The 56,153-nt window shown below is 43.6% G+C and overlaps 1 protein-coding gene across 6 annotated transcripts; it reads left to right on the forward strand.

The window, feature by feature from the left end:
• The first annotated feature begins 3,413 nt into the window (after positions 1-3,413).
• Positions 3,414-33,788, forward strand: picalma (phosphatidylinositol binding clathrin assembly protein a). Of its 6 annotated transcripts, none has more exons than XM_080013097.1 (21): positions 3,414-3,579; positions 14,957-15,099; positions 15,286-15,361; positions 15,517-15,619; positions 15,933-16,026; positions 16,335-16,446; positions 17,490-17,600; positions 17,709-17,746; positions 18,597-18,682; positions 18,934-19,057; positions 19,505-19,629; positions 20,209-20,303; positions 23,017-23,100; positions 23,528-23,608; positions 24,340-24,444; positions 25,137-25,256; positions 25,638-25,668; positions 25,761-25,860; positions 30,376-30,435; positions 31,916-32,020; positions 32,557-33,788. In XM_080013097.1, exons 1-21 carry the CDS (start codon positions 3,450-3,452, stop codon positions 32,569-32,571), a joined length of 1,938 nt encoding a protein of 645 aa, XP_079869223.1. In that variant the 5' UTR covers positions 3,414-3,449; the 3' UTR covers positions 32,572-33,788. The 6 variants fall into 6 exon arrangements, with proteins under 6 accessions (XP_079869223.1, XP_079869224.1, XP_079869225.1 ...); XM_080013098.1 differs by having other exon boundaries at positions 25,158-25,256; XM_080013099.1 differs by lacking the exon at positions 23,017-23,100.
• The last annotated feature ends 22,365 nt before the right edge of the window (positions 33,789-56,153 follow it).

Genomic DNA, 56,153 nt, shown 5'->3' on the forward strand with positions numbered 1-56,153 from the left:
AAACTCAACCGAGGTTGCTGAACCAAACCCGAGCATCGAACGTAACCTTAAAAACTCATGTTCCCCGTTTCTCCCGTTTTCTCTGGAGCTGTGTGGTCCCGTTGTACGGCCCGCCCGTCCAATCGCCTCAGGGAAATTGGTGACATCGGGGCCCCGTGTTCTTATTCCGCCCTTTTCGCAGAGCGGAGGGATGCCTGCAAAGTGAGACGCACGATAAGAACGAAACCTTTGCATGTGACGTACGTATGTCATTCGCAATGTACACATGCAGGACAATCGGTTTCGGTCCGAGATAATTCAATTTCGGCTTTTTCAGTGTGTGTGGGGGGATGGGGGGTTTTACCTGCTGCCCTTTAGACCAACCAACGAGCAACAGGTATGCAGCCACACTGATCCCAATCACCTGGATCCCGGTCAGGTGTGGCTGCTCAAACCGCACCATCCCCACACCACATGGAAAAACTTGGAAGATCTATAGCAGGAGACACGCTCTTAGAAGATACACACAAATGTCTGCAATAACATACAATCTGTCCGACAAGTGGCTATAAAGTGCTATTCGTTCTCCAATGGCCGACGATGATGATAACTTTCCATCGCCAGGAAAGATTTCAGCTGAATTTGAGGAGGATGTCGTGCAAATAAAAGTGAAATAATGGTGTGGAAAGTTTGAAAATAAGGGTAAAGATTAGTGAAGAAACAAGCCCTCTCGAATGCAGGTTTTGTTTTTTAATTTTGATGTTGAATATCAACGAATAAAATAAAATAAAAACAACCTTATTCGTTGACAAGCTGTTCATTTTAACTTGGATTTGTGAAGTGCCTTTTTTTTTTTTTTTTTTTTTAATCTTTAATTATTTCTCATTTTATTGAAATTCAATCACATCAATACCAGGGGAGGTGGGAAGGGACCAAACCTTTCAATCCCACCTGTTTCCCGAAACGACTTTAACCCAGAGAAATGAAGTTAAGATCTACTTTTTACTCTTCTTAAACTCATAAAACTGCATACACCGGTCATCCGCAACATTGAAACCACTGACAGGGGAAGTAAAAAACATTGCTCATCTCATTCTATTGGAACCTGTCAAGGGGTGGGATATATGAGGCAGCGAGTGAACAGTCAGTTCTTGAATTTGATGTGTTGGAAGCAGGAAAAAGGGGCAAGCGAAGCATCTGAGCCACTTTGACAAAGGGCCAAATTGTGATGGCTAGACGACTGGGTCGGAGCATCTCCAAAACAGCAGGTCTCGTGGGGTGCTGTATGCAGTGGTTAGTACCTCCCAATAGTGGTCCAAGGAAGGACAACAGGTGAACCCGCGACTGGGTCATGGGCGCCCACTGGCCCATTGATGCACCTGGGGAGCGAAGTCGAGCCCGTCTGGTCCGATCCCACAGAAGAGCTACTGCAGCACAAATTGCTGAGAAAGTTAATGCTGGCTCCGACTGAAAGGTGTCAGAACACACAGCGCATCGCAAAAACCACCGAAAGCACCCCACAGCATGAGGGAAACCTACACAATATAAGGCAGGTGGTTTTAATGTTGTGGTTAACCAGTGTATATATATTAAAAAAAAAAAAAAAAAAAAAAAAATCTAACTTGGGTGTGTGTGAAATGGACACCAACGTATATAACCAAAGAAAAATACCGGATTTGTTCTGCTTTTATATCTTTCGTGTTTCAGCTTTTAACCAGTTTTTTTTATTTGCTAAAATAGCTCTTATGACAAAGAGACTGGCCAAAGTGACAGGTTGGCAAAGTGCTGTTTTGTCCTCCGAACATTTGCAACGTTACAGCAAACAAATTTACATATTATTTTATATTTTACTTATTGTTTTACATCTATGTTTCACGTATGCGCCGTACGCCAAGACAAATTCCTCGTACGTGTAAACTTACTTGGCAATAAAGATGATTCTGATTCTGATTGCAAATAATATCCACTAGATGGCGCCAGTAACACATTGAATCAAACGACCCGTCGTGCTGTTTATGATCAACACATATCAAGAAGTATGAGGAAGTATTAATGTATATATTAGAGAGTAGAGGAATTATAAATGTATATATTGGAGTATTTACATGAATATTAGTATGTTTTGTACGACATTTCTTAGGTATTTAACTTCGCCAGGCTTTCAATCTTTCAATCTCTTTTCGCTGTATCTCATGGGAAATACAGCTGCACATTAGGTTAAACTGTAAAATACTCACATACGCTAAATGAGTGTAAGTCAAAAAGAAGTTAAAGTTTGCTTCAAAAAGGTCACCTCATACAAAACATATCCAACCAAATAATGAAAAACAGTGCCTGATTTGCCCATTAACTGTGGCTGTGTGATAAACAGGACAGACGGGGTGTCAAACCCCCCCCTACAAATAAACATAAACCATGTACATTAAACAACAGAAAAATAGCATATATTTTTTCCCAATATCCAATAAATCTAGAAACGAACAATGACACAGGCATACAACTGTATTTGACCAGTGAGAAATGAATGCAGATTTATGAATTGCCTTATTTATTCACCTTTTTAGCCTTTGTTTCTATTCGGTGTTAATATAGTCTTTATATATACACACACACACACACACACACACACACACACACACATATATATATATATATATATATATATATATATATATATACACACACACACACACACACATATATATATATATATATATAAAAGAGAAATAATTAACAATATGTATAAACAGCGGCGCCATTTCTCAAAAGCCTCCCGTCCCATTTAACGCCAGTAGGGGGCGACAGTGCGAAAACCCCGACAGTGTTCTGTGGGACGAAAGAAGAGAGAGAGAGAGACAGAGAGAGAGAGAAGGAAGAGAGAGAGAGAGAGAGAGAGAGAGAGAGAGAAGGAAGAGAGAGAGAGAGAGAGAGAGAGAGAGAGAGAGAGAGAGGAAGAGAGAGAGAGAGAGAGAGAGAGAGAGAGAGAAGGAAGAGAGAGAGAGAGAGAGAGAGAGAGAGAGAGAGAAGGAAGAGAGAGAGAGAGAGAGAGAGAGAGAAGGAAGAGAGAGAGAGAGAGAGAGAGAGAGAAGGAAGAGAGAGAGAGAGAGGCAGACAGAGAGAGAGAGAGAGAGAGAGAGACAGAAGGAAGAGAGAGAGAGAGAGAGAGAGAGAGAGAGACAGAAGGAAGAGAGAGAGAGAGAGAGAGAGAGAGAGAGAGAGACAGAAGGAAGAGAGAGAGAGGCAGACAGAGAGAGAGGCAGACAGAGAGAGAGCGAGGCAGACAGAGTAGGAAGGAAGAGGGGAAAGAGAGAAGAGAGGCTGAGACGTTTGGAATCCATCGCAGCTCCGGGTTCGCTCGCTCGCTCGGTCCTCGACATATTTAGCAAAACACCCTTTTTTTTTTTTTTTTTTTTTTTTTTTTTTTTACCCCCCAAAAAGCACCGTCTGCTGATTTGCGTGGAGCCGCCGGCATGTCTGGACAGAGCATCACGGACCGGATCACCGCCGCGCAGCACAGCGTGACCGGCTCGGCGATCACCAAAACGGTGTGCAAAGCGACCACGCACGAAGTCATGGGGCCCAAGAAGAAACACTTGGACTGTGAGTACACCCCCCCCCCCCCGGTCGGCGCTGCCCCCCGAGACTTTTGTTTAAAACACCAAACAAATGGAAGGTTCTCTGTAGATCTCCATTCTGATCCGGTGGCCGCCGAGGCCTACACCCACAGCACGGGAGTCAGCAGTTGAAAATCCCCGATTTCGTGGCTCTTCATGAGATTCAGTATTCTACCTATTTGTCTTGTTGTTGTTGTTATCGAAATGCTCTGGGCGAGAATTCTTTTTATATCTTTTTTGGGCCTTCTTTGGGCACTACATCGCTCCAATTATTGCCAAGACAAATAACTTGTACTTGTACTTGGACCAGTGAACACATTGTGATTGATAACGATGATGATGACAATAATAATAATAATAATAATTACTACGGTGATTCTCTTTTGAGAAGCAATGATGATTAGTTGATCAGAACACGGTGCGGTTGACTTCTGAAGACCGGAGTTTGGTGCTGGCTGCCAATCAATATGAAGAAGAAAAAAAAAAGTGGTTTTGACAGTCCACAGGTTTTCCAAAGTAGTTGTTGTAAAAAAAAAAAAGAACTTCGCTTTGCATGTTGTAGATTAGAACTCTCGCAGATTGACGCCGTCTTGGATGCAACGGCATAAAGCAGTCTCTCTTGTATGCACTGCCTGCTGATCGAACAGGTTAAAAATGACAATTATAGCGATTGTAATGATTATTATCATTGTTACAGAAGTGGTCTGTCACACTGGGGCAACGCCCTGAAAAACAAGTGGAATCCGCTGTAAAACTTTAACTTTTTCCCAAAAATTATTAACCGCGTCAAACGCCTCACTGTACTGGTGACATTGCAATAGTTGCACAAAGTGTGGAGTCCAACCCTGTTGCTCATTGGGTCTGGCTTTGAGGTGGTGGGCGGGGAGTGGGCTTTTTAACCACAATTTTAGCCGACAATTAATTGCCTTACAAATAAATGCAATTGTATTAACGATTGGATTGTCGTTTTTTTTTTTTTATGTTCATGTTATATAATAGAATGGCGCAAAAAAACAACTCTTAATAATACACGTCTACCTGTTGTAGAAGAGCCATTTATTGGCATTGAGCATTGGAATATAAATATTGAGGTAGACTGTCAGTGTTTTTTTATTTAGCCAAATCCACTTTCACATAGAAAAGGTTTGTCTTTGTAATAGTTGCTGAATTGTTGTACTGTACGGCGATCTTTATGTGCATTTGGTTTCCAAAAGTTACAAATCTGGTGTTGCCACATCATCTTATGGACGATGGATTCGATATGTAGTGCATAGGACCATAGAGTACATTGAGTGGAATAGGCCGAATATATTTCTGCTAGTTTGGCGGTGGCTGTTATTAAAGGAACGCACTCCCTTAACTTGAAGCACCCTTCTCTCGGTGGCGTAATCAGAGGCATTTGGCTACTGAATAGTTGACATAGCCTTTGCACTTCCTGACATTTGGCTCCGTTTGAGGCACTGTCTGTTCCCAGACTTCCACATGTGCTAAAATGGGCTTGACCTCTTTATAGTCAAATGGATCATTTTTTAGGAATTTCCGCTTTGGCACAGAAATCAAAATCTACAGAAACTTCCAAACTACAGCAACCGATGGACTCTTTGGACTGCTTTGAAACTTAAGTTGTGTTTCCCAGGGTCACTTGCCAGGACGGTGGGGTGTCACTGCTCTGTCAAACAGTCGCTGTTTTTTTGAAGCACTGAAGGCTGCTTTGGAGCTCTTCTGAGAATCCGGAATCAATACCCTTACATCTGTTAAACTGTTATTTGTCATGGCGAGTGAAAACTCTGCACTGTGGTACAGATGGTTCTATACCCACGCTTTGGTTAAAAAATGTTGGGAAAGACTGGGTATTGGAATTGAAGTGTTGATCCATGATACAATATTAATTTGCTGATTTAGAAAAATTGCTCAAGGCTGATAGTGTCCTCTTTTAGGTTCCAACTTCTCCTTTCGCCCATGGCATATATCATGGTTTAGTGTCCTGCGATTTTCCACTCCGACACAAATGCCATCGCGTAAACCATCAGAAGGTTTTGTTGTTGTTGTTGTTATTATTATTTGACCTCAGCTGTCACTTTCTGGTGTTTTCTTCTGTGATGGTGGTCTACATATTCTGTGAAACATTTTTGGGTTTCATACATGGTGCAAGCATCGTTTTTTGCCACAATTGGATAACTTTATAAATGGGATTTAAAATAAAAACTTTCTTCTCATAACATTCAAATAAAAAAAAACTCCAGGTTCTTTTTTGGGCCCTTTAGTAAAACAGATTGGAGTTTTTACTCTATAGATAGGAATTTAGAAATCAGTGACTTGAAGCTTTGATTTTTTTTTTTTAAATTTTATTTCAAGTTATAAACATATATACATACTTGAATTATCATGATCGTTCTTGTCGAGCTTCATAAAGTGAGAAATGCATCGGATCTTATTGCAGTGCTTCACTGTCAAACTCTAGTCTCTAAAATGGCTCTCATGCAAATGGTTCTGCATATTTTCAGATAACCTCTTGATTTGAGCATTATGTGAGCTTCCACTCAGCCACTATTTTTAGTATTGGCTCAAATACAAAATGCCATATGTTTGTTTGAACATCATTTGAAAAGGGGAAAAAAAAATGTGGAAGTGAATGAGGAAGTGTGAGTGTGCCCTCCTCCCCAGCTGTGAATACATTATCTGGCCATCGGACAACCCAGGACTTTGCCATGAGCTTATCTAGAGTTCTGGTAAAAGGCAGCGGCCTCACTCGGAGTCTGAAGTATTTCTGGAGTGTTTGAGACTCAAAACACTCCAAAAATACCTTCAAAACGTCAGGGGTACACTTGTGTTGGAGTTTCCTGCCCCGCCAGAAATATCCACGGTTTGTCTAGCCGCTTAGACCCCACCCCCACCGCCCCCAACACCTCCTGTCTCCTTCCTGTCTGATTTGCAGGTGAGATATGGCTCTCCGCGCCGGCTCCTCTTGCTTTTGCCCCCAACCCAGTCTGGACATTCTTTTAACACCGCCACGCTAGATCAACCGGTCACCTCACTTTAAGAGGAAATCTACGACTGACTGGAGAGTGAGTGAAAGTCAAACAGAGGGTCTCTAGGCTGTGAGCTCTAAAGATATGCGCCTGCTGTATTTGGTCGGAAGTAGGTGGGAAATAACTTAAAGAGCGGCTTTGGTTTATGTCTGAGCAATGCATATCTAACTGCAAGGTGCTTCGTTTTTATTTTTCTCCCCCCATCATGTTTTACACGACATATCACTCCAGAGGAGAGTTGTTGTTGCTGTACTGAAATATAAGTTGTTTGTTTTTTTTTTTTTTTAAACAAAAAAATGGATTCCCATAATTGCCCTTGTAACTTGCAATGTTGTTGTACAGCGCAAAGGTTCCCCCCCTCCTCCCCCCATATTAAAGAGACCGTCCTGCTGGTTTTGGACATGAAATGTAACTATGCTGAATTGCCATTTTCAGCAAAGTAAGTCACTCATTCCTTTTCACAGAGCTGTTTATTTTGTGCGCCAACCAAACCCCTCCCTCAAAAACACTGTTCACTCAAAGCTGTATTTTCAGGTTTCACATTCCATTAGAATGGAATAGGCCCCGGACTCAGGTTTAATTGCACTTGTAACCAAAATAAAAGGCAAACAAAGTCCCGTACAGAATTGAATGCATGGCAGTGAGGACTGTGTTCTGTCAACCATAGAAAGCAACTGAAATAATGTCACTTCTCCTTTCCTTGTTGATTTAGCCAGCCCATTTGCTCACTCTTTGTCAGAGTCCTGCCAGTACAGCCTATGAGGTTATGGAGAGAGGCCCCGGCTCTTTCCCCCGAAAGTCTCACCCGCACTCTGGAGCGCCATGCAGATCTATATGGAACGAAACCCTTGTCCTCTATAAATGTTCTCATTCACCTGTTCTGGTTTTCAATATTTTTATTTTATTTTTTTTAACGCAAGCATTTGTGGTCTGACTTTTCGTCTGGTCTCCGTTGCCACATTAAACACCGCTGGAATCGTATGGTCCTGCACTGCAAGTATTCAGAGCTGGCTCTGCCCTGACATTGTCAGCACCCGGGCTTTAACTCCAGGTTGCGGTTGTTCTACTGCTTGCTATTACAGGACCTTCGTCGAGAATTCAATATCTCAGCAGATATTCAATTATATCAAATTGTGAGGTAGGAGCGCGTGGAAGTGCGAGGGATTTTGCAGTGTGATTTGAATGGTGTTTTAAATGCGCGGGGCTATTACTGTGGCAAATTGAATAAAATATTATACCAAGCTGGGTTGGGGAATATTGAATAGTCATTAATAATCTCAGTTTAGTGAAGACTGAGCACTTGGGTTTGCATCCATCCATTTGGGGATTCAGCGGCAACCTTTTAAAGGCATTTAAAGCTGGAAAGCACTCTAACATGGGCCGGTACTTTTGTATCCTCCCAAAGGCCCTGCACTGAGGTTCACCCTGAAATCCCCCCCAACCCCCCACCCACCTACCCACCCAAAGCAGAACGGAATGGTCTACACTATAGGCATGTGACTGCAGAGGCATCGTATGACAGTCCCTTAAAAAGAGTGCTGACACACTGTCCAGCGGCATGACTGAATGAGCTTTCTGTGACGCCGAATGACCCGCGACAGTCAGTAGCATGGCTCAGAATCGCCTCAAAATTCACTTTTGCCTCGACCAAAACAACGCTAAATTCACCAGATCACCAGTTTGGCAAACATGTGTTTTCCAAGTTTTAGCGGGACTGGATGGGTTGTTCTCACACTCGCGACGATTGCTTAGTTATTGATGTCCTCCGACCCTTCAGGAGGCGTCACTAACCACCTGAAGGATTTTGGTCCTCTTAAGTCATGGGCACGCTGCACGACTTTGTCTGGTGATGGGGAATCTTGCAGTCTTGTGCTTTTCACACTACATGACTGATCGGTGACAGGGCGTCACACGTTACAAGATCTTTCACCGGCAGGAATCCCAGACGAGTCTGTCGGGTCTCCAAACGACGTTTTGTCACAAACACACGGCAGAAGTGACACCCGAAATGACACAGTACGATGCGCGAGACAGGATTATTTATTATTGATTATATATATCTATATTATAAAGTAAAATAGGTATGTGTGTTTCTCGCTGCTGCTCCGTGCACTCCTGTCTCCCCCTCTCCTTTCTTCTCTGTCACCCTGTGTCTGCTCTCATTGGCTGTAGCTCGTTGCGTCACTCCTGACGCGTCACTCCCAACTCGACCCCCGACACGACCAGATATTAAACATGCTTGATATCTCGCCGAGCGCTCGGGTCGCGTCGTGAGCAGTTCTCGCCACACGCTCGTCGCGGGAGCGCGCTATGATTTCCGCTCCGATCTGGGGCTTTGCTCGGCGATCCCTAAACCTGTCGGCGAGCAGAAAAAATCAGCCCAGAATCACGTGGTCCGAATCAAATGCATCCCCCTCTTTCCTTGTCCTGGTTCTGACTCGGACACTCAAATTAATTTTTATTTTCTTACAATTTTTGCGCCGTCTTCTCCACATATTGATACCATGACAATGATTGTCCCATTTCGGCTTGCAGTTGCTTTGCAAGAGAAATCTAAATGAGAGAGAACTCATTTAAGCCAAGGCTTTAAAAATAATGAGCTCTTTAGGTTTTTAAATCGACAAAGCCTGTTCGTTAAGGGATCGGCTCTGCTGCAGTGGTATGTGTGAAGTTGCTTGGGTACGCCACTGACTACGGCCTGCATCATGCCCAGGGTTACAGGACTGTAAGGGGAAAGACATTTCCGGAATCAGGAAGTTTTCCCGAAGCAAACTCCCAGATTGCCAAGGGGAAAAACTGCTAACAGGAAGTCATTACACAATCCACCCGCCTTCCGGGAACGGCAGGGAGTTGAGCTGATCAAAAGTGAGATTGACCGGGATTGTTTTGATCCACATCCCGCCAATTATGTTGTTGATTAGGAAAGTACGTAATGAGCCATGTTTAATGAACAACAGAGCTTGGCCGCTGACTTTTTTTCATTTTATTCAAATTGTTTTAAGTACAGTTTTAAAAGCATGGACATGTCTAATTGTGGATTTGATTGGCCGTACTCCAAGCCAGGAAGTTCACCCTTCATGGCAAAGCTCCTGAATGCAAAAAAAAAAACAACCACCCCAAAATAAGTCCTTACAACTATGACATAAATCAACAATTTTTACCACAAATCGCTATTTAAATGTTGAATCCTGATATAGATTCTCCACTGCAGTGCTCCTACTTTACTTGGCGTCTGCAAACATGAAAAGCCTTGCAGCTATATCAGCCGAACCGTTTGAAAGTAGTTAGGTTTTTATTTCCTATGTTGAGCTGTTTTACACCGGGAGTACAGTATAAGCTGTTTAAACTAATTTGTAAGGATTTTTAATTGGTGGCTTAGTCGTGCAATGATGCACGATATTCCAGTTTATTAAAACTAAGAACATGTGTGCCACCCTGTCTCACCACTTGAGGTAAGATTTACGAGAGGGTGATATGTTTGATGTGTGTTTAACAACGCTCTGATTCTGCGGTCACTGTCTTGTATACCAAGTCTCAGACACCTTTTTTTTGATTTTAATTGCAATGCACATATCATCAAAGATGCAGTTTACCCCTCCCCGTAAATCCTGCCATTAGTTCGGCAAAAAGTTTGGCATGTTCTGTCTTTCTATCTGTTTGGGGTGTGTGTGTGTGTGTGTGTGTGTGTGTGTGTGTGTGTGTGTGTGTGTGTGTGTGTGTGTGTGTGTGTGTGTGTGTGTGTGTGTGTGTGTGTGTGTGTGTGTGTGTGTGTGTGTGTGTGTGTGTGTGTGTGTGTGTGTGTGTGTGTGCCTCATTCTACAATGCCCCGATGAACACCTTTTCCACCTCTGCTTCCCCCCCACCCTTATGTGACCCAATCTCACCTTGTCACAAACTCTGGTGCGTGTCTGTGTACGTATTAATAACCCCCCCATCCCCCTCTTCTACAAGGGCTTCGGAGGAAATGCCACCGCTCTCCGACAGCGACCTACTGCCCCCATCTGCTCGTGCTGGCATTCCCCGCTGAGCTGCCTGAATCCTCCGCCCTGTCATGAGTTTCCTTGTTGGAACTCCTCCACGGTGGCAGACTTCACAAGAAACAGAACTCGGCAGGTCACAACCGAGCCCTTGTCTAGCTCTCACCAGCTGCGCGCTTTTACTTTCGCTCCCTGTCGCGGGTCCCGTTTTCTGGATGCAGAATATCACTTGATGAATTTTGCGATTGAGAAGCTCAAATGTCATGTGGATTGTAATGATGAGGTGAAACAACAGGGGGGGACGGGGACAATCGACAAAAATCCTTATCTAGAGCTTCGTCAAGGACATAATAGGTGATGGTTGGGTTTCATACTTATGAAAGAATGAACCCACTCCAATCGCAGCTGTCAAGACAAGTTTCGATGCATGAGGCAGAGATACAGGAATTACTTGTACTGCAGGCCGAGTGAAAAGCCACACAAGTTATGCTTAAGATTTCAGGCTAAGAAAGTTATGCATCTGAATCCCCTATTGGAAATTTACCATTACCACACGATTTTTATTTTTTTTCCCCAATTTTGAGAGTACCACTCGCAGTACCCCTAGGTGTACGATTTCGGCAGTTCCTAACGATCGCAAATCCCTGTTGCCGTGTCTGTAAAGTTTCAACTTCGAAACGTCGAGGGAGTTGAAGTCGGTGGTTGCAGTGGAGCTCATGCAACGGGCAGTTTTTATATTCCAGGAAACATTACTGCTTTACCAAAACTCCTCAGAATGGCTTTAACAATGTTTTTTTGAGCGTCGAGGGAAACGATTTAACAATTTAGGAGGGTTGGAACTCCCCCTCCCCTCCTTTCATTCCTGTGGCGAATGGAATATTACATACAACATTGTCCAAATTTGGGGACAGGTCAAAATGCTGAACAACTACCAATAAGGGAAATCTCAGTGTCAGGAGGGACTTTGGCATGTTGGGACTTTGGCCTGTTAATTGTCGAGCATGTTGGGCCTACCAGCCCAACATGCTCGACAATTAAAAGCCGACATGAGTATCCAGTATCCTCGACCTCTCTCCTGTGACTTGTTGTCCTTTTTTTACCCGGCTTCCTTACTATCACTTCTGTTTCCGTTGAGGAAAAGGAGCAATGGCATTTTGTTGCTGAGTCGATGATTTTTTATTATTTTTTTCTGCTTTCTAACAGCAAACTTTAAGGAAGCTTCAGTGGGAGGATTGTGCGTTTTATACATTTGCCCTGTTTGACAAATCGCAGGGAGGAGATAAAACTTTGGCACTTTGAGGTTTATCTATGTTGGCAATGTTCAGCGATATTGGGGGGAAATGTTGGAGGGGTGATAAGACGGTGGGAAAAAAAGGAGCACGATGGGAGGTTTGAGCTATTTGTTTAGTTCCCGGTGTAAATAATTAAATTGACCTCTACTTCATACACACAGCAGGCCAGGCGTGGGTTCAACTTGTCTTATTCATTAGAAAAGCAAGTGTAGTCAGTGTATGTTGTGTTGGTCCTCGTTTCGACTGAAATTCTCACCTCAGAGATACAGGACATTCACCTCTCCTGACTTCTAGCCAGGCCAAAAATAAACTGGAAGAAGTTGTTCATGAATTGCATATTACTTGGAATATTGCTTTGTGTAAAGCTTTTGATTAATTGTTCTGCATATATTCGTTGGCAGATCAGCAATGTGCTATGTGGGAATCACTCGCCTTGTTAGGTTATTGCTCAATACTTGATGAGGAAGTACATTGACGAAATGTCGAACAAACCGTGGAGCTTTTATCATATTAAATTATTTCTTTGTTACATTTCACTACTTGAATGTTGTTTAAAGCTACGTCGTGCCAAAGTGCATTTCTGCTGATGGGGAAGATCTATTAAAGCACACGCTTCAAATGTGAAAGAAACCAAATGACCCCCCCCACCCCCCACCCAAACACACCTTCCTGTCGCACTGTCTTCTGTCATATGAGCATCAACAAGAGTTTGAGGAAAAAGTTAGAAGATTGACAGTCATTGGATAGTTACAAGCTCATCACATTTGGCTTTTTTTAATTACCATAAACTTTTATAGTTTGATCAGGATACTTATTCGTCATTTTTAAATAGTATTGAGAAATTAAGATTTTGGAGCATGTCTTTACCTAATCAAATCATGATTTATTGGGTTTGTAGATCTAGTAAAAAAAAAAAAAAAAAATCTCTCTCTCAAGTTCAAGAGATATACATAAACTTTTTTTTTTTCCTCCTGAGATGCCGCCTCTCTTCACTCCCCAGTTCATTGTAGAAGATGCCTGTATTCATTGCCTACACTGAAGAAGTAATGTAGCAGGAGACCAGCGCTCCGTTTTGTTCTTGGTTTGTTCAAACGTTACTATCTGACCAACACTGGCCGAGCACCACGAGGTACAGACGGCTTAAAAAGCACCATACTACCGTATGTTGTCCATGCTTTTGGAGGCGGTGGTTGGGTGAAATAACCACCGCACCGAGCATTGAGAATTCTTGCCCCTGCCACAGAACGTGACGTGCTGTGTGCCCTGGCTATCGTTGGTGTGACATGTCCTCACAAAGCGGACTATCTGCATTGCTAAGAGGAGAAAGTAGTCACTGAATTTATACTCCCCACTGTCGTTTCAGTCTTGTGTGAAAAGGCTTTTGTTGTCACATGGGTGGCCCATTGTGTGCGCAAAAAGCAAAAAAGAAAAAAAGCCTTTTGTGTCTCTTTCAAACAAACACTGAGGAGGTTTCATAGACCACCCATGTAAACAGGCGTCACCCACCAGGGTTCTGCTTTAGAACACACATAAATGGTTATGACAAAGGCTTAAATTACAAAATTCACCATGTACAAATACCCATGCCTGGTGACAGTTAAGAATTTGTCAGCGCAATCAAATTAGTCACAAAATGAATTTATTAATAATGTCTGTGGGGTCATTGCAGCGTAGAATTCCGTTATGCATGCCATTCCAACCAAAGAAATGGAGTAAATTTTAATCTGGTATAAGAAAAATAAATAAATAAATGGATAGCATCATTTGGCGAGTTCATCCCGCTACCCAAGCCGATAATATAAAATTCACTTAAATATTCATTTATGTTGCCAGCCAAGGATGGCATATGATGGTTATGTATATTAGATAACTCGTGATTTGCCTGCAAAGGAAACAAGTGGCGTCCTGGCCACTGCCAGCGTTGCTTGCAAAGTGATGCATCACCTGTGTTTAAATCATTAGTTGCTTGATTACATTCTGTAGTAACTCGACAGGGAGTTGTGCTATTCCGCACAGCAGCATGGGTAGGTGGGCGTGTGATGTCCCGGGCACTGACAGATGGCACACAGCGGTTGGTGTAGCGCTCCCACCTTCTCCGGCCTGTATCCATTCTCACGTCCAAACCACAGGGTCGTTTTCGGTGTGCTATGATCTCTCGGAATGTCACAGCGGGGAAGGGAAAATAAATCCGAGCCATAAGAACATTCCCACATTCTGCCGTAACGGTAAACCTCATCCATTTTTTCAGTATTAGAATCTGCGGCCGGATTCTACCCCTTTTTTTTTTTTTTTTTTTTTTTTCTTTAATAATTATGATCTACATCATCTCGTGCATCCTTGATATGGAAGTCCAACAGAGTGCTGTCACAAGCCACTTTGAGGTGACAGCAGTCCTCCCTGACTACTCGACCCAAATATCTGCTCCGCGGCCCGAAACCGTGTCTCAATTGTGAGCAGTGCAAGATGTCACAAGGCAAACCGTCCCATGTATTCTGATGTTGGATATTTTTTGCAATTGTGAATATTTGCAGGAAAGGGGCATGAGAAATGCACAAAATATGCACTATTAAGTTTCTGCGGCGAACCAAGGGGGCGTGGTCGGGCCGCCGCTGCAGACAGGCGGCACAGGCTCCCTTAGTGCGCCACAGTTTCATTGTCTGAAGGCGAAAGACATCAGGTATTTGCTTTCACGAGAGTGAGCGAGTGTGTGTGTTCTGCACAGTCGATACCTGTGACACTGCTCCGAGTCGAACCTGCTCAGAGGAGGTGACGGTGAGGAGCAGGCTCTGTGCCAGGAACTCTGTCAATTATTCCTGGCCTTTTTTGGAAAGCGGTATTTGACCTCCACTCTCCCTCACAGAGTGTCTCCTTCCATATGATGCTGGCTGTATAAGCTTTACAACTGAGTGAGAAAGGCGTTTTTGAAAGAACACACGTGCGACTGCAGAGAGACGAGCAAGTAATTTGTGTCCCCTGGAGGTGGTGCTCGGCGCTTTTTGATCTTCCCTCTAATCCTGCGCCCACACCCCCAACATTTCTCTAATTTATCTTTATTTTCTTTCCAGACCTGATTCAGTGCACCAACGAGATGAACGTCAACATCCCCCAGCTGGCCGACACCCTGTTTGAGAGGACCGCCAACACCAGCTGGGTGGTGGTCTTCAAGTCGCTGACCGCCACCCACCACCTGATGGTCTACGGCAATGAGGTGGGGGCAACAACACCAAGCTCTCCTTTCATACCCCACATCCGGTGAACCGTATTGGTTAAAAAAAAACAAACAAACAAACAAAAAAAAACAAAAAAACTGCCTAAAAATGTTCCATTACAGATTGAATTGAGATCAAACTGTCAGTTGCACATCAACTATATTTACGAGGCATTTATCTTGCAGAGATTCATACAGTATCTGGCTTCGAGGAACACACTGTTCAACCTCAGCAATTTTTTGGACAAAAGTGGCCTCCAAGGTACATGGCTCGCTATTCATTCCCCCCCCCCCCCCACACACATTTTTTGTTTTGTACTTCAGGGAATGCTTTCGTCTGCGGTCGATTTGCATTTCCACGGTGATATTAAACAACCCCAACCCGCTTTTTTTTTTTTTTTTTCTTTCTGTAATCAGGCTATGACATGTCGACGTTCATCAGGAGGTATAGCCGCTACTTGAACGAGAAGGCCGTGTCCTACAGACAAGTCGCTTTCGACTTCACTAAAGTAAAGCGGGGGTAAGGAGTAGTGCTTTTTTTTTTTTTTACTTTTTACTTTATGGTACTGAATAGGAGCAAGTTAGCAACAATGGATAAATTGTTCACTCTAGTCTTTTTATTTTTTTTTTATTTTTCCCCTACCAACAATGACCCTCTTGATTGGTTTATAATAGTCGTTAGACTGGCAATACACAGGAAGCTCAACCAGATTGTATTTATTTTGGGAGTTACCCCAAATAACGACAGTTTTCTATGGCGCTAAACTTTTTACGAGCTCCATGCGAGCCATGAACATGCTGAACTGATTTTGTCTCTCGTCGCCGTCTCAAAGATCCGATGGAGTGATGCGAACCATGAACACGGAGAAGCTCCTGAAGACCATCCCCATCGTCCAGAATCAGATGGACGTGCTGCTTGATTTCAACGTGAGCTCACGTTGCGTTGGTTGGCCGTCGGAAATCTCTCTGCCGGTGCTGTCTATTCCCTTCCCCCCCCCCCGTTTGATAAGATCGGTGCCTCCCCAACTATAGCCATGAGGGGCGACTCGCACACTAATCATGAATAGCCTCCAACTCATCACCCTGAAAATAGTGCAATGTGAAAATGAAGTGGAAGTGGTATTATTAAGTATTTATTTATTTATTTGCACCTCTGAAATGTAGTGGCTAACTGCCAGTGGAAGATTCTACCCACCCACAACACACTGCCAACCCATACCGTTTATCCCATCCAGGTCAACGCCAATGAACTAACCAACGGTGTGATCAACGCGGCCTTTATGCTTCTGTTCAAAGATGCCATCCGACTGTTTGCCGCCTACAACGAGGGCATCATCAACCTGCTGGGTGAGAGGCTGCCGGGTGACCGCGCCCCTCTGTGCTCCCGTTGCTCTGTCCGTTCGTCAGTTCAAATGAAGCTCCCAAGTCCATGAGCGTTGCTGTGAAAGATGGGTTCATTGTTCGGGTCACCGCCTCCTCACATACACACATATACATACCTCCTGGATATATGGAGAGGGTGTGTAATTATTTCAAATTGCCGTTTGTACCCAACCTAAAAAACAAACCGACCCAAATCTTCCCCAGTTTGTTTTCTGCTATTTGAGCACGCGCCACATGCTCTTCCTTCCTCATCCTCGAAGCTCCGTGTCTCCGGCTTTGCCCTTAATATCAGCTCGCCGGCGGACATTGACGGGCTTTAATTTTAAATTCAGTCACAGTGTGAAACGAGACAAATGGCCACGTAGACCTAGAGGATTTAAAACGGTAGACCAACAGACCAAACTCTGTTTATCAACGTCCTTTTTGAATGTTCGGTCTGTGCCATGCAGTAACGGCTTTTCTTGAGCCAAAGGTTCTGTGCTGCCGAAAAAAACCAATTCAGTTCGATCCTTTTATTGTCATTTTTATCTTCATTCAGAACCAACTCACACATAAGAACACGTGTACCTCTGCTCTTACCAGCCTTTTTTGCTTCGTTCAGTAAAACGTTGCCCCAGATATGATGCAAGGGTCAAACTCTGGCCTTGGTGCTATGACTAGGTCTTGTTATCATTAAAATTCAGATAATATATATTTTTTTTATTCTTCCTTTATTTTACCGTTGCTTCAAACAAGTGCAATATCCCATAGCGGACACCAGATATATTTTTCTAGGTGTTTTTTATTTTATTTTAATTTTTATTTTAATTGTTTTAAATGGAAATTATACACGCATACATCAAAAATAAATCACATCACCATTTTGTGCCCGTTGACATTATCATAATTAATTGTGTAAACATTTAAAAAATATCATCTAAATAACATGAATAATTTTGCGAGTGCGTTCAGTTTTTTTTTTTTTTTTGCCCCCTCACCGTTTTGCCCCATTCTTCCTTCCACCACAGAGAAGTACTTTGACATGAAGAAAACCCAGTGCAAAGAGGGCCTTGACATCTACAAGAAATTCCTCACGCGGATGACAAGAATCTCAGAGTTCCTCAAAGTTGCAGAGGCAAGTGAAGACGGCTCCTCGGGGCATCTGGGGTTTTTAAGAATGCCTCTCCGGCACACGTGTGATGTTCTCCTCTCTCTCTCTCTCTCTCTCTCTGTCTCTCTCCAGCAAGTGGGAATCGATCGAGGCGACATTCCTGATCTGTCTCAGGTAAGCCAGCGCTTTCTCGGCGTCCCGCTGCAGCTGCTCTATTCTCGCTGGTAGCTCGGGAGTCCCCCCCCCCCCGATCTTATTCTTCCTCTTATGGCTTTAATGCTGTTATGGCTTCAAGTAGTCGGCTGGCACTCACCAACTCCTTGTCACACACCGCCGCCGCCCCCTCTCAGCATCACATCTAACACTTGGTGGCACCACCAAGGCCTCTGCGGAGAGCTTGGAGTAGCACGCAGGAAGCTTCAAACTGTCACTCTCCCCTGAACCTGCATGTCATACAGTAAATTAAGGTGCAAATGAACTTTTTTTAATTATTATCTATTTATTTATTTATTTAATTAATTAATTTTTGGGGGGTGAAGGGAGGTTGAATGAATAAGAGATCACTCTTTGGTTTACTTTTCAAAAATGAACCGTCACCGGCACTCGTACAAGCAATACTCAGCCTGTGTCTATTTCCTATGGGCCTCATTTTCCCCTCAGGACTTTTTTCCTCACTGATATCTTGACAGTTACCGCCTTTTATCTTCTGCATTTCCTCCCCTCTGTCCCCTGTCAGTTCACGGTTTGTGTAAGTATACACATTTTTTTTTTTTCTCTCTCTCTCTATCCCTTTCTGTGCTGATTCCCGGGACTGCCTTCTGTCTGTGCTACTCTCGGCGATGCCTTTGCATGCTTCAGTGTTGTGTTTTATCTGTTATCAATGGTTCCCAGTATCCCCCCCCCACCCCTTTTTTTTAATTTTTTTTTATTATTATTATTTTTTCCCTTCTCCTCCTTTTTTTTTTATTTATTATTATTATTTTTTTTTTTTGGTATGTAACATTGCCTGTCAACGGTTGCTTAGGCCCCCAGTAGCCTGCTGGACGCCCTGGAGCAGCACCTGGCCTCTTTAGAAGGGAAGAAAGTCAAAGACTCGACGGCAGCCAGCAGGTAGGTCCGCTGCTCCCCGTGTGACCCCACTACCACAGACCTGAAGGTGCACATTGGCTCATGCACTCGAGTAGCGAGTGGGAGAGTGTGTGAGTGTGCCTTAAGCCCGCTGTTATAGTGATCCATTATATTTTGAGGGAGCCTTTTATTTTATGGGTCCTTTTCAAAGTAGAACCCAGAGTAATGTCATGTTTACTGTTGCCCCTTAACCAGATGTGGCATCAAAGTCCAACTTGTGTGTGTTGACTCAGGGCCAGCACTCTGTCCAATGCCGTCTCCTCTCTGGCCAACACCGGCATATCTTTCACCAAAGTGGACGAAAGGGAAAAGCAGGTGGCCTTGGAGGAAGAGCAGTCTCGCCTAAAAGCGCTGAAAGTATGTACCTCCCCCGCTGCCGCTCGGTGCCAGCTGCGTCCTGCGCCGTACTCCACCGGGTCTAATCACATCACCACCACCACCACCACCACCCGACCCGAAGGAGCATTTTGGTGCCGTGGTTGGAGAAAGTACTCTTTCAGGGAAAGTTTGTGCTGAGGAAGCCTTCTGCCTTCTTGTCTGTATTTGTTGGCATCCTTGGCCCCTGTGTTTACTCCTGCCTTTTTTTACATTTGCAGAGTTGAAATTCTATTTTATATTTTATTTTTTTAACCGAAATACTTAAATATACTCGGCAGTGCTTATTTAGTTTATTATTCCAGTGTATCAGGAGGACCACATTGCTGTCATATTTTATTTTTAACGCTGTAATTCCAACTAGTCGCCTATGACTGGTTCAGTTTCCTCGTATGTCTTGCTTATGCGCTGCCATCCATCTGTCCAAAGGACCAGCGTCTGAAGGAGCTGCAGCATCCTTCCACCACGGACCCCTCTCCCGTCTCCAACTTAGGGGGCGCCATCACCTCAGTGCCTGCCATCGACCTCTTCTCCACCCCCAGCTCCACCAACAGGTAGGCCTTGTCCCCATGCAGACCTTCTCATTCAGCCTCAGTCGATATGCATTGCGTGTATTTTGCTTTTTGTTTCTAAATCGTTGTTGACATTTCCAAAATAGGCATATTCTTCTTCATCTGGTGTTTAGTAATTATTATTATTATTATAATTCACAGTAATAAATATAAAAAATAGTATAAAGTGTTTAAATAAGATTAGCATGTGTTGGCGTCTATGTAAGGAACTGGGATCGTCCTGTGTTCTCCAAACCTCACTTCACTCCCCTTCGACCTTTGACCGATTTTGTTGTTGAAGTAGAACTCAGAGTGAGTTCACTGACAATGACATACCTTTGCTCACCTTGTATTCACAACATGTGCACTATCCAGTACAAAGACACTCACAGAATCTGTAAACTCCAAAGGGTCTGATTGCGTCATGTGATGGCTTAATTTGGCTTGGTACGTGCCGTTTGAATACCAATACCGAGCTGTGTGAGGCGGAAGCCGCCTCACAAAGCTCTAATTTTGAGGACAGTCGGGCGTCATCCGACTTCTCCTGGTGACCTTCGTTATGCCCTTGTCCTCCTCCAAAAGCTCCAAGGCAGCCAACGACCTGCTGGAACTCCAGCCAGCCTTCCAGCAGGCGCTGCCCCTGTCTGCCGCCTTGCCCGCTGCCAACACATGGGGAGGTGAGAGCATACACACACACACACACACACACAGACACACACACAGACACACACACACACAGACTCGTAGACACACAAAATTTTCAATAAAGCACCTGCAGGTCCAATCATCAACACTACCCTAATTTTCTCTCTCACACACATGTCCACACACACACACACACACACTTTGCATCTTGTATTAGTTAACCTCGTTTGTGTGACTCATATGTGCGTGCATTATGGGACGGGACAGGAGGCAGTTGACATCGCAGGCACAAAAATAAAATCCATGATAGGCCCGCCTCGGAATTCTTCTGCGAAACAATTCTGACAAGGCAAAACTCCGGTGGCACACACCACCACATGCACTCTTCTCCCTCTCCCGTTTGGAAAAACAGTACCGATAGTTTTTTATTTTTATTTTATTGTACGTTTTCGATTTTACTTTTTTGCAGTCGACGGTCTGTCGATTACTTTAACATCCCACATTTTAACATCCCTAATACAGGATATAATAAACCTGGGGAAATAAATGTGGAATTAAGTATGTTCTTTCTAGTGATGCAATGATTTATCGGCCGTTGATCGGTATCTGCAGATATTCGCCTGATTGACTGCCATTGGCCTATTAGCAAATAAGGTGACATTCACCGATGGCAGACGTGCACTAGAGAAGTAGATTATTTATTTTTTTGCTTTTCTAATCCCTTTTACATTTAATTACATTTAATTTATGTTTCTTAAATAATTTGACAGGCTATGTAAGTACGGAAAAATGATTCTCATTGAGAAGGTAGTTGTGAAGCGGGCGAAAAAGGAATTTTTTATTTGTTTTTTTTGTTTTGTTTTTTTTCCTCAAGAAAAAAAAAATCATAATAATCTGTCATGTGAAGGAAGGTAATATTAAAGGTTGTTTCATTAATTTGTATGATTGAATTTGTGCTCATTCAAAGATGACGTGATGAAGGGCCGATGGACTTTAAAACAGTTGTTTTTTTTCATGATTTCTTTATTTTTCCTGCCACAAAATAAATAATAAAGGGAATAAACATGAACAACAAAAACGCTGGTATCGGCGCCAGTTCTTTTATATCAAAAAGTTAAAAACTGTTTTTCGCACATTGTATTTGGGGACAGTTTACCGGTCAAATAATGCTCCGCCGACAATGCTCTAATGTGCTGTTGAAGACTTGAAAGGAGTGTTATTATCTTAATTGGAGAAAACATATTTTCCTCTGGCAGCGGTGTTGACGGCAGCGTGTGTGCACACTCCACTGTGGCTCTTTATCTCCTCATCTGCGAGGTGTGTGTGTGTGTGTGCTTTTCATTTCCGTCGCACTTTAGAAGTAAGTCAACAGCGATTACCTCGGCAGGGCTATTTGCATTAAACACAACATGGAAAACGTTACCTGTACCTTCTTTTTTAATCTATACTTTTAAATATAATCTTTTGATTTATTTTAATTTTTTCTTTTTTTTTTTTTTTTTGTATCTAATAGATGTGTAAATCTAACACCCAACGGAGATGAGAGGGTTTCTGAGGGCTTGTTCACTTTAATGTGAAAAGCGCCGTTTCCACAGTCAACGTCTGGTATCTGCACGTATACAGAGACCTTAAAAAGTCTTGTCTGAACACTCAATAAAAATTAAAAAAAAGATTTAAAAATAAATAAATAAAAATAATTCTATTGTAGATGTATTTATATCATTTATTTATTTTTTTCCCCGATGTTCATTGAATGAACAAACGCGTGCCCCGTAATCCCCGGGCGCTGTCCCTCAGCGAGCCCGTGCCTTCGGAAAAGCTGGAACTAACTTTGGATTGTTGATTTCTCAGCCTCAAATTTGTTCAGAAACAGATTTTACCGGACTGATAAAGTGAAATCAGTGAAAGACATGGAGTAAATACAACACGGAACTCGGAGCATGGAACACAACACGGAAGCCCTTGAAGGTATTTAGTTCTCGCGGGACCTCCCCAGTTCCTAGTTCCCCTCAGGGTGTCCGACAGAACTGATGGGTGCGGAAAACGCCTTTTTGTCGTTGGCACGGGCTGAATTTTTGAACTTTTTTATGATGATGAAGCACATTTGTAGACAGCGGCGTTACCTGCTGGCCATAAAGCTGTCTGTGTGCAACAGAATGGAGGTCAGCAGGAACAGAGGCAGCAGATTTTTGACTCGCTGCGAGGCTGTCCTCCCAATTCACGCGGTTACTTAACTACCATTCTGGCCCTTCTCTCCGTTTCCCGCAACACCCCTCTTCCTTTTTCTTCTTTCCCGTTTTTCTTTCCCGTTTTTTTTTTTCTCGACCACATTTTTCCCCTCTCTCCGCCCACCCAGATGCTTTCACTTCCGCCACAGAAGAATTCATTCCAAAGTGAAACCCTTTCCCTCCTCCTCCTCCGTCCGCAGTATGAACAGCTGTGAAGCTTCCAACAATATATGCAGACTATTGTCCAACTCGGCTGTGGGATTTCTACGACTTTATCAGCGTCGATTCCTTACATAACATCGTTTAGCATAGATTTTTGTTTTCCTTAATGATTCACTCGTGTGTGTGTGTGTGTCCTTGCATCTCCAGAAACATAGTTCTGTGACACTGTTCTCACAGTCATCAGAGATATGGCATGCCGCCCGACTGTAAATATTTGTTTCCTTACCAGATCAGGCTGTGTTCCCACATCTCTCACTCTCATTTTACGAGGTTTGATCTTCATTTTCCCCCCCAGATCATTACAATCCATTTCTGGATTTGAGCTTGTCCCCGATGTCTGGTCTCGATACTTCAGTGCGTGTAGAGAATGTTCTCACAGGTACCAGATGGCGGTTTCAGCTGGGCCCGAGCCCTCTCCGCATTAGAAGCATCGTCTGTGTGTGTGTGTGTGTTGCACCCGGGAACATTTGGTCGCAATTAAAGCCGAACTCGCATGGATCATGTGAACAATGTTGCTCATGCCCAACGTGCCCGGCCTCCCCTGAAAGTGTATGGATGTGAAACCTCTAGCTTGAGTGGCAGTTTGCTCTCCGCCTCTGTCACTGCAAATCCTCATCTGCGTTTTCCTTGTCTGACCCCCCCCCCCCATTGTGCATTGTGATCCTGTTATGTTACTTTCCCCGATGTTGCTGCCTCACTATTTCCTGTGTTCCCTCTGTTCTTCCCTATCTCTCTCTTTCTCTCTCTGTATGTCTGTGCCTCCCTCGCTCCGGTTCTTTGGCTTTCCCCCGGCTGTGTGTGTCAAGACTCCTTCTGTGGGTCGACAACTTACTCCAACTCCCCTCTCTTCCAAGCCGAGCCTCCCGCTGTCGCTGCTCTGTTCAGAGGTAGGTACGCCAGCGGCGTGGACACCAAAGCACGAGGGGATCGCTGGCAGGATATATGAATTAGATTTATTCATTTTTCGACGCATTCTGATCATCCAAGTTAGATAAATTGGCACCACTGCCGGTGAAGCGGATGAGTTGTGCGCCGCGGGAGAGCCGTTTCGTTAGGAGTGACCTCACGCCGGGTCCCACTCAATCCCACAATGTCTCGTGGCAGTTTTTGTACACGTGGGAGACACCGTCTTACGCTGCCGTGCACTATACACACTCAAACAGTAAATCAATAACTTGGCCCGTTTTATATTTAACAATTTATAAGTTTTGCTACATTTTGTAATAAACTTCATAAACTGCATAATGCATGTGTTGTTGTTTTTTTTTGTCTCTATGCCACGATCAAGTGAAGTTGTAAAGTGGTAAAGTGTGACATTTAATTAAAGGACTGCAATTTTGGAGTATTATTACATAATGCGATTAATTATTACAAACTATCATAAGAATCCTAACCCCTATAATATGTTACCATCCTCACAATATTATTATGGGTGATTTCAAATGCAGTTACAAAATGTGGGTGCTATTACAAAATAAAGGTGACATTTCTCGCATTTTGGCAAGTTATTGCAAAATGTGTTGTGTCCACACTCTCCTCAACTAGCCCTGTTTTTCGCTCGTAGGAATCCTAGTGTGACGATTTTCTTTCCCCCCCCTTTGCTCTCTGCCTCCAACAGGGTTCTCGGCCTCCCCGCCCTCCCAGCAGAACTCCCGAGGCCTTAACGTGGACTTTGACTCGGTGTTTGGCAACAACGCCAACGGCAACAACCTGGACTCCACAGGTGACTGTCCCACTTCCAGCTCTGCTCCCATAGCCTTCACATCTTTACTAGCGAGCACTTTGTACACATACCGCGCTTTGCTGCCACCTGAAGGTGTGGAGTGATGCGACAAATCCCACGGTCACTTAATCTTCCTTGGCTGTGGGATGACCGAGTCTCGGACTTTGAACTGTTTTTCTGCGCGTGCCTGATGTGAACCATGAATGCACGAAGCAGGCCTCCAGCCTGCCTCGACAGAATTGAAATGTACCAGAATCGACTAACTTTGGCAACAGCAAGTTTGTTGTCGTTAGATAAGGGAGACTTTGCTTGCCATTCGGGAACTCGGTCCATGCTGAACATTTGTGTCTTTTGTTCTTGCTTCCTCTCTCTGACCTGTCACGGGGTGCACACACCCTGGGGCCCTCGGTTTTGCATGGCGCATGCATGACTGGGTGAGTTGACATGACACATGTGCTCACACTGAGCCATGCGTTTTTTTAGTTTTTTGTTTTTTTTTAGTTTTGGGTCCTGTCATCTGCCTCCTCCATGCTTAATGGCCTCTCTCTGTTCACGTTGTGCGTTTTCTTTTGTGTGTGTGTTTGTCATGTGTTTTGTCTGTTGCCTGTGTATTATCTGTTGTTTTGCGTGCCCCCGCCCCACAACCCTTCACTCTTCCCTTCCTTTCTTCTGACCCTCAACCCTTGTTTTAGGCATCCTCCTCAAACCCACAGTGGCCTCCTCACCCAATCAGGGCCTGATCTCCAGCTCCCAGCAGCAGAACAAACTGGTGTCTGATGACCTGGACTCCTCATTAGCCAATCTTGTTGGCAGTAGGTGCCATTTAATCTTATGGTCCCAATAATGGAGATTAAATTGTTCGAATGCACCATTTCTGATTTGTGAGACAGACCTTTTTAATGTTTACCACACTGCACAGGTGGTCTGTACTGATAAAACCAAACTCCCATGCCCTTATGACCTGTAGACATGACTATTTGGGTCTATGTGGTGAAACTGAAATGTTTGTGGTGAGTTGCGTTGGGGGTGGCCATTAATCACTGGTGGTCACTAATACAACTTGTTTAAAAATAGTACAATGATGAACCTGGGCCTTCCTTGGCTCGTGACAACTCTGAAAAGTGAGTCGTGTTAATCTGGGAATAATTTGAAATTCTAATTGAGTAATTCTCCTTTCTTTTGACCTTTACTAGATTTGGGAATTGGCATCGGCTCGACAAAGAAGTAAGCGTGCTATTCGGCTACCACTTGACTGCCGACACTGTTTGTTTGCCACATAAAAACGGTGCATCTCTTAATTGATGACTTTCTCATAGTGATCTCCACTGGAGCCAGCCCGGCGAGAAGAGGCTGACGGGCGGAACCAACTGGCAACCCAAGATGGCTCCATCCACCACATGGAACCCTGCCAACATGGTACAGCCACACTACACCTCATCTCACTCTCTGGGTGGATTCATATCAGTTTTACAGTGGCTAAGTTGTATTTGACATTTGGAGTGCAATTCTGTCCAAAAATGCTTCTGGTATCACTTGATTGTAACATGAAGATTCAAGAAAACTTGGCTGAATGAGGAAATTACCTCTAGTACATTTCATGTAGACTAAAGGAAATGGTTATGGAGGTTAGGCTTAATCAAGTACGTTTGAACCATTTTGGGCCATTTCATACATGTGAAACTAAGGGGGGTGGGGTGTGGTTGTGGGGGTAGCACGGGGCTTATTATTATTATTATTATTATTATTATTATTATTATTATTATTATTATTATTAATAATAATAATAAAAATAATTGTTCAATTAGTAAATGGAAATTAGAAAATATATATAATCTAAAAGAAAACACTATTTGTTTTGTTTGTAGAAACGGTGAACATGGACGCACAGGGGAGAAAGGGATGTCTCGGTCACGAATGAGTCAGCTCTGGCAGCTTTTACAATGAGAGCAGATTTCTTTTTTTTTTTTTTTTTTTTTATTAAGGCAGAATAATCGGTTGATTACGAAACGTATTTGTTAAATAGGATCCAGAAACCTCTCGCGTCTTTCCGCGGATCCTTTAAAAGTCTTAAAAGGCATAGAATTCAGTAATATAAAAATAAGGCCTGAATTGGTATTAAAATGTCTTGAATCTATGCTGAGACAATTTTTTCTTTTTTTTTTTTTTCCTTTTTTGCTGACATTGCAATTTAAAATCTCAAAATAATTTGTAAAAGTTTTTTTTTAAATTTAATTTACTGAATGCCTCTCACATTGACGTCACGCAGATCAGGATAGCGGAACCAGCAACGCTCATATTTTGTTTTGTGACCTGGACGCTCAGAGCAGATGCACAGCTTGGGACGCCATGGGGAAGTGCAAATTTAATGAAAACTGGCTATTCAACCAAGGTTTTGCGGTATGGCTGAAACCGTTACCAGGCAATGTACACAAGGCATGTTGTGTTTTGTGCAGGATGTGTTTCAGACTCGGCACAATAAGTTTGAACTGGCAGTGGAATCCCACATGAAGAGTGGGAAACACTAAACTGCCATGTCAACCCGCCAACAGACGCCGGGTCTTTCCCACTTCTGTTCTGAGGGACTAGGAGACGTATTCCGCACAATGTTCCCGGACTCCGAAATTGCCCACATGTTGGCATGCGGTTCCAACTAGACAGCCTACATCAGCGAATTTGGATTGGCCCCCTCCATCGCAGATCAGCTTGTTGCGGAGCCTCAATCAAACCACGATCAACTAATTGTGGTGGGGAAGCTATGGCCTTCACACCTTACATAATGCTGGCAAAGCTGGCTTCACCATGTGGCAATGGGAGCTTTTGAGGGCCATGCACACACTCTTGCATACTCTCAGTTTTTTTCCAAGCACATTATCCTATGATGTGATGCTTCACTAAAAGACAAAATACTTGATGAATGGAGTATAATAGCTATTCAGATTTATAGTTGTTAGCCAGCTGTGCCTTTTTACTGATGATTCATGGTTTTTATGTGATTGTTTTACACGTGTGCCACACACATGTTAGATGTTTGCAGTACATCATCTAACTTTTTGACTGGACCAAAAAAAAGTATTGGTTTATGTTGCAACGAACTTTTAAGCGAAATGATCCCTAACCCTAAGTGAGTGATGTTGTTTGTTTTTTCAATTTTGGTTATTGTATTGTTATTGTGTTGTATTGGTCTTGAATTTCATTCCTTGTGGCGTAAGAAAAGTCTTAACACCTAACTTGCTTTCAACTGTTGGAACCCTGGGTGAGACTTTGTAATTTGAACCTATTGCGGCGGTCACGCCTCCTTTTAGGTCTTAGTACCTTGTAGAGCTATATTTTTTGAATAGGGAAATTTGTTTGGTTGTACTGTTCAGTAACTTGCCAAATAGTCTTAGAAACCCACATGAAAAATAATCGTGATAAGTTCGATCATGATGATCCTGATACGCAAGTCCACCCCTGTTGTATTGTTGGGTTGAAAATATTTCCCTCACCTCTGAAATGCTGGCAGCTCCAGCTGATATTAACCGCATGCCCGCTTCACTATATGCCACAGCAAACTGTCCGGTTTGACCAAACTCTTACTTTCCACATGTCGGCGGCTTACAGCAGATCGGCTTTGTGCCGCCCTAACGCTTCAGCCACCGGATGAAACGTGGGGCTCGATCCACAAAATGCCCGCACTCCCCCTCCTGTGATGGGTAGTGAGTGATGTGGCTCTGTACCTGTACCTCTCTACCTGGTCGCTCCAACACCCAAGTTTAGCAATTCAGACAAGTGACTTTTCTGATGACATTTAGCCTTTTTTTTTTTTTTTTTTACATGTACCACTTACTTTTTCTGACTTTCAGTCACTGAGTTTCACACCTTTACCAGTCGTCTGGACATGACCTGTGATGGCTCACCCACTGCTCCGTAGAACCCTGTCCACTGGTTTGCTGGTGCAAACATAGAAGTTCTAACATTTCTGCAGTTAGTCATCAGGAGCGCTGGGGATTCCTCGTGCCACGTTATTGCCCTCGTGATGTCAATTAAATTCAACAGAATGCAGAAAATGGCCCTCAGTCATATGGAAGTGTGACTTGAAACCTAAGCCATTTTTAATTTTGGCTTGACCCCCTTTAGATACTTTCATGTCCTCGGTAAAGCTCAGAAATTACTTTTTAGGACCCATTCTGCCACTCGTTCCCTCTCATCACCAGCTCACTGAGAGTAGCATGCATACTGTGACTTCTTAGACTTTAGAGGACAAAGATGCCATTTTCTTCCTCTGGTTAAAAGTTCGAGAAAGTGTATTTATATGTAGCTCCTTTATCGGCAGTCCATAAAGAGTGCTACTCTATTTTCACAGTGGGTGGCTCCAGTGTCCTTGATCACACTTATTTTTGATCACTTAAGCTGCTCTCACACATGCACTGCAACCCCAAACGTATCTAGACATTACCCGGAGGAGCTGTATGAGAGAAAGCAAATGTCCGAATCAGTTGCACCCTACATTAAACTGACTTTACCGTGCCATCTCCCGCGTGTCACGTCTGCGCATATAGGTTGCTTTTTTATGACAATTGACAATTTTACGGCATGTCGTGAATGATCTGTGTATACAATGTAATAGCTCCAAGCGCAAGAAGCGGGTTCACGGTGGCGTTTGGGGGGGGGGATAATTCATCAGACTATGGCATTAATATAATGTCCGATATCCGATCCAGTTGTTTTGCAGCCTCCTGCACGTTCTACCCAGGCGCCATCCCTGGCCTAAACCTAACAGAGTATTTCCAGGAGGCGAGAACATGTCTGACACGGACAGTCTCCTGTTGTGTGCTACATGTGTGAAAGGGCCGCTCTGGACAATGTACAGACCTGATTCTCCGGACACTCTCCGGAGTACATATGCGAAAGCGACAATAGTGACACTTTCACACTCTGTTTTACGCAAATGTATTTGTCATCAGCCAAGCAAGCTGTCTTGAGTAACAAACCAAACCCTTGTCAGTGTCGGCGATATCACAGCGCAGCTCTTGGTGCATGTAACAAGGTGTGTGTGTGTGTGTGTGTGTGTGTGTGTGTGTGTGTGTGTGTGTGTGTGTGTGTGTGTGTGTGTGTGTGTGTGTGTGTGTGTGTGTGTGTGTGTGTGTGTGTGTGTGTGTGTGTGTGTGTGTGGACTTGGCACTGGGGAGTCACCCGACTCCCCCCACCAACGACTGAATAATAAAACATATCCGTCCTCCCAGGCGCAGGGACGGTTTGGAGACAAATCTGGCTTTGTTGTGACTGCGGGGGCTGTTGGAACTCCCTTTTCTCTCTCATCTCATTTCTCCTTTTTCTGCTAGAGCCCTGCACCTGCTAATAACTGTCCTCTTTCTCCGTTATTTCCCCTCACATACAAACTGCACGCTCATCTTCTCTCCAGCTGCCACATCTCTCAAGGTCCCTCCATAATGTCTCTTCTTAACCAAAAGCCACAGGCTTTTTTATTTCCCTGTTTTTGTTTGTTTGCAAAGTCACTCGTCCAACGTTATTAGTTGTGTCGCAGTCTAACAAAAATAAGCGTTTCTTACGCCACTGTTTTTTTGGAAATGCTTTCCTTGAACGGGTATGAAAGTTTGAAATTGGAGTTTACCAACAGACAAATCACACCCTCTGTATTTGAAGACTCTGTTCAAGTGTGTCGCTCGGGCCTTAATGCCTCCCTAGAACAGGAGTGTTTTTTTGAAAGACTGTAATTGGCCGAGCAAACGGAAGGTGTGTGTGTGTGTGTGTGTGTGTGTGTGTGTGTGTGTGTGTGTGTGTGTGTGTGTGTGTGTGTGTGTGTGTGTGTGTGTGTGTGTGTGTGTGTGTGTGTGTGTGTGTGTGTGTGTGTGTGTGTGTGTGTGTGTGTGTGTGTGTGTGTCCTGGTTCTGTAGAAATTCTCATCCTTTTTATTTATTTATTCTTCTTTAGGCACCATCTGTCATGGCCTTCCCTGCAACCACACCGACGGGCATGATGGCATATGCAATGGTAAGTCAGCTGGGACAGTGTGTTTTTTTTATTTTTTTTTAAGGCTTTAGGGTTAGCCATTTGGGGTCTGGTGGGGGGTCTGTTGCAGGAAAGAGACGGGGTCATGAAAAGATCCCATGCCTGTGGACCTTGAGTTTGTCTGAACAGTTTGTGGTTTGAGTTACCTCCAACCCTAGCTGCAGCTACCATGTGATGCTGATCATGTGAGGCAGGGGAGAGTGAAGGGGTTTATCTTGTGCATTTATTTTCAGTTCAAGATTCTGACAGTTGTGGGTTTGACACTGCAAGTGCCAATACAGGAATGGACAAAAATACCTTTGTGACTGTGGAATGGGTGTCCCTATCCCCCGCTCAGGAATCCCGATTCCTCCAAACAAAGGACGACGGGTTTGGGGTGAATGACGTCATGCCACGGCTTTCAAAGGAATGACTGGACATAGTAACTCAAATCCCCGACAAACACACGGCGGCGGCTAAATTTAGACCGGGATGGAAGCAGTGGAAACAATGTGTCGCACCTAAAACCACCAAACACCTCAAACTGCCCCCCCCCCCCCCCCGGTCTTCCTGTAAATCAAATCTTTGTTGTGCTGGTTATAGAAATTCTATATACAGTATATATTTATATAGAGGAGGATTTTTATTTTTTATTTTTTGTCCAATCGTATGTGGATTTAACTTCACTATTTCCAATACAAAAAAAAGTAATTATTGACATCTGGTTGGGTTTGTTTCTCGAGTTTTCCAGTTCATGTAACACTGACCTCAGCAGTAACCTCAATGCTGCGTTCCATTAGAAGTGTGTCTGTAGCCTCCTCCTCCTCCTCCTCCTCCCAGCTAGATGAGCTCCATTGCTTCTGATCGGGACAACATGGCCGCCCGCATTAAATGTTTGTTTGGCAGAACGAGAGATTCTGCAAGCTGCAAAGTGCAGCTAGAACTTAGTTCCGCGTCGTTCCAACTGTGGGTGCGCTGCCATGTTGCTGTGACGTCGGGTTTGTTATCTCTATGGGGCGGTTTCGCAGACGGGGTTTTAATCGAAATCAGGACTAAGATTATCACATTTAAATAAATACGGAACAACATTACAGCTACATTATTTAAGAGTAATTCATTCAAGACTAGGAAGTCCCAGACTAAGGACTAGTCCGGCTCCTTCTGTCTGGTCTTGGTGCTGGCCTTTGTCCAGATCATCCATTTACTCTATTGTCGAGGTCGACCAGGAGGCCGACACCCATTACTCCAAAGATTTCATTCAAGCCTTCACTTAGACCTAGATTAGTTCTAATCTTACTTCTAGAAATCATCTTTTTTAAACCAAGACTAAGGCAAGTCTGGGAGTATTTTAAACCATGACCGAGAGAGGCCGTTTCAGCTAGTCGAGTTTTATAAAGTGTGATTTTAGTCGAAGATTATGGTCAGTCTGTGTCCGCAAAAACAGCCCCCTTTATCTCTAGAAATCCTCCTGTCCCTCCCCCAGCCTCCTCATATGAGCTCCATGATGATGCCGACGCAGCCGACCATGATATTGAACCAGCCGGCGATGAGGCCGGCCAACCCCTTCGGCCCCGTCCCCGGAGCACAGGTACTGCATCTCTGAGCCCGCAGAATATTAAACGTAGAAAACATATAGTTAAAAAAAGAAAAAAAAAATTGCTTATTTATTTTTTCTTTCTTTTGCACGCCCTCACCTCCCTAATGAGGCCATACTGTCCTGTATACTTAAAGGTGTAACAAGCTGCAGTGCTCCCTCATTCTGACCCTACCTATTAGAGCGGAAGCAGTCTTCCAGAATCCTTCAAGAACACATTTTTATATCTGAATATTTGTTCTTTTGCAATGTTGGGCCATTTGAAGATATTTAAATAATACGCATATTTTTTTTACTTGTTATTGTATTTTATCATCATTTTTGTCCTCCATTTTTTTCCGGACTGTTTAGCTTTTTTTATGCTTATCGCGCCCAGCCTCACCAGAACAAATTCCGAGTATATGTCAGTTCTGATTCTGCAAACTGTTCGAGTCACTGAGCTGAACCTTTTTGAGGTGGAACCGCTCCCAACTACTAGTCTAAGTATGCAATGGCCCTTATCACACTGACATCATTGCTTATCTCCCCAGATGCAGTTCATGTAAACCAAATGGAACAGAGCAAGGTGGGGCAGCGTTTTGCTCCTCGGGATGAACCACGGTGACAGTCGACCACACAGGCACACCTCCGATTCACCAGTTTCCTTCATCTCCCATTCCAAGTGAAATTCAGATTCCTATATAAGCCATGATTTTTATTTTTTGTTTTCTTTTATATGAGTTATGTTTGCAGTAGACATTCCTTGTTTATTGTTTGTATTTATTTATGATTACCCTGCAGAGCGCATGAGATTATTTTCTTTCTTTTTATTTTCCATTATTTTTTCTTCTTCTTCTTCTTCTTCAAAGGTCGGACAGTGACACCAGACTCTCACTTTGAGGGAGGTCTTCAGGTTTCTTCATGGCTATGACTGATTGTAAAATGGGATTTTGAGTGGTTGAGATAAAAAAGAAAAGATGAAAAAATAATAATATAAAGCTTAAAGAATTGTTTTGCTGTTGAGGCACATAATGTACTCGCATGATGCCTTGGTGTGTGTGTGTGTGTGTGTGTGTGTGTGTGTGTGTGTGTGTGTGTGTGTGTGTGTGTGTGTGTGTGTGGCTGTAAATGGCCACATTGAGGATGTATAATATGAACATATATAAATATAAAAAAAAAAAAAAAAAAAAATGAACACTCACTATCGATTCTGTGAATTCGATTTCTATCAATTTGGTGAGGGAACAATTTCACATGAGCAAAAAATAAAAAAGAGAAAATAAAAGAAATTGAAGCAAACAATTTGAAGCACTACTTTTTTTTATTTTTTCTTATTTTATACATATTTTTGGGGATTTTGAGGCAGCATTTGAAAGGAATCGGCCACCTTCCCAACCTGAATGCACTTGGGGGGGGGGTTTGTGTGTGTGTGTTCAACTATCGTGGTGGGCTCGACGTTGTATGCGAAGGGTTCCTGGAGTAGCGGATGTAGATGGAGCCCAGTCTAATCATATCAACCTGTATGAAAGGCCAGGGTTCATTGTCAACAGCGGAGGGGTCCAGACGTGCAGGACAAATGAGCGCTGTTGATCGGTGCTTTGTGTACATAAAAACTGAACCTGCCAAATGGAAGTGGGAGGTGGTGGGGTCGGAACAAAAGTGAGAGATGGTCTGAACATAAAAGTGAACCCTATAGTATTAATTTAGTTTCTTTACTTTTGTTTCTTTTTTTTTTTCTTTTTTTTTAAGCACATTTGCTGCACAGAATATATTTTTGTTTTTTTTAATTTTTTTTGCCCCCAATAAAGTGCAAGCTTCCGCAATTAGTTTTTGTCCGCCTTTTTGTTTTTCAGGAGTCAAGTGGAATGTATTTTGTTTAGCCCTTGTCATATACGTTGTTCTCAAAATGAAACGACAGCGAACCTTGCAAGACTTCTGAAGTCACAGAGAACATTGGGTGCCGTCTCTCCCAACACATTTCTAGTTGTGGTAGTAGCATTCATGCTGTAGGAAAAGACAGCCGGCGCAGTTCTAGACAACTGGAACTTTTTATGTGTATGTATATACACTCACCGGCCACTTTATTAGGTACACTTTGCTAGTACTGGGTTTGACCCCATTTTGCCTCCAGAAATGCCTTAATCCTTCGTGGGCATTGATTCAACAAGGTGTTGGAAGCGTTCCTCTGAGATTTTGGTCCATATTGACATGATGGCATCATGCAGTTCCTGCAGCTTTGTCGGCTACACATCCATGATGCCAATCTCCTGTTCCACCACATCCCAAAGGTGCTCTATTGGATTGAGATCTGGTGACTGTGGAGGCCATTGGAGTACAGTGAGCTCATCGTCACGTTCAAGAAACCAGTTGGAGATTATTTGATCTTCGTGACATGGTGCATTATCCTGCTGGAAGTAGTCAGAAGATGGGTACACTGTGCTCATAAAGGGATGGACATGGTCAGCAACAATACTCAGCTATGCTGTGGTGTTTAAACCATGCTCAGTTGGTACTAAGGGGCCCAAAGTGTGCCAAGAAAATATCCCCCACACCATTACACCACCACCACCAGCCTGAACTTTGATACAAGGCAGGATGGATCCATGCTTTCATATTGTTGCCGCCAATTTCTGACTGTACTATCTGAATGTCGCAGCTGAAATCGAGACTCATACGACCAGGCAACATTTTTCCAGTCTTCCATGGTCCATTTTTGCTGAGCCTGTGCCAACTGTAGCCTCAGTTTCCTGTTCTTAGATGACAGGACTGGCACCGGATGTGGTCTTCTGCTGCTGTAGCCCATCTGCTTCAAGGTGTTGTGCGTTCAGAGATGGTATTCTGCATACCTTGGTTGTAACGAGTGGTTATTTGAGTTACTGTTACCTATCTATCGCCTGGAACCAGTCTGCCCCTTCTCCTCTGACCTCTGACATCAACAAGGCATTTTTTGCCCACACATCTGTCGCTCACTGGATATTTTCCCTTTTTCGCACCATTCTCTATAAGCCGTGAGGACGGTTGTGCGTGAAAATCCCAGTAGGTCAGCAGTTTCTGAAATACTCAGACCAGCCAACAACTATGCCACGTTTCGAGTCACTTCAGCAAGTCACCCCCACCATGTCTACATGCCTATATACAATGAGTTGCTGCCATGTGATTGGCTGACTAACTATTTGTGTTAACAATTGAACAGCTGTACCTAATAAAGTGACCAGTGAGTGTGTGTATGTATATATATATATGTGTATATGTAATGTGTGTGTGTGTGTGTGTGTGTGTGTGTGTGTGTGTATGTATATGTGTGTGTGTATATATATATATATATATATATATATATATATATCTGTGTGTGTGGTTAGATTGCTTGTTTTTCTTTTAAGAGGAAAGCGCCAAATTAACCACATTTTGGATCTGCTCTTATTTACTGTCTGTGCTCTCCCCATCTCTGCTGCCCACCCTCTACCTCCTCCCAGGGCAATCGGTTCACGCCCAGCACCCAGCACAGGTGCAGCTTGAGGCTAAACACACACACACACACACACACACATGCACACAGACATGGACACGCACACGGAGACACATACACACAGAGGGACCTTGATGTGAGGACTGCATCCTGCTTGGCCAACGGTCTAACCCACTAAACAAGAAGATTCTTTGTGATGCCGCTGCTTCCCCCTGGTTTGGATGCAGTGGGAGCAGGACGTGTGTGTGTGTGTGAGTGACACCGGCCCTTCATGATGGGATTAAAAGGCAACATAATCAAAGGCTCTCTGTTGCTGAATCGGGGCGCTCTTCTCTCACACTGATCTTAAAGATGGCAAAGTAACCGCGTCTGCTCCCGGTATCTGTGGTCAATGGCCAGAGGCACAGAGCGCTCAGCAGCGTGTTGCTCATCTGCAGAGGATGCTCATTTGTGGTTCAGAATCAGAAATACTTTAATAATCCCAGGGGGAAATTACTTACATTTCTCGGTTGTCAAGTCATTAAAAAAAACCCAAAAACAATTAAAAGACATTCAAAAGGTTATTCTCATTTGTGGTGTCTCATGAGGTGCTTTGACAACAACACCCTGATGTTTTAGGTGAAACAAGAAAGAAGACGCCCATCTAACTTAACCTCATCTGATAAAAGTGTGGGTTTTTCTCTGAAAATGAATTCAAAATTGCGCACTGCAACGCGTTCTCGTTTCCAAGTAGAAATGATATCAAGCGGAAGTGATATGCCTAAAAATGTTGCTCGTGTGAAAATATGTAGCTCTTATGGCCAATGAAAAAGTAACCGCACAAGTTTCTCGGTTAAACCTCAGTCATTTAGGATTTGCGACTTAGTAGTGAACCTGACCAAGTCTTGAATCATAAATTACTGAGTTTGTTTGAGCGTGACGTTGGCGTTTACTAGCAGGAAATACAAAGATATGTGCAGTTATGATTTGTATCAGCAGAATTTCAATGGGTTCCGGTGGGTTGCAATACGTGCAAGGCACTGTATGTGTGCAGGGCGGAAAATTACACAGTCTACAATAACATAACAAGAATTATAATACTGAGGGAAGTACTGGAAGTAAATTGAGGTAAGTTTCACTTTGGAGGATTTCAATGTATATTTAATACAACACAGTCAATTAATTCTATTCAATAATTATAGAACCCAGAATCACGATTGCGGCGCCGCCCCTTGCGGCCGCCTGCGTGAGCACCTTGTGTCGATTACGCACATTTTAGTATTTTTAGTATTTTTGGAGATTGTAGGGCTTATTGTGCGTAGTCGCCGGGTGTCGTGACATTTCACTGCATATATGTATGGCCGTATGACTGTGCACGTGACAAATAATCTCTCGAACTTGAACTTGTTATTAAACTTGATAATAATAATAATAATGATAATAATGATAATGATAATAATGGTAAGGATATTCATAATACTGTAGTGACGCAAGGGGGTGGGCCCGGGCCTTTTGATTATGCTGATGCAAAGGATTATGGGTCCGGAGATGTTATCCATCTCCATTGTGTTTTATTAAGTGTTTTCGATCGTTGCGGATATTCCGTTGGCGTTGGGCTGTGTTGTTTGTGTTGTTTGTGTGGCGGGGTGGCCCAGGCTGCGTTCACTGTTGTTGACCAGGACAAGGACCGCGACGTTGACCGACATCGCCGGTCGATCAAAATAAATGGAAGCCCCTTCTACTGCCCGTGCCCTGTACAGGACGCAGGCGGGGGGCTGGTAAAAAAAGGAAGCTCCGTCTCGAACTCTTTCATTGGAAGCTCGCCGCAATTATTAGGAAAATAATACTGACGGTGATTACAGCAATAAAAGTAGTTATACTGGTAATAATTATATTGATAATAGAATAATACAGAGAATAGTAACACTGATAATAAAATAGTAAAACTACTACTACCAATAAGGGAATATTAATAATAAAAATAGTATGCATGGTGTTGTAGGGTGTTGGCTGCAGAAGTAGGAAGAGGACCTCCGTAGCTCTACTGCCATCTTGTGGTCTGGGGTCGTCCATGTCTGTATTATGCCTACACTAATATCACATTTAAATGCCAACCTTGAAGGTAAAAATTGGATGATAAAATATATAACTATTTAAAATATATATATATATATATATACATATATATATATATATTTTTCCATAATCTTGCATACCCCTGCAATTCCTCCACTGACGCCTTCTCCAAAGTCTTGTTTTCATTCGGAAAGTTGTGCATTCACTCAATTGTGCAAGTCACTAATCTGTGGGGTGACTAATCCGTCAAATTACTAATCTGTGTGGTTACTTATCCGTGGAATTATTAATCGGTGGGGTTACTTATCTGTTGGGTTACCACTCTGCCGAGTTATTAATCTGTGGGGTTACATATCTGTTGGGTTACCACTCTGCCGAGTTATTAATCTGTGGGGTTACATATCTGTGGAGTGACATATCTGCGGGGTTACTAATCTGTGGCGTTGCATATCTGTGGTGTTATTTATCTTTAGTGGTACAAATCTCCGGAGTAACTAATCTGTGTCGTCATTAATCTGTGGAGTTCCTACTCTGTGGGGTTATCATTGGTGTTACTTATCCGTAACTAGTTTGGGGTTAATAATGTGTATAAAAAAAAGAGCTGAACTCCAGACTCAATCCAATTCAGATGGAATTATTTTTCCCCATGATTATTTTTTGAAGGGAGAATAGACGTCGTCAACACACGCTTTCATCATCCAATTATAGTAAGTGATGGTGTTTATCATTGGTGTGCTGAAAGTTTGATTTTGAGCACAGCAACATTTGACACCTGTGTCTGACTATGATATCATAAGAGGCCGATATAATGGAGTACTGTAATGTGTATACACATATATCAAACTGAAAAATACATATATAGATTCATACAGTCAGTGAGCACTTCCTTGAAAACAGTATAGTAATCTGTGGGTTTAAAAATCTGTGGGGTAATTTATCTGTGGAGTTACTAATCTGTGAAGTGACTAATCCGTGAAGTTACTAATCTCCAGAGTTACATATCTGTGGGATTACTAATTTGTTGAATTATTAATCTGTGGGGTTACTAATCTGTTGGGTTACATATCTGTGGGATTATATATCTGTGGGGTTACTAATCTGTGGGGTTAGTAATCTGTGGAGTTACTAATCTGTGGGGTGACTAATCTGTGTAATTACTACTCTGTAGAGCTACTTATCTGTGGGGTTACTAATCTGTGGAGCTACTAATCTGTGGGGTTACTAATTTTTGGTGTTACTAATCTGTGGAGTTCCTACTCTGTGGGGTCACTACTGTGTGGGGTTACTAATCTGTGGGGTTGTCTTTGGTGTTATTAATCCGTGGAGTTGCTAATCTTTGGGGTTATCTTTGGTGTTACTAATCTGTGGAGTTACTAGTTTGGGGTTAATAATGTGTATAAAAAAAGAACTGAGCTATCGACTCAATCCAATTCAGATGGAAGTTTTTTTTTCCGATGATCACTTGTAAAGGGAGAATAGATGTCATCAACACATACTTTTATCATCCAATTATAGTAAGTGATGGTGCTTATTATTAGCATGGAAATGATGACAGTTTAGCCATCATCCTTCTTTCTCCCACCACCTGCACTGGGTCCAGGGGGCCCCCCACGACAGAGCTGGCTTTCTTGCTTTCTTTGCTGTCACTTATCCGTGGAGTTACTTATCTGTGGAGTTACAAGTTTGGGGTTCTTATTGTCTATAAAAGGGGAGCTCAAGTACAGACTTAATCCGATTGGAAGCTTTTTTTCCCCATGACTATTTTTAAAGGGAGAACAGACATCAACACACACTTAAATCACCACATTTTAGTAAGTGATGGTGTTTATAATTAGCATGGTAATTAATGTATGATGATCTCCACAGTTTCCTTCATCTGAGATGATAACTTGAGGTGTTGTTGGAGAGCTAAACCTTGTCTTTCAAAGAGCAGAGAGGACAAAGATTGATCTTGACGTGATTTGAACACGCAACCTTCTGATCTGGAGTCAGACGCGCTACCGTTGCGCCACAAGATCACGGCTCTATGTGGAAAATGTGATCTTGAGCACCGTGACATTTGACACAAATGTCCAGCTATGATATCATTAGAGGTCTACATAATGGAGTACTGTAATGTGTATACACATATCATACTGAAAAATATCTGTGGGGTTACTCATGTGTGGGGTACATATCTGTGGAGTTACATATCTGTGGGGTTAGGAATATTTGGAGTTACTTAACTGTGAGGGTACGACTGTGTGGAGTTATTAATCATTGTAGTTACTAATCTGTGGAATTATTACATTTACATTACATTTAGTCATTTAGCAGACGCTTTTATCCAAAGCGACTTACAAGGGAGAATAACATTCAAGCTACATTGCGACAGAGATTAGTGTAACAACAACATTTGTGTAACAATAAATACTGCAAGGTGGTGCTATGTGATTGTAGGTTAGGAGAGGAGGTGCTCACTGAAGAGCTGGGTCTTCAAGTGCTTCTTAAAGACAGAGAGGGAGGCCCCTGCTCTGGTCATTTTTGGCAGCTCATTCTACCAACGTGGAACTACAAATGAGAATAGCCTGGATTGCCGTGGCTGTATGGCCGGCAGAGCCAGGCGACGCTCATATGATGAGCGCAGCACCCGGGGGGCAACATGTGCTCATACAAGAGCATTTAAGTAGGCGGGAGCATTCCCAGCAATCACTCTGTAGGCCAGCATAAGAGACTTGAACTTGATGCGGGCGGCTACAGGTAACCAGTGGAGCTCGATGAGCAGCGGAGTGACATGTGCCCTCTTTGGCTGGTTGAACACCAATCGCGCCGCCGCATTCTGTATCATCTGTAGTGGCTTCACCGCACAGGCCGGCAAGCCTGTTAAGAGGGCGTTGCAGTAGTCGAGACAGGACATCACCAAGGTTTGTACCAGCAGTTGAGTGGCATATTGGGTCAGGTACGGCCTGACTTTTCGGATGTTGAGTAGTGCGAAGCGGCAGGACCGGGAGACGGCGGCAACATGGTCCGAGAATGTCAGTTGGTCATCAATAATTACACCAAGATTCCTTGCAGCCTTGGTAGGAACAAGAGATAGAGAGTCGATTTTAATATCAATGTTGTGATAAATACCTTGTTTGGCTGGGAAGACCAGCAGTTCAGTTTTCGCCAGATTTAGTTGAAGGTGATAATCCTTCATCCATGTGGATATGTCAGAGAGACAATCCGAGATCCGCGTCGAGACAGTGGGGTCGTCGGGTGGGAAGGACAGATAGAGTTGAGTATCATCCGCATAGCAGTGATATGAAAAGCCATGTGAGCGGATGATCGGGCCCAGTGAGGTGGTGTACATGGCAAAGAGGAGGGGTCCTAGCACCGAGCCTTGGGGCACCCCTGTGGTGAGGTTGTGCGGCACAGACAGCTGGCCTTGCCATGTCACACTGAACGAGCGCCCAGTAAGGTAAGATTCGAACCAGGAAAGTGCACTGCCCGTTATGCCCATACTTGAGAGTATGGACAGGAGTATGCTGTGATTGACAGTGTCAAAAGCAGCTGATAAGTCTAGCAGAATGAGGACCGAGGATTTGGCAGCAGCTCTAGCAGTTTCTAAGGCCTCTGTCACAGACAACAGGGCTGTTTCGGTGGAGTGACCACTTTTGAAGCCAGATTGAAGTGTATCGAGAAGGTTGTTTCTTGACAGGTATTCTGTTACCTGTCTAGAGGCCGCCCTCTCTAAGTTTTTGGAAAGGAATGGGAGGAGAGAGACCGGCCGATAGTTTTCTACTTGATTGGGATCGAGTGAGGGTTTTTTGAGCAGTGGTGCGACCCGAGCCACTTTGAAAGCGGAAGGGAAAGTGCCGGAAGTTAGGGAAGAATTAATCATGTGTGTGATTGCCGGGTTGATAGTCAGTGATATGGCTTGAAGGAGGATAGGTGGGATCGGATCTAGCGGACAGGTAGTAGGACGGCTACATGTTAGTAGTTTAGATACCTCACTTTCAGCAAGGGGGGTGAAACCAGGGAACGATGAGCCTAGGGCTGGAGAAGAGAGGTTGTGAGTTAGTTATTTAGTGAATTGGCTGCTGATGGCTGCCACTTTGTTCGTAAAAAAAGGAGGCAAGGCAGTCAGCAGTGAGGTTAGTAGCTGGGGGAGGTAGTGGAGGGTAAAGCAGAGACTTGAAGGTGGCGAATAACTTACGTGTGTCTGTGGCACCGTTGATCCTATCGTTAAAGAAGGCCTTCTTAGCAGCAGTGATGCTGGAAGAGATGAAGGACAGCAGTGTCTGGTGGCTTGCAAGATCTTCAATTGTTTTGGATTTGTGCCATTTCCTCTCGGCTGCTCTGAGGTCAGCGCGCGTTGTCCGAAAGGTGTCAGTCAGCCAAGGGTGCGCCTGGGTTGATTGAGCAGGTCTGGTGGATAGTGGACACAGACTATTTTAGTAAGTGATGGTGTTTATAATTAGCATGGTAATTAATGTATGATGATCTCCACAGTTTTCTTCATCTGAGATGATAACTTGAGGTGTTGTTGGAGAGCTAAACCTTGTCTGTCAAAGAGCAGAGAGGACAAGGATTGATCTTGACGTGATTTGAACACGCAACCTTCTGATCTGGAGTCAGACGCGCTACCGTTGCGCCACAAGATCACGGCTCTGTGTGGAAAATGTGATTTTGAGCACCGTGACATTTGACACAAATGTCTGGCTATGACGTCTTTAGAGGTCTATATAATGGAGTACTGTAATGTGTATACACATATCATACTGAAAAATATCTGTGGGGTTACTCATGTGTGGGGTACATATCTGTGGGGATACGAATATTTGGAGTTACTTAACTGTGAGGGTACAACTCTGTGGAGTTATTAATCAGTGGGGTTACGAATCTGTGGAGTTACTTATCTGTGTGGTTACTAATCTGTGGAGTCACTACCCTGTTAAGCTACTAATCTGTGGTGTTACTTATCTTTAGTGTTACAAATTTGTGGAGTCACTAATCTGTGGGGTTATCTTTGGTGTCACTTATCCGTGGAGTTACAAGTTTGGGGTTAATATTGTGTATAAAAGGGGAGCTGAAGTAGAGATTTAATCCAATTGGAAGCTTTTTCCCCATGACTGCTTTTTAAAGGGAGAACAGACACCAACACACGCTTAAATCATCACATTTTAGTAAGTGATGGTGTTTATAATTAGCATGGTAATTAATGTATGATGATCTCCACAGTTTTCTTCATCTGAGACGATAACTTGAGGTGTTGTTGGAGAGCTAAAGCTTGTCTTTCAAAGAGCAGAGGACAAAGATTGACCTTGACGTGATTTGAACACGCAACCTTCTGATCTGGAGTCAGACGCGCTACCGTTGCGCCACAAGATCACAGCTCTGTGTGGAAAATTTGTCTTTGAGCACCGTGATATTTGACACAAATGTCCAGCTATGATATCATTAGAGGTCTACATAATGGAGTACTGTAATGTGTATACACATATCATACTGAAAAATATCTGTGGGGTTACTCATGTGTGGGGTACATATCTGTGGAGTTACATATCTGTGGGGTTAGGAATATTTGGAGTTACTTAACTGGGAGGGTACGACTGTGTGGAGTTATTAATCAGTGTAGTTACTAATCTGTGGGATTACGAATCTGTGGAGTTATTAATCTATGGGGTTACTAATCTGTGTGGTTACTAATCTGTGGAGTTATTAATCTATGGGGTTACTAATCTGTGTGGTTACTAATCTGTGGAGTTATTAATCTATGGGGTTACTAATCTGTGTGGTTACTAATCTGTGGGGTTACTAATCTGTGGAGTCACTACCCTGTTGAGCTACTAATCTGTGGTGTTACTTATCTTTAGTGTTACAAATCTGTGGGGTGCTAATCTGTGGGGTTATTTTTGGTGTCACTTATCCGTGGAGTCACAAGTTTGGGGTTAATATTCTGTATAAAAAGTGATCTGAAGTAGAGATTTAATCCAATTGGAAGCTTTTTCCCCATGACTGCTTTTTAAAGGGAGAACAGACATCAACACACGCTTAAATCATCACATTTTACATTTACATTTACATTTAGTCATTTAGCAGACGCTTTTATCCAAAGCGACTTACAAGGGAGAATAACATTCAAGCTACATTGCGACAGAGACATTAGTGTAACAATAAATACTGCTAAGTAGTGCTAAGTAATTGTAGGTTAGGAGAGGAGGTACTCACTGAAGAACTGGGTCTTCAAGTGCTTCTTAAAGACAGAGAGGGAGGTGCCTGCTCGGGTCATTTTTGGCAGCTCATTCCACCAACGTGGAACTACAAATGAGAATAGCCTGGATTGCCGTGGCTGTATGGCCGGCAGAGTCAGGCGACGCTCATTTGAGGAGCGCAGCATCCGGGGGGCAACATGTGCTCTTACAAGAGCATTTAAGTAGGCAGGAGCATTCCCAGCAATCACTCTGTAGGCCAGCATAAGAGACTTGAACTTGATGCGGGCGGCTACAGGTAACCAGTGGAGCTCGATGAGCAGCGGAGTGACATGTGCCCTCTTTGGCTGGTTGAACACCAGTCGCGCCGCCGCATTCTGTATCATCTGTTGTGGCTTCACCGCACAGGCCGGCAAGCCTGTTAAGAGGGCGTTGCAGTAGTCGAGACGGGACATCACCAAGGTTTGTACCAGCAGTTGAGTGGCATATTGGGTCAGGTGCGGCCTGACTTTTCGGATGTTGAGTAGTGCGAAGCGGCAGGACCGGGAGACGGCGGCAACATGGTCCGAGAATGTCAGTTGGTCATCAATAATTACACCAAGATTCCTTGCAGCCTTGGTAGGAACAAGAGATAGAGAGTCGATTTTAATATCAATGTTGTGATAAATACCTTGTTTGGCTGGGAAGACCAGCAGTTCAGTTTTCGCCAGATTTAGTTGAAGGTGATAATCCTTCATCCATGTGGATATGTCAGAGAGACAATCCGAGATCCGCGTCGAGACAGTGGGGTCATCGGGCGGGAAGGACAGATAGAGTTGAGTATCATCCTCATAGCAGTGATATGAAAAGCCATGTGAGCGGATGATCGGGCCCAGTGAGGTGGTGTACATGGCAAAGAGGAGGGGTCCTAGCACCGAGCCTTGGGGCACCCCTGTGGTGAGGTTGTGCGGCACAGACAGCTGGCCTTGCCATGTCACACTGAACGAGCGCCCAGTAAGGTAAGATTCGAACCAGGAAAGTGCACTGCCCGTTATGCCCATACTTGAGCGTATGGACAGGAGTATGCTGTGATTGACAGTGTCAAAAGCAGCTGATAAGTCTAGCAGAATGAGAAACGAGGATTTGGCAGCAGCTCTAGCAGTTTCTAAGGCCTCTGTCACAGACAACAGGGCTGTTTCGGTGGAGTGACCACTTTTGAAGCCAGATTGAAGTGTATCGAGAAGGTTGTTTCTTGACAGGTATTCTGTTACCTGTCTAGAGGCCGCCCTCTCTAAGGTTTTGGAAAGGAATGGGAGGAGAGAGACCGGCCGATAGTTTTCTACTTGATTGGGATCGAGTGAGGGTTTTTTGAGCAGTGGTGCGACCCGAGCCACTTTGAAAGCGGAAGGGAAAGTGCTGGAAGTTAGGGAAGAATTAATCATATGTGTGATTGCCGGGTTGATAGTCGGTGATATGGCTTGAAGGAGGTTAGGTGGGATCGGATCTAACGGACAGGTAGTAGGACGGCTACATGTTAGTAGTTTAGATACCTCACTTTCAGCGAGGGGGGTGAAACCAGGGAACGATGAGCCTAGGGCTGGAGAAGACAGGTTGTGAGTAAGTTGTTCAGTGAATTGGCTGCTGATGGTTGCCACTTTGTTCGTAAAAAAGGAGGCAAGGCAGTCAGGTTAGTAGCTGGGGGAGGGTAAAGCAGAGACTTGAAGGTGGCGAATAACTTACGTGTGTCTGTGGCACCGTTGATCGTATCGTTAAATAAGGCCTTCTTAGCAGCAGTGATGCTGGAAGAGAAGGAGGACAGCAGTGTCTGGTAGCTTGCAAGATCTTCAATTGTGTTGTATTTGTGCCATTTCCTCTCGGCTGCTCTGAGGTCTGTGGGCGTTGTCCGGAGGGTGTCAGTCAGCCAAGGGTGGGACTGGGTTGACTGAGCAAGTCTGGTGGATAGTGGACACAGACTATTTTAGTAAGTGATGGTGTTTATAATTAGCATGGTAATTAATGTATGATGATCTCCACAGTTTTCTTCATCTGAGATGATAACTTGAGGTGTTGTTGGAGAGCTAAACCTTATCTGTATGATGATCTCCACAGCTTTGTTCATCTGAGATGATAACTTGAGGTGTTGTTGGAGAGCTAAACCTTATCTTTCAAAGAGCAGAGAGGACAAGGATTGATCTTGACGTGATTTGAACACGCAACCTTCTGATCTGGAGTCAGACGCGCTACCATTGCGCCACAAGATCACAACTCTGTGTGGAAAATTTGATTTTGAGCACCGTGACATTTGACACAAATGTCTGGCTATGATGTCTTTAGAGGTCTATATAATGGAGTACTGTAATGTGTATACACATATCATACTGAAAAATATCTGTGGGGTAACGGATATTTGGAGCTACTTAACTGTGAGGGTACAACTCTGTGGAGTTATTATTCAGCGTAGTTACTAATCTGTGGGGTTACGAATCTGTGTGGTGACTAATCTGTGGGGCTTCTAATCTGTGGAGTCACTACCCTGTTGAGCTACTAATCTGTGGTGTTACTTACCTTTAGTGTTACAAATTTGTGGAGTCCCTACTCTGTGGGGTCACTACTCTGTGGGGTTATTTTTGGTGTCACTTATCCGTGGAGTTACAAGTTTTGGGTTAATATTGTGTATAAAAGGTGAGCTGAAATACAGATTTAATCCAATTGGAAGCTTTTTTCCCATGACTACTTTTTAAAGGGAGAACAAACATCAACACACGCTTAAATCCTCACATTTTACATATACATTTACATTTAGTCATTTAGCAGACGCTTTTATCCAAAGCGACTTACAAGGGAGAATGACATTCAAGCTACATTGCGACGGAGACATTAGTGTAACAATAAATTCTGCTAAGTAGTGCTAAGTGATTGTAGGTTAGGAGAGGAGGTACTCACTGAAGAGCTGGGTCTTCAAGTGCTTCTTAAAGACAGAGAGGGAGGTCCCTGCTCTGGTCATTTTTGGCAGCTCGTTCCACCAACGTGGAACTACAAATGAGAATAGCCTGGATTGCCGTGGCTGTATGGCCGGCAGAGCCAGGCGACGCTTATTTGACGAGCGTAGCTGAAGAGCGCCACAAGATCATGACTCTGTGTGGAATATTTGATTTTGAGCACCGTGAAATTTGACACAAATGTCTGGCTATGATGTCTTTAGAGGTCTATATAATGGAGTACTGTAATGTGTATACACATATCATTCTGAAAAATATCTGTGGGGTTACTCATGTGTGGGGTACATATCTGTGGGGTTAGGAATATTTGGAGTTACTTAACTGTGAGGGTACAACTCTGTGGATTTATTAATCAGTGTAGTTACTAATCTGTGGGGTTAAGAATCTGTGGAGTTACTAATCTGTGTGGTTACTAATCTGTGTGGTTACTAATCTGTGGGGTTACTAATCTGTGGAGTCACTACCCTGTTGAGCTACTAATCTGTGGTGTTGCTTATCTTTAGTGTTACAAGTTTGTGGAGTTCCTACTCTGTGGGGTCACTAATCTGTGGGGTTATTTTTGATGTCACTTATACGTGGAGTTACAAGTTTGGGGTTAATATTGTGTATAAAAGGTGATCTGAAGTACAGAATTAATCCAATTGGAAGCTTTTTCCCCATGACTGCTTTTTAAAGGGAGAACAGACACCAACACACGCTTAAATCATCACATTTTAGTAAGTGATGGTGTTTATAATTAGCATGGTAATCAATGTATGACGATCTCCACAGTTTTCTTCATCCGAGATGATAACTTGAGGTGTTGTTGGTGAGCTAAAGCTTGTCTTTCAAAGAGAACAAAGATTGATCTTGACGTGATTTGAACACGCAACCTTCTGATCTGGAGTCAGACGCGCTACCGTTGCGCCACAAGATCCAACACTCTGTTGAAAATTTGTCTTTCAGCACCGTGATATTTGACACAAATGTCCAGCTATGATATCATTAGAGGTCTATATAATGGAGTACTGTAATGTGTAGACACATATCATACTGAAAAATATCTGTGGGGTTACTCATGTGTGGGGTACATATCTATGGAGTTACATATCTGCGGGGTTACTCATATTTGGAGTTACTTAACTGTGAGCGTACGACTCTGTGGAGTTATTAATCAGTGTAGTTACTAATCTGTGGGGTTCCGAATCTGTGGAGTTATTAATCTCTGGGGTTACTAATCTGTGTGGTTACTAATCAGTGGGGTTACTAATCTGTGGAGTCACTACCCTGTTGAGCTACTAATCTGTGGTGTTACTTATCTTTAGTGTTACAAATCTGTGGAGTTCCTACTCTGTGGGGTGCTAATCTGTGGGGTTATTTTTGGTGTCACTTATCCGTGGAGTCACAAGTTTGGGGTTAATATTGTGTATAAAAGGTGAGCTGAAGTAGAGATTTAATCCAATTGGAAGCTTTTTCCCCATGACTACTTTTTAAAGGGAGAACAAACATCAACACACGCTTAAATCATCACATTTTACATTTACATTAACATTTAGTCATTTAGCAGACGCTTTTATCCAAAGCGACTTACAAGGGAGAATAACATTCAAGCTACATTGCGACAGAGACATTAGTGTAACAATAAATACTGCTAAGTAGTGCTAAGTAATTGTAGGTTAGGAGAGGAGGTACTCACTGAAGAGCTGGGTCTTCAAGTGCTTCTTAAAGACAGAGAGGGAGGTCCCCGCTCTGGTCATTTTTGGCAGCTCATTCCACCAACGTGGAACTACAAATGAGAATAGCCTGGATTGCCGTGGCTGTATGGCCGGCAGAGTCAGGCAATGCTCATTTGAGGAGCACAGCATCCGGGGGGCAACATCTACTCTTACAAGAGCATTTAAGTAGGCGGGAGCATTCCCAGCAATCACTCTGTAGGCCAGCATAAGAGACTTGAACTTGATGCGAGCGGCTACAGGTAACCAGTGGAGCTCGATGAGCAGCGGAGTGACATGTGCCCTCTTTGGCTGGTTGAACACCAGTCGCGCCGTCGCATTCTGTATCAGCTGTAGTGGCTTCACCGCACAGGCCGGCAAGCCTGTTAAGAGGGCCGTTGCAGTAGTCGAGACGGGACATCACCAAGGTTTGTACCAGCAGTTGAGTGGCATATTGGGTCAGGTACGGCCTGACTTTTCGGATGTTGATTAGTGCGAAGCGGCAGGACCGGGAGACGGCGGCAACATGGTCCGAGAATGTCAGTTGGTCATCAATAATTACACCAAGATTCCTTGCAGCCTTGGTAGGAACAAGAGATAGAGAGTCGATTTTAATATCAATGTTGTGATAAATACCTCGTTTGGCTGGGAAGACCAGCAGTTCCGTTTTCGCTAGATTTAGTTGAAGGTGATAATCCTTCATCCATGTGGATATGTCAGAGAGACAATCCGAGATCCGCGTCGAGACAGTGGGGTCGTCGGGCGGGAAGGACAGATAGAGTTGAGTATCATCCTCATAGCAGTGATATGAAAAGCCATGTGAGCGGATGATCGGGCCCAGTGAGGTGGTGTACATGGCAAAGAGGAGGGGTCCTAGCACCGAGCCTTGGGGCACCCCTGTGGTGAGGTTGTGCGGCACAGACAGCTGGCCTTGCCATGTCACACTGAACGAGCGCCCAGTAAGGTAAGATTCGAACCAGGAAAGTGCACTGCCCGTTATGCCCATACTTGAGCGTATGGACAGGAGTATGCTGTGATTGACAGTGTCAAAAGCAGCTGATAAGTCTAGCAGAATGAGGACCGAGGATTTGGCAGCAGCTCTAGCAGTTTCTAAGGCCTCTGTCACAGACAACAGGGCTGTTTCGGTGGAGTGACCACTTTTGAAGCCAGATTGAAGTGTATCGAGAAGGTTGTTTCTTGACAGGTATTCTGTAACCTGTCTAGAGGCCGCCCTCTCTAAGTTTTTGGAAAGGAATGGGAGGAGAGAGACCGGCCGATTGTTTTCTACTTGATTGGGATCGAGTGAGGGTTTTTTGAGCAGTGGTGCGACCTGAGCCACTTTGAAAGCGGAAGGGAAAGTGCCGGAAGTTAGGGAAGAATTAATCATATGGGTGATTGCCGGGGTGATAGTCGGTGATATGGCTTGAAGGAGGTTAGATGGGATCGGATCTAGCGGACAGGTAGTAGGACGGCTACATGTTAGGAGTTTAGATACCTCACTTTCAGCGAGGGGGGTGAAACCAGGGAACGATGAGCCTAGGGCTGGAGAAGACAGGTTGTGAGTAAGTTGTTCAGTGAATTGGCTGCTGATGGCTGCCACTTTGTTCGTAAAAAAAGGAGGCAAGGCAGTCAGGTCAGTAGCTGGGGGAGGGTAAAGCAGAGACTTGAAGGTGGCGAATAACTTACGTGTCTGTGGCACCGTTGATCGTATCGTTAAATAAGGCCTTCTTAGCAGCAGTGATGCTGGAAGAGAAGCAGGACAGCAGTGTCTGGTAGCTAGCAAGATCTTCGATTGTTTTGGATTTGTGCCATTTCCTCTCGGCTGCTCTGAGGTCAGTGCACGTTGTCCGGAGGGTGTCAGTCAGCCAAGGGTGCGCCTGGGTTGATTGAGCAGGTCTGGTGGATAGTGGACACAGACTATTTTAGTAAGTGATGGTGTTTATAATTAGCAAGGTAATTAATGTATGATGATCTCCACAGTTTCCTTCATTTGAGATGATAACTTCAGGTGTTGTTGGAGAGCTAAACCTTGTCTGTCAAAGAGCAGAGAGGACGAAGATTGATCTTGACGTGATTTGAACACGCAACCTTCTGATCTGGAGTCAGACGCGCTACCATTGCGCCACAAGATCACGGCTCTGTGTGGAAAATGTGATTTTGAGCACCGTGACATTTGACACAAATGTCTGGCTATGATGTCTTTAGAGGTCTATATAATGCAGTACTGTAATGTGTATACACATATCATACTGAAATATATCTGTGGGGTTATGAATATTTGGAGTTACTTAACTGTGAGGGTACAACTCTGGAGTTATTAATCAGTGGGGTTACGAATCTGTGTGGTTACTAATCTGTTGAGTCACTACCCTGTTGAGCTACTAGTCTGTGGTGTTACTTATCTTTAGTGTTACAAATCTGTGGAGTTCCTATTCTGTGGCGTTATCTTTGGTGTCACTTATCCGTGGAGTTACAAATTTGAAGTTAATATTGTGTATAAAAGGTGAGCTGAAGTACAGATTTAATTCAATTGGAAGCTTTTTCCGTGACTACTTTTTAAAGGGAGAACAGACATCAACACACGCCTAAATCATCACATTTTAGTAAGTGATGGTGTTTATTATTAGCATGGAAATTGATGTATGATGATCTCCTCAGTTTTCTTCATCTGAGATGATAACTTGAGGTGTTGTTGGAGAGCTAAAGCTTGTCTTTCAAAGAGCAGAGAGGACAGAGATTGATCTTGACGTGATTTGAACACTCAACCTTCTGATCTGGAGTCAGACGCGCTACCTTTGCGCCACAAGATCATGGCTGGTAGTGGAAAATGTGATTTTGAGCACCGTGAATTTGGCACAAATGTCCAGCTATGATATCATTAGAGGTCTATATAATGGAGTACTGTAATGTGGATACACATATCATACTGAAAAATATCTGTGGGGTTACTCATGTGTGGGGTACATATCTGTGGAGTTACATATCTGTGGGGTTAGGAATATTTGGAGTTACTTAACTGTGAGGGTACGACTGTGTGGAGTTATTAATCAGTGTAGTTACTAATCTATGGGGTTACGAATCTGTGGAGTTATTAATCTATGGGGTTACTAATCTGTGTGGTTACTAATCTGTGGGGTTACTAATCTGTGGAGTCACTACCCTGTTGAGCTACTAATCTGTGGTGCTCCTTATCTTTAGTGTTACAAATCTGTGGAGTTCCTACTCTGTGGGGTGCTAATCTGTGGGGTTATTTTTGGTGTCACTTATCCGTGGAGTCACAAGTTTCGGGTTAATATTGTGTATAAAAGGTGATCTGAAGTAGAGATTTAATCCAATTGGAAGCTTTTTCCCCATGACTGCTTTTTAAAGGGAGAACAGACATCAACACACGCTTAAATCATCACATTTTACATTTACATTTACATTTAGTCATTTAGCAGACGCTTTTATCCAAAGCGACTTACAAGGGAGAATAACATTCAAGCTACATTGCGACAGAGACATTAGTGTAACAATAAATACTGCTAAGTAGTGCTAAGTAATTGTAGGTTAGGAGAGGAGGTACTCACTGAAGAGCTGGGTCTTCAAGTGCTTCTTAAAGACAGAGAGGGAGGTCCCCGCTCTGGTCATTTTTGGCAGCTCATTCCACCAACGTGGAACTACAAATGAGAATAGTCTGGATTGCCGTGGCTGTATGGCCGGCAGAGCCAGGCAACGCTCATTTGACGAGCGCAGCATCCGGGGGGCAACATGTGCTCTTACAAGAGCAATTAAGTAGGCGGGAGCATTCCCAGCAATCACTCTGTAGGCCAGCATAAGAGACTTGAACTTGATGCGAGCGGCGTGGTGGAGTAACCAGTGGAGCTCGATGAGCAGCGGAGTGACGTGCCCTCTTTGGCTGGTTGAACACCAGTCGCGCCGTCGCATTCTGTATCAGCTGTAGTGGCTTCACCGCACAGGCCGGCAAGCCTGTTAAGAGGGCATTGCAGTTGTGGAGACGGGACATCACCAAGGTTTGTACCAGCAGTTGAGTGGCATATTGGGTCAGGTACGGCCTGACTTTTCGGATGTTGAGTAGTGCGAAGCGGCAGGACCGGGAGACGGCGGCAACATGGTCCGAGAGTGTCAGTTGGTCATCAATAATTACACCAAGATTCCTTGCAGCTGGGAAGACCAGCAGTTCAGTTTTCGCCAGATTTAGTTGAAGGTGATAATCCTTCATCCATGTGGATTTGTCAGAGAGACAATCCGAGATCCGTGTCGAGACAGTGGGGTCGTCGGGTGGGAAGGACAGATAGAGTTGAGTATCATCCGCATAGCAGTGATATGAAAAGCCATGTGAGCGGATGATCGGGCCCAGTGAGGTGGTGTATATGGCAAAGAGGAGGGGTCCTAGCACCGAGCCTTGGGGCACCCCTGTGGTGAGGTTGTGCGGCACAGACAGCTGGCCTTGCCATGTCACACTGTCACACTACGTGTGTCTGTGGCACCGTTGATCCTATCGTTAAAGAAGGCCTTCTTAGCAGCAGTGATGCTGGAAGAGAAGAAGGACAGCAGTGTCTGGTAGCTAGCAAGATCTTCAATTGTTTTGGATTTGTGCCATTTCCTCTCGGCTGCTCTGAGGTCAGTGCGCGTTGTCCGGAGGGTATTAGTCACCAAGGGTGGGACTGGGTTGACTGAGCAGGTCTGGTGGATAGTGGACACAGACTATTTTAGTTAGTGATGGTGTTTAAAATTAGCATGGTAATTAATGTATGATGATCTCCACAGTTTCCTTCATCTGAGATGATAACTTGAGGTGTTGTTGGAGAGCTAAAGCTTGTCTTTCAAAGAGCAGAGAGGACAAGGATTGATCTTGACATGATTTGAACACGCAACCTTCTGATCTGGAGTCAGACGCGCTACCGTTGCGCCACAAGATCACGGCTCTGTGTGGAAAATGTGATTTTGAGCACCCTGACATTTGACACAAATGTCTGGCTATGATGTCTTTAGAGGTCTATATAATGGAGTACTGTAATGTGTATACACATATCATACTGAAAAATATCTGTGGGGTTACGAATATTTGGTGTTACTTAACTGTGAGGGTACAACTCTGTGGGGTTATTAATCAGTGGGGTTACGAATCTGTGGAGTTACTTATCTGTGTGGTTACTAATCTGTGGAGTCACTACCCTGTTGAGCTACTAATCTGTGGTGTTACTTATCTTTACTGTTACAAATTTGTGGAGTCACTAATCTGTGGGGTTATCTTTGGTGTCACTTATCCGTGGAGTTACAAGTTTGGGGTTAAATTTGTGTATAAAAGGGGAGCTGAAGTAGAGATTTAATCCAATTGGAAGCTTTTTCCCCATGACTGCTTTTTAAAGGGAGAACAGACATCAACACACGCTTAAATCATCACATTTTAGTAAGTGATGGGGTTTATAATTAGCATGGTAATTAATGTATGATGATCTCCACAGTTTTCTTCTTCTGAGATGATAACTTGAGGTGTGGTTAGAGAGCAAAGTCTTTGTCTTTCAAGGAGCAGTGAGAGCAAAGATTGACCTCGACATGATTTGAACACGCAACCTTCTGATCTGGAGTCAGACGCGCTACCGTTGCGCCACAAGATCACGGATCTGTGTGGAAAATTAGATTTTGAGCACCGTGACATTTGACACAAATGTCTGGCTATGATGTCTTTAGAGGTCTATATAATGGAGTACTGTAATGTGTATACACATATCATACTGAAAAATATCTGTGGGGTTACGAATATTTGGAGTTACTTAACTGTGAGGGTACATCTCTGGAATTATTAATCAGTGGGGTTACGAATCTGTGTGGTTACTAATCTGTTGAGTCACTACCCTGTTGAGCTACTAATCTGTGGGGTTATTTTTGGTGTTACTTATCCGTGGAGTTACAAGTTTGGGTTTAATATTGTGTATAAACGGCAAGCTGAAGTTTGGATTTAATCCAATTGGAAGCTTTTTCCATGACTGCTTTTTAAAGGGAGAACAGACATCAACACACGCTTAAATCATCACATTTCAGTAAGTGATGGTTTTTATAATTAGCATGGTAATTAATGTATGATGATCTCCACAGTTTCCTTCATCTGAGATGATAACTTGAGGTGTTGTTGGAGAGCTAAAGCTTGCCTTTCAAAGAGCAGAGAGGACAAAGATTGATCTTGACGTGATTTGAACACGCAACCTTCTGATCTGGAGTCAGACGCGCTACCATTGCGCCACATGAACACGGCTCTGTGTGGAAAATTAGATTTTGAGCACCGTGACATTTGACACAAATGTCTGGCTATGACGTCTTTGGAGGTCTATATAATGGAGTACTGTAATGTGTATACACATATCATACTGAAAAATATCTGTGGGGTTACTCATGTGTGGGGTACATATCTGTGGAGTTACATATCTGTGGGGTTACTAATATTTGGAGTTACTTAACTGTGAGGGTACGACTGTGTGGAGTTATTAATCAGTGTAGTTACTAATCTGTGGGGTTACGAATCTGTGGAGTTATTAATCTGTGGGGTTACTAATCTGTGGGGTTACTAATCTGTGGGGTTACTAATCTGTGGAGTCATTACCCTGTTGAGCTACTAATCTGTGGTGTTACTTATCTTTAGTGTTACAAATCTGTGGAGTTCTTACTCTGTGGGGTTACTAATTTGTGGGGTTACTAATCTGTAGGGTTATATATCTGTGAGGTTACTTATATTTGGTGTTCGTAATCTGTGGGGTTGCTGCGTGTGGTTACTTATCATCTATGTGGTTACTAATCCGTGGTGTTACTAATCTGTGGAGTTACTACTCTGTAGAGCTTCTATTCCGTGGGGTTACTTATCTTTGTTGTTACTAATGTAGTTTAGTTTCTTGATGGGTGTGATGTGTTGAAGAATGAAGGAGTGACCGCTGACACTGACTTGAATAAAATAATAGTTTTATTACACAAATCAGCATCAAACCAGACTTGCCATGGATGTCCTGGGAGAGACCCGAGCCGGATGGAATCTCTGCCAAGTGACGCTCTGCACTCGCTTTTAAAGCGGTACAAAGATAACATACCACATCTGGTTCCAATCCATAGGTGCCGCTCAGCCTATATCCTGTCCTAAATGTAAACCTTTCCTCCTCTGGTCGAGCTGGAAGAATCAACAAAATTCCTCTCCCATAGGACCTCTCAATAGACCCATTGTTGTTTTCGTTCTTCGTATGACATCGAGGCAATAAATCTAATACTAACATAGTTAATATTATGACCGCACTATATCTCAGCTTTGGGAGCTCAGTAACCTATTCACCTCAAACCTTCCAGACACCTCATATTCCCCCCTTCGAGACTACACAAAGTCTCGACAGAGAGAAGAGTAATTGAGCATACGATGTTGATTGGCTTAACAGAAATCACTTAATAACAAACACAATTGGTTATAATATACCCCTCTGACCATGCTTTGTCATAGCAATACAGAAAATTTGTGGAGTGTGAGAGCGAAAAACCCATCCGGCAGCTTCATTTCTTAGAACATCCATCAATCAATCAAGACAGGAAAATTCTCTCACGGTCCCTCTGCCCCAGGCAACCACCTAAGGTACTCCAAATCAATTAACAGAAAAAACGAAGGGTTTAGACTACTGTATAGGATGTTACATATAAATGCATACATTAAGAGCCTCAGAAATAAATCAAAAAATTTGTCCAAAGTCAGGCTGGTCAACCCATCGGACCTTCCAGTGGACCTTTCCCTGCCTAGCACCAATGTCCCTCAAA

The sequence above is a fragment of the Zeus faber genome, assembly GCF_960531495.2.
Source record: "Zeus faber genome assembly, chromosome: 14".
Taxonomy (NCBI): domain Eukaryota; kingdom Metazoa; phylum Chordata; class Actinopteri; order Zeiformes; family Zeidae; genus Zeus; species Zeus faber.

What these genes read in the sequence shown, in the direction of transcription:
- picalma (XM_080013097.1), top strand. Translation starts at nt 3,450, where the DNA reads ATGTCTGGACAGAGCATCACGGACCGGATCACCGCCGCGCAGCACAGC. An exon ending in ACCCCCAGCTCCACCAACAG is followed by an intron (nt 19,630 to 20,208) that starts GTAGGCCTTGTC and finishes CTCCTCCAAAAG; the next exon opens with CTCCAAGGCAGCCAACGACC. An exon ending in GCATGATGGCATATGCAATG is followed by an intron (nt 30,436 to 31,915) that starts GTAAGTCAGCTG and finishes TCCCTCCCCCAG; the next exon opens with CCTCCTCATATGAGCTCCAT.